The 69711-nt window shown below is 38.1% G+C and overlaps 7 protein-coding genes, 1 long non-coding RNA gene and 1 pseudogene across 15 annotated transcripts in view; 3 read left to right on the forward strand and 6 right to left on the reverse strand.

The window, feature by feature from the left end:
• Positions 1–855: 855 nt before the first annotated feature.
• LOC149044928 (uncharacterized) lies at positions 856–2259 on the reverse strand (annotated as a pseudogene).
• Positions 2260–2688: 429 nt separating this feature from the next.
• Positions 2689–14324, reverse strand: LOC149044929 (mitogen-activated protein kinase 14-like). Its single transcript, XM_089206901.1, has 13 exons — positions 14076–14324; positions 12840–12969; positions 11950–12008; positions 10840–10951; positions 10271–10300; positions 10078–10125; positions 9149–9263; positions 7768–7843; positions 7497–7572; positions 6465–6543; positions 4889–4998; positions 4447–4513; positions 2689–3811 (listed from the first exon to the last, which is right to left on the reverse strand). Exons 1-13 carry the CDS (start codon positions 14189–14191, stop codon positions 3744–3746), a joined length of 1086 nt encoding a protein of 361 aa, XP_089063027.1. The 5' UTR covers positions 14192–14324; the 3' UTR covers positions 2689–3743.
• Positions 14325–14336: 12 nt separating this feature from the next.
• Positions 14337–22763, forward strand: LOC113671963 (tRNA-dihydrouridine(20a/20b) synthase [NAD(P)+]-like). Of its 4 annotated transcripts, none has more exons than XM_089206904.1 (11): positions 14337–14416; positions 14985–15011; positions 15110–15204; positions 16911–16986; positions 17395–17436; positions 18316–18450; positions 18823–18937; positions 19824–19917; positions 20198–20283; positions 20994–21081; positions 21735–22763. In XM_089206904.1, the coding sequence occupies exons 1-11, from the start codon at positions 14391–14393 to the stop codon at positions 21806–21808; spliced, it is 858 nt and encodes a 285-aa protein (XP_089063030.1). In that variant the 5' UTR covers positions 14337–14390; the 3' UTR covers positions 21809–22763. The 4 variants fall into 4 exon arrangements, with proteins under 4 accessions (XP_089063030.1, XP_089063031.1, XP_089063028.1 ...); XM_089206905.1 differs by having other exon boundaries at positions 14342–14416; positions 16941–16986; XM_089206902.1 differs by having other exon boundaries at positions 14348–14496.
• LOC113671937 (U6 snRNA-associated Sm-like protein LSm3) lies at positions 22678–24393 on the reverse strand. The gene is made up of 3 exons (XM_027188204.2): positions 24219–24393; positions 23265–23360; positions 22678–22904 (listed from the first exon to the last, which is right to left on the reverse strand). The coding sequence occupies exons 1-3, from the start codon at positions 24339–24341 to the stop codon at positions 22821–22823; spliced, it is 303 nt and encodes a 100-aa protein (XP_027044005.1). The 5' UTR covers positions 24342–24393; the 3' UTR covers positions 22678–22820.
• Positions 24394–24711: 318 nt separating this feature from the next.
• Positions 24712–30908, reverse strand: LOC113671962 (28S rRNA (cytosine-C(5))-methyltransferase). The gene is made up of 11 exons (XM_027188231.2): positions 30743–30908; positions 30457–30515; positions 30083–30272; positions 28919–29043; positions 28328–28450; positions 27871–27986; positions 27500–27608; positions 27017–27145; positions 26825–26932; positions 26083–26191; positions 24712–25255 (listed from the first exon to the last, which is right to left on the reverse strand). The coding sequence occupies exons 1-11, from the start codon at positions 30879–30881 to the stop codon at positions 24864–24866; spliced, it is 1599 nt and encodes a 532-aa protein (XP_027044032.2). The 5' UTR covers positions 30882–30908; the 3' UTR covers positions 24712–24863.
• Positions 30909–31612: 704 nt separating this feature from the next.
• On the reverse strand, positions 31613–57171 carry LOC113671965 (uncharacterized). Of its 5 annotated transcripts, none has more exons than XM_089206908.1 (25): positions 56763–57154; positions 52216–52300; positions 48640–51964; positions 48026–48140; positions 47398–47446; positions 46460–46627; positions 45834–45970; positions 45186–45333; positions 44526–44683; positions 43375–43716; positions 42303–42356; positions 41592–41679; positions 40685–40834; positions 39928–40121; positions 39538–39614; positions 39393–39415; positions 38599–38668; positions 38251–38388; positions 37772–37887; positions 37033–37185; positions 36432–36593; positions 35558–35676; positions 35392–35450; positions 35215–35311; positions 31613–33554 (listed from the first exon to the last, which is right to left on the reverse strand). In XM_089206908.1, the coding sequence occupies exons 3-25, from the start codon at positions 51711–51713 to the stop codon at positions 33468–33470; spliced, it is 5778 nt and encodes a 1925-aa protein (XP_089063034.1). In that variant the 5' UTR covers positions 51714–51964; positions 52216–52300; positions 56763–57154; the 3' UTR covers positions 31613–33467. The 5 variants fall into 5 exon arrangements, with proteins under 5 accessions (XP_089063034.1, XP_089063036.1, XP_089063035.1 ...); XM_089206910.1 differs by lacking the exon at positions 56763–57154 and adding an exon at positions 55834–56007; XM_089206909.1 differs by lacking the exon at positions 56763–57154 and adding an exon at positions 52774–52835.
• Positions 57172–58004: 833 nt separating this feature from the next.
• Positions 58005–60632, reverse strand: LOC149044930 (uncharacterized). The gene is made up of 2 exons (XR_016186742.1): positions 60509–60632; positions 58005–59323 (listed from the first exon to the last, which is right to left on the reverse strand). It is a non-coding gene; the product is annotated as an uncharacterized LOC149044930 (long non-coding RNA).
• Positions 60633–63484: 2852 nt separating this feature from the next.
• Positions 63485–64527, forward strand: LOC149044931 (uncharacterized). Its single transcript, XM_089206583.1, has 2 exons — positions 63485–63989; positions 64296–64527. Exons 1-2 carry the CDS (start codon positions 63548–63550, stop codon positions 64457–64459), a joined length of 606 nt encoding a protein of 201 aa, XP_089062709.1. The 5' UTR covers positions 63485–63547; the 3' UTR covers positions 64460–64527.
• A 5046-nt stretch (positions 64528–69573) lies between these two features.
• LOC149044932 (uncharacterized) overlaps positions 69574–69711 on the forward strand; it is a 3477-nt gene continuing 3339 nt past the window's right edge. Inside the window, exon 1 of the mRNA XM_089205782.1 lies at positions 69574–69711. This exon is cut by the window's right edge and continues 13 nt beyond it. Coding sequence (XP_089061908.1) covers positions 69646–69711 — 66 coding nt within the window. The 5' untranslated portion in view covers positions 69574–69645.

Below are 69711 nucleotides of genomic sequence, written 5' to 3' on the forward strand. Positions count from 1 at the left end.
ATTGTTATTCGTTTCTTTGATACAGACCTACCTGTACCTTTACGTTTGTCCGTGATCTAAGTTTAATGGAAGGAAGTCGTTACCATGACTAGCGTACGTTATTCGTGTAAGACTTTGAAAACTTTTAAAATGAACGATATCATCATTTTGGTGAAATAAAATTACCTTACGCCTTACGGTGATCATAGACTTCAACGGATCAATGCTGGTTAAGAAAACCATTACCCACCGGAAAGGCCCTTCTAAGTTTAGGAAATGGGCTAAGATAAAATTGTACGATCTGGATCGGGACTAGCCGTTATAAACCGGTATTGAGAGAAAATAACAGCTGAATATTTCTTGAAAAAATAAGAATTTATTGTGGCAATTCAATCTCAACGTTACTTCTCTAAATTTTGTCCTACTACCAAACTTTATTTATAAGGTATTTTTTTCAAAACTGTATTAAACAAATAATATTCTTCAATCTTGGCTGTAGTTATCATTGCTACTTAACACATATTCCAGAAGTCAATGAATAACATGAACGACATAAACGAATAAAATCTAAAAAATTATGGACAAAACAATTCAAACAGCTGTAGTTCTTGACATACATCACGCATTCGTTCACAACTGAAAAACGTTTTTGTAGTAGTAAAGAAATGGGTGCGTTTCAGAAGTCTGTCACCGTGACTTACGTGATATCACCATAAAAGCTAATAGGTCACTTGCTACTTATAAGAATGACCTATGGCAACGGCAATCATTTCAAATCAGCAATGTGACTGCCTTCGCCCCTGGTACCACAGGCCGGGTGGTGCGAGTATGATGTCTTGTGGGAACATCAAAGAGGATCACGACTGCGGTACTGTGGAATCGTGAAAATGCCCGCTACTCCCTTTGCCTATTTCCTGTCGCATACCTTTTTTAGCGTCAGTAGCTGCCAAAAAATTTTAAAAGGTGAGGGGAGCGTATATTCTCTCATTCGCTGGGGTTTGTAATCCAAGGATGCATAGATGATTTCTCTAGAAGAAGGCCTCTATATATTCGGGAAGCTTAAGGTTTATTCTTGGGAGAAATATCGAATGAAGCACAAGTATATTCGTTGCGTTGTCAACGTGAAGCAGGCCTGTATCCTCCATTGCGTAAAAACACGTAATAGAAAAGATGACACATACACCTGAAAATTTATCTCTACCTTCACCTCTTACTTCCACCATGCCATCACAAACTGGTGCATTTTCCACACCATAATTCACACGAATAAGTGATGGCCACAACCCATCTTGCAATCTTTCAATTGCTTTCTGAAAAAGTTCCAGAACAGTTTGTGAAAGATTGTTATTACCGCATCTGAGAAAGACAATTCTTCTAGAGAAAACACATGCATCCGTGGATCACAAAACCTCAGCGAATGAGAGAATTTGGCCATGGCACGGAGTATTGCCTACGAGAAACAACAACTCCCCACGAGAAAAAACAATTCCCCACCTCAAGGCAGTATTCGCTGGATCCACCCTTGCTAAACACTCACGAATTCTTCCTCTTTGAATCCTCAGTCCAAGTGACTTAAGGTACCCGGTCAGGTATGTTCGCCCGGTTGTTAATCCATGACGAGCAACATACTCCAAGACTGATTCATCCAATTCTGTATCCGGCAATAAACTAAAATTCGCCGTACTTTGCAAGCCATATGATAGTACTCTACGATAAATTGTACAACGGGTTACACGAAACTACCAAGAAATTTTTGCCAGTGAAGATCCAAGTCCGAGAAGATCTTCTAACGTTTCAGGAGATAAATAAAACTGTGGTCTCCCTGGATTTCCCGTCCTAAGAATTTTACGTTTACATCGAGAAATTGATGAAGGTTTTACTGCTAGAACTTTGAGATGATTTTGAATAGCCTGCAATATTTCTGCAAACGTAATAGCTAGAGATTCCCACTCGATCCGATCTTGCTCAATGTTGGTTAAGGCAATAGAACTCGAAAGACTAACAGTTCGATCGAGAACTGCAGATTGTACTTGCAAGTCATTGATATTCGTTTCCTTAATATGTATACACTGCTCTGTCCCATCGAGCACTGACGATAAAAAGTTAGGTAAGTCTTTTTCCACGCCAAATTCTGGCCTAATGTCCGCCATGATGCTAGTTAACTTTCCCGCGCGAAAACACAAAGTATTAAAGTTCCCGTATGCTAGTTATCATTTCCGGTCATTAACCGGAAGCAATTTTTAAATGTACTCTTCTTCGCATTGAATTGGAATTGAAATTGAAATTAAATTGAGTTGAATTTCCATTGAATTGAACCTGAATTGAACTTGAATTTTCATTGAATTTTCATTGAACTGAACTTGAATTGAACTCAAATTGAAATTGAATTTTGGTATTGAATATTGCTACAATGGGCTTGTTGTACTTACCCCAAATATCGTGAAAATTTGCGTCACCATTCTTCTAACTATTGAAAATGCAACCCCAACATAGTTAATCCAGTCGTGAAAATACGACCCAATTCTGCTTCACATCCCTATTACCCTATTACTGGGAATTACCCTTCCTTAGTACTTTCACAAAAGAATAACTTGGAGACAATTTGCTTAGGGTCTTTTGTTCCGTTCCTGACTTTTCTCTCCCAACGAACAGAACTGGGTTCACCTTTGTAAGGTATCAACAATGCAGTTTAAAAACGACACCCTCAGGTTCTCATATCTTTCACTTTCTTTAATAAGAAACAATACCGACTATGAATGCTAGATTTTCACAAAAATTAATTTCGCCTCTAAAACGCGCTAAAACTGATATAACTGATATAACTAATTACACGTGTATTAATCATCATAAATCAATTTTATCCTTTTGAAAGCCATTCATTGACAAAAATACATGATTAAACAAATTCTCCTATCTGTTGTTCCCGGAATAAATGGACTAATTCAAAAGAATTTCAAGTTTTATCTCATCTTGGTGCTGGCTACATGATGTCACCGTTACATCATAAATTACTGAGTCCTTGAAATAGAGCTTCATCGCATAACTGACAATTCAACTCCAAAAACCGAAATTTTATTCAAGGGATTCGTCTCAGCACGAAACATTTGAACACCAATTTCAAAACGAACCAATCAAAATCACACGAGAAAAAAGTATATTCAGAGAAAATATGATAGTCGTTGGTTACATTTGGACACGCTTGTAGGTGAAGACCTGTCAAATTTCGTGTTGCCTTATTGTTTTGATTTATAAATAGAGTTAGAGAGACTTTTCGGCTTCTGAACGAGTAGAAGGTTACAATACGAGGGATATTTCATTTCTTGACAGTGTTTAAACTGCGAACAAATTTTTACAACCACTAAAACAACTCTCCAGTCAAAGGTCACACCCGAAAAAAGATACCACTAGAGCATTATTCGATTAAATGTCCAAAATCATTAGCCAATAAGAACTCAAAGCAAAAAAAAGCAACCTGTTTGAAGCGCGGGAAAACGCGAATGACCAACTCGCGATTGTATTTAGTTTTGCATCTGATTGGTTGAGAGGATGGGGCGCGAGTTTTCTGAACCAATCACACAGCAAAGTAAAGTAAAACCAAAGCAACCCCGAATTACTTTCGACACTCAACTGAAAATTGATTTAAGAGAACACCCAAGCTTCCAAAGGCTTCCCACTCTCCCTTTATTCTTGGTAAAAGTCTGTTCATATTCATGTCTTCCAAGGATAATATACAAACTATTATTTTCCTTTTCCCAAATTGTTCTTTATCCAGTTTGCATACTCTCTTCTTCTTTCTTTGACTGATAGTCAAGGATTTCTTTGTAAACCAGATCTGAAACAAAATAGAAGATACTTTTAGAAAGTACTATGGGCAAACGTGTTCTTTAATGTTCGTCATTCCACCCTTAAAATAATCTCCATGAAAAGAGGTCTGACATCAAATTATGATGTAAAGGAGCCAGGTAAAAGCGAAATTTATAAAATAATTCAAATAGTACACGCGCTCTGATTGGCCATAAAACCATTTTACATGAGCGTATGTAAACACGGTTTTCGTTCCTCTTTCATTAGTTATTTTATAAAAGAAATGTCAAATGGTTTCCGTGTTTACATAGCCTGATGTAAACACTTGGGAGGTTGGGAGAACACTCGATAAACTGGAAACCACTCCGCTTCGCGTCGTGGTTTCCTACGCTTATCTCGTGTTCTCCCAACCTCCCGCGTGTTTACATCAGGCTGTGTAAACAAGGAAACCATTTTACATTTCTTCATTCTTTCATGTGGCTTATTTTATATCCGTGTCAATCTTCTCCATCTTCTTCGTTCCGTTTTCTTTATTATTTCCATTTTCGATGTTGTACTATCTTCCTAAACTGTTATTTTTTGGTTTCTCTTGCGAATAGGGTGACTTCGCATCTTTCACAGAATGACTTAAAATAACGAACTCGGTGGTAAAGTGTTTAATACCTCTCCATTTATCTATTGGCCAATCCTTGGCTTCGAACTGTACTTCATCAAATGGCTCACACGTTGGCTGTTAAGGAAAAGAGAGAAATGTTCCCCTAGTACATCACTCTTGATGGCTATTGGCTTGAGGACACCCTATTTCCAGATATACCACACTTAACAACGGCAGGGGTCAGAAACATAGACTACTACCATATTGAGTGCTTCTCACCGTAGGGATTACGATTGCCGATTTGACTCAGTTGATAAATTCAAATTTCCCTGTTAGACTCTTCCACCAACGCAGCGCCACAGTTTCTTTAGAAACTCACCCCCTTTATTCAACTAATATGAGCTATGTGTATCCTTCAACCAAATTCGATTATTTTCAGTAAACTATCCCAAGGAGCACAGAAAATCTATGACATATGTTTTAAAATTTTTACGTCCACTTGAGGGTTACCTCGTCGTCTGCATCGGCATAAGTAGCCACGTAAGGATGTGCGAGGGCTTGTTCTGCTGTGATTCTTACGTCTGTATCAAGGTTTAGCATCCGTTCCAGCAGATCTACAGCTGAATAAGGCCACAAATATAATGTTTCAAAGCTTACAGAGTTGCATCATTTTGTACATTTTCAGGCAAATGAATGCAAGAGGGAGGTGTCGTTTTCGTGCTCTTCCTCCTGAATGTGACTTGCCTAAACCCAAACCTCACCTGAAAATTATCTGTGCTTCCTTTAACAAGGGAAAAAATCTTTAGCTTGTTTTGTAGGTTAGGTGAAAGTTTGACAACAAAGTTTTCTGATGATTCTGGCAGTGTCGATGACATCCACAGAAACAGGAGTCCCAAATCATATAAGATGACACACCCAGTGGGCCAAATAACAAAAAGACTCCCTGGGTGCAACTCCATTTCAGGAAGCCCATTTCCCCAGCCATCATTAACACTAACATCCCTCACACCCCTGGGGGAGAGAGAGGCATTGCCCAAACCCCATTGAACACTTGGTCTCTAGAAGTTTTTCCCTAATGCATGTTTGCGCCCAGTTGCCTAAATAAAACAAGTTCACCTCTGCCTTCACAAGTTTGCCCAAAAATCTTAAAACTTGATTCTTTACAATGAACATATTATTTTCCTGTCAAAATCATGATATATTTTGATGAAGAAGCAATTTTTCTTGAGTCAAATGCTAACCTACAAAAACATGCTAAGTTGCTTTGAAACACTGGGCTCAACAACAAACAAGTGTGAATATCAACTACTCTACACATATTTTTGGCCTAACAGTATTTTAGTTTGTTCTTAAAAAGTAGCTCTTGGAATTTTAGCATAAAAAATGTAGTGATTTTGCACTACTTGTGTAGGAGTCCTGTGTCGCGTTATAACACGCCTAAAAATTTGCATCTTGAACAAACTCTGCTATGGTTTCACCTTGAATTGCATGTTAATCAAAACACATGATAACTTCTTCAGAAAATGACTGAATTCTGCTGTTTGGAAATGAGTTGAAAGATTTGCTTAAAGATAGTGCAAACGTGTTCTATTGCTGGGGGCAACCTTGTTTTACTACAGGTGGCAAACTTGTTTTACTACAGGGGCAACATTGTTTTACCACAGGGCAAACTTGTTTTTCTACAAGGGGCAACCTTGTTTTACTACAGGGGGCAAACTTATTTTACTACAGGGGGCAAACTTATTTTACTACAGGGGGCAACCTTTCTTTACTACAGGAGGCAAACTGGTTTTACTACAGGGGGCAACCTTGTTTTACTACAGGGGACAAACTTGTTTTACCACAGGGGGCAAACTTGTTTTACCACAAGGGACAAACTTGTTTTACCACAGGGGGCAAACTTGTTTTACCACAGGGGTTAACCTTGCAAAGGTGGTGGTGGAGGGGGGAGGGGGGGGGGAAATTGCATAAACCTCCATAAACCCTTCGACCTGATTTTGCTTGATCTCCAGTTGACCATGGGCATCATAACTATCAAAAGCCATGCCTCCTAAATGTACATCATGGTAACATTTACTTTACGTACCTTGTGGGTTAGCATGAACAAAAACCTCTGTAAATGGTCTCTTTTCATATTTTGGCATTGATGCTATATAACTTCTTGCCTGGAGAACACATAAAATGGTTAAGATCTACTGACTGTTCCCAAAAAAGAAAAAAACAAATAATTTTGACTCGCTGACCAGCAGATGAACTGATTGACAGACTGATTGACTGACTGAGGGGCTGAGTGGCTGGCTGACTGACTGAGTGGCTGACTAACTGACTGATTAACTGACTGATTTACTGAGTAATTTAGTGTTAACGACTCAGTTGAAAACATAAATTGGCCACCGTAAAGAGCTAAAAGGCTGACGTTTTGAGCATTAGCCCTTCATTGCTCTGACAAAGGGCTAAAGCTTGAAAAGTCAGCATTTAACTCTTTTTTCAACTCAGATGTTCACACTAAATTACCTGCTATACTCTCCCACTGATGCAGCACCATAGTTTCTTTAGAAACTTACCCCCTTTATTCATTTGACTGATTTATTGGCTGACTGACTCACTGACTGTCTGACTGGCAGATGGACAGATGGATGGGCAGATGGACTGGCTGACTGACAACAAAAGTCATTTCTATCTCCATATTGACTTTAAGCCTACATGAACAATGACACAATTTTTGTTTATCTATTGAATATTTACCAAAATAAAGATACAGTTCCTTGATTGACTGATTGACTGACAGACTGAGGGGCTAACTGGCTGGCTGGCTGACTGACTGACTGGCTGGCTGGCTGACTGACTGACTGGCTGACTGACTGACTGACTGACTGACTGGCTGACTGACTGACTGACTGACTGACTGGCTGACTGGCTGACTGACTGACTGACTGACTGACTGACTGGCTGGCTGACTGACTGACTGACTGACTGACTGACTGACTGGCTGACTGACTGACTGGTTTACTGGCTGGCTGGCTGACTGACTGACTGACTGACTGGTAGATAGACAGATGGATGGGTAGTTGAACTAGCTGACTGACCATAATCCTTAGATCAAATCAACTACACTTACTGATTCACTGCTGATTTTCCCTAGGAAATCTTCACCAGGTTTCCCAACAAGTTGCATAATTCGTGTCAACTGATCAATATTTTGTAACAGTTAAGGCTAAGCAAGTTACTTATGTAACAATACATAAATAATTACTGGTTTGCAAGAAATGAGAAGACAAAGAGAAAAATTTAGGAGGAACTTGTTCATTAATATTTTTATTCCCTTTCAAGTACTACAAGTGAAACAAGATGAATTTTTTATCATGTAAAAATGAAAAGTCATTAAAAGGATATGATCATTCCCAGGAAACAATGTTTTACCCGTCAGAAGCTCAGCCATGATGCAACCAACAGACCAAATATCCACTGCAAAGGAGGAAAACACCCTTCATTTAAATACTGAAATAAGTCTGAATACCATATTCCCTCGAGTAAGAGCCCACAATCTAATAAGCACCCTCCCCAGAGTAAGCCTTCACCCCAGAGGCCATAATGTCAAACAAGCATCCCTCTTAACCCTTTAAATCCCAAGATCTGATTTTTGATTCTCCCTTCTAGCTGCTAGACAATTTCTTGTTCACTAGTTATGAGAATTTAGTGTTAGATCAAGATGACAACTTCAACCTGATAAGTTTGAGTATTCTCATTACCTTTTTACTAAATATTGTGTGGATATTATAGGGAGAAACTACATGTTGATCAGTTCTGGGAGTTAAAGGATTAATTAGATAAGCACTCTACCCCCTCCTCCCTCACTTCCTTCAATAATAGGACTAAGGAAGACCTGTTCTCTTGCCATGTTAGTTATAACTTTTTTAAATGTCAAATATGGTGGAATCAGTGCAAGAGAACAGTTTCTTTCTTTTTAACCCTTTAACTCCCAGAGGTGATTAACATCTACCTTCTCCCTACAATATCAATACATTATTCAGCAAACAGGTAATGAGAATACTCAAACATATCAAGTAGAAGTTCTTGTCTTGATCTAACACCTAATTCATGTAACTAATTTAAAAGGGAACATGTTGTAGCTGCAGGGGAGAATTGACTATCAGATCTTGGGAGTTAAAGGGTTAAGTCACTTCCAGTCGTTTCTCTCTCCATATTGACTTTAAGCTTACATGAGCAATGACACAGTCTTTTTTTTATCTATTGAACATTTACAAAAATAAAGATACAGTTCCTTGAAAGCAGAAATTGATAAGCACCCCCCTTCCAATAGCCACCTCTCCTTTAAGCATGAATTATAAATAGGCGCCTAGGTGCTTATTTGAGGAAATACAATATATCAATGAAATAATAGAAGCACAATTTTTCCTCAGGGACTGACAATTCTGTAGATAGATCAGCTTTTTTGACAGGGAAATATAGTACTGTTTGAGGGAAGAGTAATTTATCAGAAGTTGAGATTTAACCTTTAACCCTTAACTCCATAACTGGCCAAGACAGAATGTCTCCTTCTAATATCAATATAATATCAAGCAGACAAGTGATGAGACTGAAGAAAAATGTCAGCACAGGGATTTTTAGTTGATCCAATGCCAAATTCTCTGAATTAACATCAAAGAATTGTATAGCAGACAGTAAGGAGAATTACTAATGAGATCTTGGTAATGAAAGGGTAGAATAGAAATGAAAGAGAATCATGAAAACTCCAAGCTAGACACAAACCTGTTTGATTATAATGCATCCAGTTGAGCATGATTTCTGGTGCTCTGTACCATCTTGTTGCTACATAACCTGTCATTTCCTCCTCTGCCATTCTTGCCAAACCAAAGTCAAGAATCTTAAGAAGAAAAAAAAAAGTAATTAGTCAAGAGCATGTTCCGACGAGCCTTAAACTGTTTTTTTATCTAAAAAAAATTGGCAGATCAGAGTTACTGCAAAGAAATGCACCTCTAAGCAAACAGAAAGCTAACCGATCACTCCCAAAGAGGTACAAACATTAAAGAAAAAACAACAACAAATAAAATTTGGTAAATTGTCTCATTTTCCTCTCTATTTAATATTGGAACAGTATGTCAAAATTAAAAGCTATGTGGTTCTTTGCTTTTTATTATTTTTGTTCTTGTAAGTAATGTCCATTTTGTTACAGTATTGTAAGTAATTTAAGTGAATTACAAAATAAAATTAAATGACCCCCCTTCAAAAAAAAAAGGGTTGGTTTTATCAACTAAGACGATGATGCAAATTGACCACCGCAAACAGTTTCTATAGCTGATATTTTGAGCATTATCCCTTTATCAGAGTGAATGTCAAAGGCTTATGCTTGAAAAGTTAGCTCTAGAGACTCTTTGCAGAGGCCAATCTGCATTCTCAACTCAGGTGATAGAACCAACTTATCTTTTTTTTTTCTTTTAGTGTTTGTACCCTTTAGAAGTGATAATTTAGCTTTCCATTTGCATAGAAATGAATATTTCTTATCAAATCAGATGATAAAAATGAACTACATGTATCTTGTGATACCTCCCACTGATGCCGCAACACAGTTCCTTTAGAAAGTTACCCCTTTTATTCACTAAAAAAGACATCCTTTATGATTTGCAATGAAGAATACACTATACATTAAATTAAACAAAAACACCTTAAAGTGGTTTTACCCTGAGTTCACAATCCTCGTTAACAGCTATATTACTGGGCTTCAGATCCTACAAATCCAATAAAAAATTTGTGAGTAAAGAAACATACACACAATGGACTCATTTGAAGTTCTCTCTCTCATTGTGCAATACAGCTTGGTTTGACACTTAACTGGCTAATATACTAATTAAGTTATCTAAAAAAAAAACCTACCCTGTGAATGACTCCTGCTGAATGGACGTACTGAAAAGAAAATTAGAACCATTAATGACACCTCATCAGATTTCTCAACATGCTTTCAGTAAGAATTCATTCAAGTTCTGTGAGAGCATGCCCCACACCCTCCACGAATGGCATTTTTTTTTTCACAAAACAAGCCATGCTTTACATCATCAAATAAGTTGAAGTTAGTCATCATGGTAAATAACACTTTCAAAAGAGAAATGTAATCATTGTCTCACAATGAGGTCACTTTGGATGTGGATTGCAACATTTTGACTGCATACTGCGAGTCTTCTTCAGACAATGAGGTTGATTGAGTATGAATGGGTATAGGTGATGCACGCCATTAGAAGCTTAACCACCATAAATTATATACATCAATGGAAAGGTTATGAAATGTGCTATTTAGCAAAAATTATTTTGTTTTTGCTTGATCTAATCATATACCAAATGGGGTGCAACAATTCAAAATGGATGTCTTTCTTCAAGCGAATTAATCGCACATCAAATCATGGAGATTGCTAAAGAAGAAATTATGTTTAGCACTTAGTTGTCCCTACCTTAAGCCCTCTCAGTATCTGATAAACAAGAAACTGAACATGTTCATCAGTGAGTTTCTGACACTTAAGAATGCTGTTCAGATCAGCTCCCATCAGAGCAGTTACCATATATCTATTGGTTAGAAGGAAAAAGCAGAAAGTTAATATGAAATCTAGAAAAGCCTTTCTCAGGTGGTTTAAAAATTCCAAAGACCATTATAAACAATTGTCTTTTTGCATGACAAGGACTAATTTTGGTGTTCATGAAACCCCCTCACTCCTAGGAGTTGCCAGAAATAAATTTTTCCTAACTCTCAGGATCTGCAAGTCAATTCTGCCTAAATGTATAGTTGCTCCTCATTTCCTTGTAAATTAGAGTCAATAGTTTGATGTTAAAATTGTTAAAATCGAGATAACAACTCCTGCCTGATGAGGTTGAATTTTCTTATTACCTATCTGCTGGGTAAGGTGAGTTACATGTTAATCACTTCAGAGGGTTGAAGAGTTAACATTGACAAATTCAATAAACTTTCAGTAAGATGATGAGAAGAAAGCAGAGTTTGATTAAGCACCACATTCACAGACTGAGATAAAATGATGAGAAAATGTATGGCAGACAAAGGAGGTGTCTTAACCCTTTAACTCCCAAGATCTGATTGTTAATTCTCCCTGCAGCTGCTACACATTTCCTTGTAAATTAGTTATGAGAACTTGGTGCTAGATCAAGATAGCAGCTTCTACCTAATAAGTTTGAATATTCTCATTACCTGTTTGTTGAAGAATGTACTGATATTGTAGGGAGAAGATTTATGTTAATCACTTCTGGGAGTTAAATGGTTAATTATAGAGAACATACTCCATAAATAAAAAATATGCCTAGGTAACCATCAAATAATTTTTAAGTCATAAAATAGGTTAATCACTGTGGTAAATTATACTTTAAAAGAAAAATATAATTGTTTGTCTCACAATATGACATTTTGACTGTATACTGCTAGTCTTCTTCAGGTGACTCTTAGTGTGAAGAAGACTGGCAGCATCCAGTCCAAATGTTGCAACCCACATCCAAAGTGACCACACTGTGAAACAAACAATTGTGTTTCTCTTTTGAATTAATAATGTTTCACTTACACATCTTGAAAACTTTCAAATGAAATATTTGGAGTAAAGACATCAAGCAAACCAATAACCTTAGGAGAAAAAAAAAACAGCAATTTAGTTAAAATGTTGAAAGAAATAGACTAAAATCTGTCCTATAAAATATCGGTGTCACCCTGTGGTATTGTTGTAAAAATAAAGATTCAAGTACATGAGTGAAAACAAAAAAGGAAAAAAGTCATTTAAAAAAATAACAAAAATTGATGACAAATGTTAGTTAACATTGGACACCAACATCATGATTAAATATAAAATAACTCAAATTTTGACTTGCAAATATCCTTTTTTCTACAGAATCATTTTCATTGTAGCTCATCTGTATGAATCATGTTTTTAACTGCATATCATTCACAGGTCAAAATATAATTTTTTTTCATGTAATTGTGATCAGATTCCATTAGGAGAATGAACAACCCTCCAAATTTTACCTTGATACCAACATGTGGCTTCTTAGCTCAGTCTGCAGGGGCACCTAACTTAACCATTTAACTCCCATGAGTGACCAAGAGAGAATTTCTTTTTACAATATCAATACAATATCAAGTGGGCAAGTGATAAGAATAAAGAAAAATATCTGTTAGGGGATTGGCCCTTAAACTCCCTGTGAATGACCAAACCAGAATTTCTCCATACAATATCAATACAATATCAAGCAGACAAGTGATGAGAATAAAGAAAAATTTAAATTATGGGATTATTATAACCAAATTCTCCAAACCAGCATCTTAAGAACTGTATGGCAGACAGTAAGGAGAATTGCTAATGAGATCTTGGGAGTAAAAGGGTTTATAGCAGTTGACCTGAGGGGATCATTTTCAAACATATTTCAGTCACAACGCCATAACTCTACACAATAAACCTACATTTTCATGATCCATATGGCGAAGAAGTTTCAGTTCCCTGAAGGATCTCTTTGCATGCATTGTGGTTTGGAAAGGTCTTGAGAGTTTCTTGATTGCCACTTGTTCTCCATTAGTGGTGTTTGTAGCAGAGCTGTAGATTTTTTTATAGATATTGTAAGTACATACAAACTCAGACCACCCTATTCTGTTAGTTCAGAGGTGCATCTAGGATAGGATTCTCCCGTTTTGTTCTCTACATTCTGTCCCTTCCAAAAAGGGAGAGAATGTGGGTTTCTTTTTCCCAAAAAGGTGCTGGTTATCAAGCCAGATGTGCACGCTAGACAGATGTATTTAGTATAACATCTTAAATAATCATGATCTGTTGGAAATACCAGAATTTGTGATGTTTATTTAACTCGATCTGAACAACATAACACAAGTGAAAAACAACATTTTGATACAACTTGCCTAACATAACATTCTATGTGTTCATATTTTGAACACAATTAAACCTCATTAATGATGAATCTACAAACTGATCTATTATTTGCATTTAAATTAAATGTACTGTTCCATTTTTATCTCTACATTGGTTAAAATGTATAACCTAGCTGTGAGTTTGAATTCATTACAGATATTTCACCATATAACTAAGATTAGAAGCCAGCCTGCGTGAAAATTTCCGGTAAAATTTACGCACAGCCCCATACTATTGTTAAACAAATCTGTTTTCCCAATCGCAATGTATTGCTTTTGTCGTTCTTTTCTCTATCCAAGAACTGAATGCATAATATAGTATGGTGCTGTGCGGAAATTTTCCCCAATTTCGCTCTAAACAGTGTTTTGGCAGGTTAAGGCAAGAGTTGAAGGAAAGATTTCAGCACAACGTCATACTTTTCAAAAACAAAGCATTAATCTCAGAGGTAATCCATTGTTTTTACTTTTGCTTCCTGATTGCAAATATTAGTATCCATGACGAAGCATGGGGTGATGTGGAAACTTTGTCGCGCTGAACATTGTGATAAGTAAGCATATTTATAGTAGGTGACGAATTAAACAAACTACATCGAGGATGTTTGCAGTTCTTGAACGCCTCTGTTCCTTTTTCACGAAGGGTGCGAAAATCGATGAAGCCTCTCAGTTTGAAAATCGCATCATTCCAAGATCAGCCATCAAATCAGGGTACAAACCTCAAATCAAATATTTTATGTACAATCGAGGCAAACTTCTGTCTGCATTTTAACACTCTGTACTCACCAAACTTGTCCATACGCGCCGGTTCCAATTGGACTCAGGTCCTGATACTTCTCAGGAACTTCCCAAACGGTTCTATTTAACTCCGTTCTATAGTAGCCAGGCGGAAGGTCAGCCATTATCACTTAGGCTTAGGTATTCTGAAATAACGCTTTCGCTTTCGCAAAGGCTTTTAACTGCCTTCAGGTGGTCGAGGTAAGTGCGCAAGTTTTTTCCTCTTCCCTTCGCGCACACTTATACCCAGATCTCGACGTTTGTCTCGTTCTCAGTGTCTCTCTCGAATAGCATGCCGGGTATCATTCATCATGGCGGACGGAGATGAAGAAAGTGAAGAAGATGGTGAAGTAAGTTTTAAAAAGCCTTTGGAACTCTTCGAGCAGAAAAAAATAGTGCGCATATGTGCGCCAATGGTTAGATATTCCAAGTAAGTCGTGATCGCCTTATTGTCTCTCCAGTTGGCGAGTATTATGTGGCCTGAGGAAGCGTTTTGGCGAAGGTCTTCGTTTTGCATTTTGAGCCTGCTTTTTCTACTAAACGAAGGCCTATATATATTACGTATATTTCAACTCCTCGAAGCATCTAAACTATAGCGACGTTTTATGAGTCAGCGTTCTTCCCCGTGTTGTTTTTTAAATTTAGTTTACGTGGATCTTCGGTTTTAATTTGGTATTCAGTAATCTTCGGACTTCGCTTTGATTTATAGTTTCCCTGGTTTGGATATTCACAGCATTGTACTACCATTGGCAAATACACTATGCATAAGTGCCTTGATATTTTGGCAGGACATCAAAGGTCATCTAAAAGTTTGCTGTAAAATGGACATGTCTTGGTGGAAAGAATAGCATTCTCAAACCTACCGCAAAAAATTCATATCTGATAACACCATCTTAATATATCATTTTACCATTTCAGGCTGCCATTTCGGACCCTAGTCAGAAGGTAATACGATGATTTACTTCTCACCTTATTTTCTGGTTCAATTTCCAATTAATTGTGAAGATTTAATGTTGAAAGCTTTGTTTTACTACTTAATACAGATATGGCTGTGACTTGGCATACACTCCTATGATAGTCTCGGACTCTTTTGTAAAATCTGTTAAGGCCAGGGACATGGAATTCACAACTAATGCAGGTGAAGAAGAAGAAGCAACAGATTACCATACAACTTGATCTTTAACCATTTACACTCTATCATCAGTTTGTCACTCTCCATACTGTTTTCCATACATTTCTAAAAGGGCTTAACCCTTTATTTTTATACGCTAACATGCTTGTGAGTAGTATAGCAGGTAACTTAATGTTAACAACTGGGTTGAAAACATAAATTAGCCACCGTAAAGGGTAAAAAAGCTGACGAAGGGCTAACGCTCGAAATGTCAGCTTTTTTACCCTTTACGGTGGCTAATTTACGTTTTCAACCTAGTTGTTAACACTAAATTACCTGCTATACTCTCCCACCGACGCAGCACCACAGTTTCTTTAGAAACTTACCCCTTTATTCATTTGTGAGTAGTATATTCTTTTCCATACATTTCCCCAATTACCGTAATTTCCGGTCGATTACCCGCGGGTAATCTGTTGATTTTGCATTAAATCCACGCCACTGCGGGTAATAGGGAGGTGCGGGTTATGTGACAATTTTAAATTCTTCTGGAAGTTGAATTGAAAAAATTTCTCACCTACCTGCGTTTCCACCTCTCAAATGAATTTTATTGTATCAAAAGTGCCACAAAGCGGCACGAAAACATGATGCCAACTCGAGTTTATTTCACGCATAATTAGTTGCGTGACAAACAAATTTTTATCGGCACGCGTGAAAACAAAACCTTGATGGTGACAAAAATAATCCAAGGATATCCGGCGCATCAGTAACAAATTTCCAGTTTTCACTAGCTTGAGCTAAAGAGAATTTTCCCGTTTTAAGGGACTTGTTAGGCCCAGTAGAACAGGAGATATCGATTTTTTTGAGAAATTGCCGACAGTAATTTTAAATCCCAAATGCATCACCAGAATGTTGAAAATAATAGGTGCGAAACTTAACTAATTTCGCGCTGAAAAAGTATTTTAACGACAAATGAACAATGGATATTGCTCATTACGCTCCTACATGCTATAAAAAGGTAACTGACTGAATAAGAATTATAAACCTCGATCATTCGCGATAAGTGTATCCACGAGTCACCAATTAAGTTAAAATGCCTGCTGTGAAACGCCCACGTCACAGTTTTACGTTTGATTATAAGCTTAGAGTAATAACTCTTGCCGATGAAATCGGTAATAGAGCAGCAGCAATAATCAATCAATAAAGTATAAGCTAATATTGACACAGAATTGTGCACATGTCTGAATCGAAAGACTGAAATGTATCGCCTTAATGTCACGTTTTCGCCACCGAAAAAGTTGAATAACAACGTGCGGGTTATCCACCGGTGCGGGTAATCCGTTGACTTTTTTTTTCGCCGTATGCAATAATCGGCCGGTGCGGGTAATCGGCCGTGCGGGTAATCGACCGGAAATTACGGTAGTGCCTTGGTACTAGAACGACTAGACACAGAAACAAAAGTTCTGTATGTATGTATGTTTGTATGTATGTCCTTTAGTACTGACAAGGAGGGTATTTTCAACAGTCTCAAGTTTCTATTTTACTGTTTCCTTTATTCTTGGGACCTTAATGTGTGGTTATTGTAAGAAGAAACTAGAAGCTAGTCACCCTCAGGGGTTAAAAGGTTAAAATGTGAAAATAGATAAATTTTTACATCAATCAGGTGTTTCTTTTTTATTTTGGTGGTCTTCTCTTTTATCACTTTATGTATGAATTACTTTCCCTGTTTTTCATAGGTGATCGCCCTTTAATTGTTCAATTTGCAGCAAGCAACGCAAAGGATTTTGCTGATGCTGCTGAAATTGTAGCACCGTGAGTTAACCCTTTATTTTTATACCCTAACATACTTGTAAGTAGTATATTCTTTATACTGTTCCCTATATATTTCCTTTGGTACCGACAAGGAGAATTTGTTTAACAATCAAAGCCTCCTAGGTTGCTTGTTTCCTTTATTCTCATTATCTTTATGAATGATTCAGCAGTGTAATTGTTAGGAGAAATTAGATGCTGGTCACTCTTAAAGTTAAAAGGGTTAAATAATTCGTTCTAGTGGAATTTTTATCTTGCATTATCACATATTTTACTGCAGCTGGTTGTGGTTTTAGTTGAATTAGCCCTGACACCCTATCCTCTTCAGTTTTGATCTTTTAAGAATTTGAAACACATGAAAAACTCACCTGTTGTCCTGCTTGGTGACATACTTAATTTTTTCTGCTTCAGGTTTTCTGATGGTGTTGATCTTAATTGTGGCTGCCCTCAAAGGTAACTGAATATTGATTTATTAATAGATACAATTAAAATGAAATAAGATGCACATCAGATACAACCATTTGCTCAAAATGATCACAACATGCACTCAAGACAAGAGGCCCACCTAGCCGGTGCTTATCCTGGTCTCTGCAGAATGAAGTCAATAGAAGTATGGGTACTCTCCCTGGATGGGATAGCAGTCCATCGCCCAGGCATTTTGTCAGCTTTGTCTTATGGTGTGCCTTTGTAGAATTGTGTCACAAACAGTCATGCTTTATAACCCCTTTTTTACTAGTTATTTGGTCTTTTTTTGTACAGGATGTTATTGATTTTAACTTGACTTGCTGATTTTGCTTCATTATCAAACTGCATAACGATTTTCCTGACATGTATAGTTCAGAGTTGTTAGCATTTTCCGTTTTGCTACAATTGGCCCATTAAACAGTATAAAAATAATTATTTGATTATCTAGTAAACAAGTGTCAATAAAAGTCCATACCAATTTATGCTCATGGGTGCAGAGAGTCAGTGTGAGAATTAATTGTCTTCCCCAAGAACACAACACAATGACCAGGTTATGTCTCAAATCCAGGCCTCTAGACATGAAGTGCAGAGCACTAACTGTTGAACAACTGGGTCCCCTTATTAACCCTTTAACTCTCAAGATCTGATTGTTAATTCTCCCATCTGGCTGCTACACATATCCTTGTAAATTAGTTATGAGAATTTGGTGTGAGATCAAGATAATAACTTCTACCTGATAAGCTTGAATATTCTCACTACCTGTTTGCTGGATAATGTAAGGATATTATAGGGAGAAGTTTTCATGTTGATCACTTCTGGGAGTTAAAGGGTAGATGGTCAGGATGGTCAGGATTTTGTGTCTTCCAGGTGGGCCATGCAAGAGGGATATGGGGCAAAACTGATCAGAACACCAGCTTTAATTAAAGACATTGTGAGGCAGACTGTGGAACGAATCCCTGGATTTCCTGTATCAATCAAAATTAGAATCCATGATGATTTAAGGTGGGTTCTGACTTGAATTTAAAATTTCTAACACTAATGATCTTATTAAAAAGATGTTGAGTTTGTTTATTTTAAATTGGAAAAAAATGAATGAAAAACCAATGACATGTCATTTCTAAGACCTAGGTTTTAGCAAAGATGGAAAGATATTTATTGTTTTAAGTACAACATGGCTTTCCCTTGGATTGTGATCAATCTTCATGTCAACCTCACTCTCATTTACATCATGTCAACCAACGCAAAGAATTTCACACTAGCAACCATACTGCAGTCTCTGTCATGAAAGCTTTATTTAACCCCTGAACTCCAAGATCAAATTGTCAATTCTCCCATCTAGCTGCCTGCTACACACATTTCCTTTTCTTATAACAGTAAAACAGTTCAGCTCTGTCAGCAAGCTGAAAAGGCTGGTGTGGCTTGGATAACAGTTCATGGGAGAACAACAAGGCAAAGAGGAGAACCAGCAAACTGGGATGCCATAAAATTGGTATTTGTTGTAAAATTAAATATTCTAGTATGTATAATGGATTTCTTATTAAAGGGACTGATCATTATTTATGAAGAGTGGGGGAAGGGAAAAATATGTTGGAAAGATCAAAATTTTGATAAACTCTCTCTCCCCCCTCCATGCAATGTAAATAGCAAGTGAACCCCCTTCTTTATTCAATATATTAACATGATCACCCCCCCCCCCCCAGTCAATTCATATCTCATATCTCCTCTTACATGCTTAGTAGTTAATTAAAATTCATGTCACATACAACCGTAAGATGACTGCTTTGCATGACACCTACCTCTGGCAGTGGACCTCTCTTAGAATACATCAAACTGCTGATCCCCCATAAACTTCTTTATTAAAAGTTTACCCTCCCCCTTCTAGCCAATCTGAAATAGCCTTTACTCAATGCATGTGTATGATGGTCAAACATGATCTAGTAGATATCTTTCATTATTTATTTATGTACCTGCTTGCCATTGTATTGAAGTGCAATAAGGAGAAATTCCTTAATGGTTAACCCTTTAACTCCCAGAAGTGATTAACATGTAACTTCTCCCTACAACAACCATACATTATCCAGCAAACAGGTGATGAGAATACTCAAACTTATCAGGTGGAAGTTGCAATCTTGATCTAACACCAAATTCTTGTGCCTAATTTTAAAGGGAACATATAGCAGATAGAGGGGAGAATTAACAATCAGATCTTGGGAATTAATGGGGTAAAAGGTGAAGTTGCTGAGACTGCCTGATTTTTGTTTGTGTGACCATTTAGATAGAAACCCCTTAAATGGAAGTGTCATTTGGAAATGATATCAGGACAATAATTTGGTCACTCAATATTTATTGCTCATTCCACTTTGTTTTCATTTCAGATTCAAGAAAGTGTATCGATTCCAGTTGTGGCCAATGGAGATATCAAAACAGAATCAGATGTTATAAATGTCCATGAAAAAACAGGAGTCAATGGTAAATTTTTCAACTTTTGTATGCATATTTTCCATGTTGTTCTCTATACATTTCCGAAGGTGCTGACAAGGAGAATTTATGTAACAATCAAGAGCTTCTTTTGTTGGTAATCATTTAATTTATTTTAAAGTTTGATTCCGCAGTGATATTTTAAAGAGAAATTGCACTGTAGATGCCAATTGCTTTTGTGGGTTAAAGGTTTATTGTGCCATTGGGACTGAGAGTATTCTTTTACATCATTACATGCAATTTTTGTTGACAATATATCACTGTACTGCAGGTGTGATGGCTGCCAGAGGAATTTTGAACAACCCAGCGATGTTTGCAGGGTATCAGTCAACTCCTTTACAATGTGTCACAGATTGGGTAAGTCATAGAGATCACTGGTCTGTCTCAGGTTTTCTAGGAAACTTAGGTCACTGTAGAACATAGCAAACTTCCAGAAAAGATTTGGATCCATACTTTACAGGAGGAGTGACCATTTTGCTCATTAATTTTGTTATAATTATGTTAAAGGTAATTCCTCAGAAAAAAAAAGTTATGGAACAATTTTTTTAAACTTTCCTTAAATGTTCCCTACCAATGTCTGTTTTGAAAAATACAATAAAATGCTTGTTTAGGAGATACATGGGGCCAAACTTACCCCATTTATGCCTTTAGTGGAGTTAATCACAAACATCATTTCATCAGTTCACAGTACATTTTGCTGCAGCTGGAAGCAAGGGTTTTCAAAATAACACTTGGAAAATCTTGATAAGTAGAAAGTCTCGAGCATATAGAAGTTAGATATATAATATGTGGGAACATCAGGCAAATTTAAATGACAATGACTTAAAAATGTTCTTTGAGTTTAATTTCCCTTATTCAAAGGGGATAATTTTTTCACCAAAATTATGCAAAAAACAATACAGGTCATCGTGGACCAGCATCCCATTCAGGGGGGAGTAGTAATGCTCTTAGTGGCTTCATGCAAAGGAAACTGTGATAAACTCCAGCTGAATGGGCCACTTAGCTTGAAGACAGACTTAACCTACAAGTATTTTTTAAATAAATTGTTCACAACTGCACTATTTTAGGTTGATGTTGCTCTTTCCCTTGGCACTCCTTTCACCAACTTTCATCATCATTTGATTTACATGTTAGAGAAAGTGACAACAAAAGCAGGTAAATAAGGATGGGGATGTGAATTGTTAAACAGCTTATTAACCCTTGAACCCCATAAGAGTGACTAGCATCTAATTTCTCCTTACAATGTCACTCCTGAATCACATATTAACATCATGAGAATCAAGGAAATGATCCCCAACAAAATCAACTCTTGATTGTTAACCAAATTCTCCTCATCAGCACCATAGTAAATGTACAGAGAACGGTATGGAGAATATGAAAAAAATGTTAGGATGTAAAAGTTAATGGTGGGTGCTGAATGATTCTTATGTTTGGGAGTTGGGTTGAATTAAATTGGAAATATTTTGGGGTAATTTAAGTGTTATCAACTGAGTTGATAATGTAAATTGGCCACTGTAAAGACTTTAAAGGCGAGCTAGGTGTCCAATTTATATTATCAACTCAGTTGATAACACTAAATTACCCTATTAAACTCTCCCACCAATGCGGCACCACAGTTTTCTGTAGAAACTTGCTCCCTTTATTCATTTGAAATATTTTTGGCCTCATACAGCTGAAGATAGGCTACATTTCTGGAAATATTTGACATTTTCCTCAAAATTTTCCATTTAGAAAACTTCACTTTATTTCATAGCTATAGTCCATTATGTATTGCTGAAGTTTGTTTTATCTCTTTTTTTGCTTTTTAGACAGAAGAGTGTTCAGTGAGCTTAAGAGTATACCTTCAGTTTTGGAATATCTTAGAGTAAATTACAACATCTAAAACAGGAATATGATGTAAAAAAGTTTACTGCAAGTCTGTTGGGAAACACTCAGTGTAATTGTTGGTTTATCAATGGCAAAAGAGGCAAGGCAAATGAAGAACTGACCAAAAACAGTAAAGGGCATGACATGAAGTTGCTAAAAAAATGAAGTTACTTTTTCTGCTCAGTAATAGATGTTGGCTCAAAGTCAGGGGTTTGAATAAAAGCAGGTTAGCAGAGATCTACCACCAGTCTGTTTAATCTGGAGCAGGCTGTTGTGTGGGTTTTGCATCATGGCCCCTTTTCAGGCACAGTCACCCATTACATGAATGTACACCATTCAGCAGCTGTTCATGTTAGAACTTATTTAAACCGCAAAGTGTCAGAGAAGACTTAATTCAGACTTAATTCCATACATGAAGACATCAAGTAACAGTGACAGTGAATGTATTAGTTAAGTTTCATCAAGGAAGTGATTTCCCGAGCAAACATCTAACACCAAATTCTCATAACCAATTTACTAGGAAATGTGTAACAGCTAGAGGGGAGAATTAAACATCTGATTTTGGGAGTTACGGGTTAAAGTGTATTACCCAAAAACTTTTTGACCCTTAATCCAGTGTGTGAACTACCACAGAAGCTGCTTAACCCTTTAACTCCCAAGATCTGATTGTTAATTCTCCCCTCTAGCTGCTACACATTTCCTTTTAAATTATTTATGAGAACTTGGTGCTTGATCGAAATAGTAGCTTCTACCTGATAAGTTTGAATATTCTCATTACCTGTTTGCTGAATAATGTATGGATATTGTAGGGAGAAGTTTTATGTTAATCACTTCTGAGAGTTAAAGGGTTAAGAAGTTTTCCAAAAAAATAAAAATCACAGATTCAAATGTTGTTATCCTTTTATTTAGACTTGAACTTTTTTAGAAAAATGTATGAATATCAAAGCAATAAATACAATACTTTTGGGAAAGCCTTTACTACTTCTGTGTCTATTGATCTTTAGATGAAAGCAGCCATATTGGTGATTTTAGAGTCCAACACGTAAAGGTGGTGAGACTAAGATGACTCCATCTCCCCTCACAAACAGCATTGGAATATTCCTTTTTGTTGTCTGTTGCAAAACAAAATAACAGACATAAATTCAAACTGATCCGAGCTATGCTCATTACTACAGTCACCTTTTAACAAAATGGTGACCATTTTTCAAGTCTTGTTTATCTATCATAACAAGTCTTTTTGCCCCAAGAGAGGCAAATTAAGAAGCAGGCAAAAAAGCATTTTACAAGTTTATTTCAGGAAATCTACATCAACCTTGAATGCCTTCATTTTGTTATTTTCCCTGTTTACAACTTCAATCGGTCTTCCAAATTATTTTTTAAAGAATTGTACAGTTTACTCAAGTAGCTTGGTGCAATACTGTAGTTTCCAGTCTATGGTCAAATTCTGCTCAGAATGAATCATGAGTTTTTACCTTGAAGAGTTCTTCGTATGTTTCTTCATCTATTTCTACAGTTGTAATGGTTTCCTCAACCTCGCTCAAGATCATATTAAGATGCTGATCATAAGCCTGGAAAGAAATTAAGAATACTACATATCCATAAAAGTGAAAGGTGTTAATCTGATGTATATCAATCTGATTGCCATATATTTCCCACTATACAATATGGAAACACAAATTGACATTACTGTGGCTGGACATGATTATTTGCTACATTCTCAGAACACTATCACACTAAAAGATAGTTAAAACCAACAGACTTATATTGAGGACATTGTCTAGATGTGAATTCAAATTCACCCAAACAGTGTACGGTCACCCATTAGGAGAATTAGCTTTCAGATCCTGTAAGTGAAAGAGTTAAACCCAAGAATCATTAGCAAGTGGACTTGCCCAGATAAAAACAAGTGTAAAATTTAGCTTTAAGCCTGTGACGTTTCCTTGAGTTGACAAGTCGCTTATCAAATCACCATTTTACGTACAATGGCAGTCTTGAATTTCATTTCCTCAATCTCAAAAATCTTATGAATCATTTTGCCTGAGAAGAAATAAGATTTGTTCAGCTACATAGGCGTTGGATTAAGCTTAAGTGGCAATTAATCAAACACGAGAATGTGTTATTGTTTTTCTTCATTTCTGCATTTGATGAATCATTCCAATATTTATACATACAAGACGACCATTTGGCTTAGAGACTCGAATTCTACATTCGATAGATTTATGGAGACTATTTTATGTCAGCTGATACCTTGTCACTGATGGGAGACCAAACAGATTACTTTAATCAGAAAATGAGCTTTCTAGGGCTGAATTTGTTGTTTAAAGGACAAAACCTTTCACAATTCAGGATTTGAACCGTTTCAAATGTGTCTCTGTTGTCAGCTGAACATGGCGGTCCACAGAATATTATAGAACCAAAATACTTACGTGGAGTTTTCCCCTGAGTTCTCTATCGTTCCTAAGTTTTACGTAAATCCTCTCATCCAGACTCAGACGTATGAGATCAAGTGGTTCCTCCACAGTGTTCGCTGCTGCTTCATCTTCCGCCATTTTTGTTTTAAGCACGAGGAACGTCGTAAAATTACTCTGGGAGGGGAGGGTGGAGTCGAAATTAAAGATTAAGTAGGTACTGGTAAAAAACGGCAAGGATGCCTTCTCTTATTATATTCCGACACGGACATAAGAAAATGGAAAAGTAGACTGGACAAGAAAAACAAAGATGAAATTTGAGACTGTTTAGTCGAGCCCTGACATCTCCCTTTTTTCCCAAAATCTTATCAAGAGTTTTTTCCCATCCCGCTTTAAAACGATTTCGCTGTCCTTGTAATTTTTTCGATGTTCAGTTTGTTTCAGACAAATGATTTTATCATATAAACCAAATAGATCAAATTCTACTGTAAAAGATCACAGAAGACGTAAAAACGTGATGACAAATCGATTAAAATTTTCTATTTTCATACAACATCAAATTCTCATAAACAGTTTACCAGAAAATGCGTAGCCGCTACCAGGGAGAATTGATTGGATCTACACAGTTTAGGGTTTAAAAAAGTGGAGCTAATCCAGAAAGTATTATGAGCAAACAGAAACCTTTTTATTTTTATTTTTCCGTTTACGTTTCTTTTTACCACTATCCCGTCCGAAATTTCTTTCCAAATTCATATTTTTAGATTGTTCTTGTAAATTTACTTCTTGGTGTTTCTTGTTCTTTTTCCGACATTTTTTCTTCGGTAACAGATTAACATGTGCTAATGAATGTGCAGAATCGCTGTCGTTGTCAACGTCATCATTCACTGGTTGTGTTGAGTCTTCTTGAGACCTTTTCCTCTTTCCTCCGGGTGATAAGCCATTGGATTCTGTGGCTTTGTGATCCATCACTGTTTCATTGTCATTTCTCACAAAGAGTGCCACGAAAAACCCGTTGGTGAAATCTTGATCAGGTGACGCTCGGATGCATCTCTCTGCTGTAAAAGATACAAGAAACAATCCTCATATTAAATGCCGTCTCAAACATTTTTTTAGAGCACTTTTCGATTGAGTGTCATAAAACCAAACCAAAGTTATCACAACTGCCAATTTAGAAAAAAGGAAAATAACTCTAAGGAACAAAGAGAACTCAGAGTAATGATGACAAAACTACCTAAACTGCTAGCAAAAGCTACAGGCATCGAGGCTATGCAGCTTCGCAAAACAATGTAAAACAAGACTGACTTTAACAAGTGAATCCACGATCACTACGAAAGTGGCCCACGTTCTTCAAGCTTAAAAAAATCACGCACATGAAGAAACCCCTATGATGATAAAGCGCAGGAAAACGCGCGCGACCAAGTCGTGACTGGTTTTAGTTTTAGTTCTGATTAGTTGAGGTAGTGGAGCGAGTTTTCCGGACCAATCATTGAGCTAAGTAAAGCAAAACCAATGAAATCTCTGATTAATTTCGACAATCAATTGAAAATTGTTTATGGAAATCACACCATCAGTCTAACAGACCAAGAGAGAAATGTCAAATAGCCGACACAAAGGATGGCACGAGTTCAATGAAACCTCTGATACAAAAAACTCTAACAGCAGGCTCCATTTCTGCTTCTCCATAAAATGTGATATTTAATCATCCCCAAAATGAGACATAATACTAAACAACACCATTGTTTAAAGAAAATTTGTGCTGCTACGTTGACGAGCCTTCTTATTGGTTATAACACTAGTCTTCTTGAAAGCCTTTCTTTAGACTTCTCACGCAACCCTCTTCCTACACACCAGCAGCAATGAAGTACCCAACCATGAAACCTACCCTCAGGAAACACAGCCATTCCTCTGTGTGTCCAGGATGGTAAAGTATGCTCCAGTGAAAATCTGTCCCTGTTTGCAATTAAAGCTGCCTCCACCACATCTTCATTTTCCTACCAGGAAAAAGAAAAAAAAACAAGTTGTAAAATCAATTAAAATGAAAACCTATTTGGAAGGTGCAGAGGCCTTATGGTTAGTGAACTGGACTCTGGGAAGAGAAGTCTGGGATGAGACCTGGCTGGGTCAATGTGTTGCATTCTTGGACAAAACAATTTACTCTCACAGTGCCTCCCAGGAGTATAAATGGGTACTGGCAAATTATCAGGGAAGTTGGATAAAATGCTGGAAAGGAGGAGGGGGTCATCTTACAATGGACTAGTATCTCACCCACGGGGGGAATAAGTGATACTCCTAGTTGCTTCATGCTAAGGAACCTGAGATAAGCTCTCACTGGTGGGGGCACTTGGCTTGAACAAAGACCTTACCATAATGGGAGTGAAGGATTAAACAAAGAAAGAGAGGAAGAAATTTAACTTTCTGCATCACTTTTCATTTCCAGTATTTGCCAGTTACTCCAGCCCATTTCAACTGTAATTGCTGTCTGCTCTACCAGAAATCTCATTAATTCAAACACTAACATCACTAACATGTGCAGTTACTATTATAGACAAAGTCAATCATCGATTGTACTGCTTAAAAGGTTTTCACAAGTGCAAAATCAAAAGTTTGCCTCCTGAACTGATTACCTGTTGATGAATGGAGCAGGTTGAGTAGACCACTCTCTTCACATGAGGAAAGGACAAGGCATGGTTTAACACAGACAACTGAAACTTGGCTAGTGATAGAAGCCTTTCCTGCAAAAATGAGAAAAAAGCTGGCATTCACAAGGTTGTCCTTAAAGCATTAAGCCTTTGACTTTCATTAGCAGCAGATCTAACCTCTTCTTTAAGCTTGTCTTCCTTTTCATCAATTATGCCATCCATCCTGTTGACAATACCAGACCCAGAGCATGATGGATCTACCACAATGTATTGTACATCAGTGTACTTCTCACCTACAGGATTTACCTAAAGCAACAAAATACATAATGTTACAGTATAAGTTCTCCATAGAATGACACCATGGAACCTCTCATCAAAAAAAATTACATAACCTAACCAAACTCATAACATTACAGCACATGCTTTCCATAGAATGACATCATCTGTAAGTAACTTTTGTAATCAGGTATCACATAGTACAGAATAGTTCCTAATGGTTACCAGATCAGTTCTTATACAGGTGCATGTACCAGACATCACTGTAGCACTTGCTCTAGAGAAAACTAGGAGTACTAGATGAATTATTGGCTTTTAACAAGTTTCCTTTCTTGTACCACTAGCCTTGCAATTCAAGTGTTCAATAAACACTGGGTTACTAACCTCCAGAAAACTACAGTTTGTCATTGTGACACACTCCACTCCAGCTTTCTTCATCAGAGTTTGCATTACTGCTAACCTCTTCCTATCACTGTCAAATGCATATATTTTCCTGACATCAAAACAGAAAAACAGCTGATTCACAAAGCTCAAGTTCAAAGCTGAAGGTGTACGAAAAGTAGGGTCTAACTCCCAGAGTTTCATGGGGTGTGCTAAAATCAGTGTTCTATTCCCCCAATATTTTTTACTCATGCAATATACTTCGCTGAACAGGAGGGACTGCTTGTAGTATGACCACATTAGAGAATGTCAATAAATAAAAAGAGAAAAATTATTAGGATGATAAAGTAACTGTTGATGTTTACTTGACATACCCTGAACCATTCATCAAACTTGCCACATGACTGGTTTTGTTCCCAGGGGCAGCGCAAGCATCAATCACATGAGAACCTGGTGGGGCAGCTAGAACATGTGCTGGTAGGCAACTGGCCTATATTAACAAATAATATAAAATAGATCAGTGTCACAGTTGAACTTTCTATCACAATCCCACAGGATTTCTCTTTATTACAATGGAAATGTCAATTAAAAGGTTGCCAAGCAGAAGGATTTTTTAAAAAAAGATTTTTTTTTTACATCACTAATATCTGCAAGCTGATCTATGCAAGAGCTTTCTTGTTAACTCCCCTCTGCACGAACAATTTGCATCTGAAAGGTACTGTTTACAAAATCATCAAAAAAAAAGAGCCCCAAAGCCTCAGAAAGGCCTTGGAAAAACATGAACAGAAGCAGTTCATCTTGCCAAGAATTTGTGACATTAGCTGTCCTTACTTTATCTTGAAGTATGATGTGTCCACTGACATAAAGAGGATGATCATGCAGATCTGTACCTGCAGGAAACACCAAGACATCTGAGAGGTGTTTGTCGCACATGAACTGCTTACATGAAGAATTCTAGTTGCAGTAACAGAAAGAAAACAACATTGTTTAAAATAGTGTAACAACATTATGAGTCAAAGAAAAGCAAGAGTGTAATGTGAAGACTGATTGTCCAGATTAGGAGAGCCCCTTTAAGGGCCTATGACAGTTATTTTCCTTTTGTTTTTATTTAGCTTATCATAAGTACAAACCAATTCCAATAGAAGAAAAATTTCAAAAAAATTGAAACTCATATTTTGGGGGCCCTTAAGTGCTCTTAATTTGTCTTAAAAGTGTCTCCTGGACTGGAAAAGAGTTCGCGGATAATGACATAGAAAATTGTGGAAACTCTCAGTTGACACATAGAATGCAACTGACTGATAGCACAATAACCCAAGAAGAGGTTTCATCAGATTCAAGCACTTTTCAAAGGGAGCAGAATTTAAAAATTACATCTTTGTCCCTTTTCCTTAATGTTTGCCCACAAATTAGCAGGATATTCACCTGCGTAGCTAATGAAGCAATATCTTGTTTGTCTACCAGTTGATAACCATTATTTTCAAAATCATTCATGACATCTTTCAGTGTTGTCTTTATCCTATTGACTCGTACATATCTTGGAATTGAGCCTCACAAAAGAAATTATAAAAGGATTAATCCATGACAAATACAAAAAGTTGTAAACACAAGACTGCAAAAATGTTGACCCCTAAGGGGCATAACAATGAGACCCAATAGCCTTATGGGAAATGTTTGCACAGTTACATAATCAATACTTTACTTTTCCATGGTTTATTAAAAACTCTCTTTATGACAATTCTCTTCTTTTAGGAAGGTGTGGATGAACTCTGTCATTTGCTGTGTGCAGCCAATTGTGGTTATCACATATATTTGTATCCATAATGCTACTGGGTCACACAGTTCATTGCTTCTACTCTTTAGGGTCAACATTTTTGCAAACAAATGTGATGAAAAGTCTTTGCTATGTCCCTGGGTCAACTGATCCTGGATCAGATAAAAATCCCTGCATCCTGGGAATAAAGATTAGAAGATCAAGGAAAGCTATCCAGGCAATCATTAAATTAACCTAGTATGGATCCAGGAGGAAAAAGGAGTAGGTTAAGGAAAGACATTGACAAAGAGCTTATTCACCTCTAAAAATTAGCCAAGCCAAGCCAAGCTCAAGCAAGCTGCCTACTCGATTGATACAGAATTTTTTACTTACATAGTCTATTACATACATGTACATGTAGATACTACTAGCTTTCAGAAAGATACAGCTTTCCTTTGCTGTTTATTTTCAGAATCACATTCAGTTTTACTCAAACAGCTTATTAGTGGACCTCTGGTTATCTATTTTCCACGTTTATTTTAGAAAAAAAAGTAAAAGAGTATCACTGATGAAAAAGGTAAAACTGCATCAGACTGCGTTTTACATGAAATCAATACTCTTACACAGAATGTATCATACCTTAAAAATGATTTAATACAATATTTTTAAGTGTTTGAAAAAATAATTTCCCCACCCCTTTCACCAAACTTTGCTTAGCTGAAACCCACACCAACCCCACCTCCATAGGATTGCAACTGACCCTTCAGGGATGGGATGTGAAAATGTGCAAGAAGCAGAAATCATTGAGTGGTCACCTCTCTGTATTTTTTAATTACCTGTCTCTACAGCAGGTTTAGGCAACAGATCCTCATTGCGATGAACCTTGGCTTTGATCTTCAAACGTGCCAAACATGACTGAAGGGCAGCTTTGTGATTAAAAATGAACTGTTTCAACTCTCCACCACATTCGATTCCTTGGCCAAACAGGAAGTCATACACTAACACTAAGGCATAGCTATGTTTGAGCTGAATAATGGGAGATACCACTATTAGTAAAACGACTTCGAGAGCAATTTAGTGTCAATAAACACAGGTAAATTTTTCAAAGACAACAAAATTACACCCAGCCCATAGGGGCTATTTATATTTTACATGTAAAACACATCACGGAAATTCAAGACAATCATCGTTTTAATCATAATATAGTTACCTTTTTCTCAAGTTTTAGAAGTCTTGTTTGTTCGAAGATATCTTCTAAAATTCCTCTGTCTATATATAAAGGAACATTATTCATCGCTGAATCGAAACACAGCTTCGATCACATATGGAGTCAAAAAACAAAAGAGAACTGTAAAACGGAAAGCTTATGGACGCTTATAATAACTTAACTATCTCCCACCAACAATCCAAAGAAGAGGTTTAACAGATCTCAAAATTGAGAGATCGACCATTAGTACTTCAGAAAGGTTTGAGCAAAAAATATAATCTAAACTCACATTTTAGTGTTTCACACACCAAGGCGTAAAGTTTTTTCTTCTTGGGAAAGCGACTGTTGATCGCCAAGTTTTTAGCAGTGCCTTGTTTCTTTGTCACTTTGTCTACAATTTGTGCAGCGCATGAGTACAGCGCCGCCATCTTGTAAATAGCGCGATTCTGGTACACGTGTCATGTAAGACAGGCGAAAAGGCACCTAGTCAGGTATGTCATGTAACATGTATTGATATATGACCCTATTCAAATCCCTTTCACACACACTGTGATTGGTTCTTACTTATGATCTATAAGAGACCAGACACGTCAACATTAACAACATGATGCTTCTTTGATATGAACAACGAATACATCCCATTATGCCATGCAGTCGTTCAGTTAAACCTTTAACTGTCAGAAGTGATTAGTAAGTAAGTTCTCCCTGTAATATCCATACATTAACCTGCACACAGGTGACAAGAATACTCGAACTAATCAGGTGGAAGTTTTTATCTTGATCCAACGCCAAATTCTCGTTACTAATTTACAAGGAGATGTGTAGCAACAGGGGAGAATCAACAATCAGATCTTGGAACTTAAGGGTTAAAGATCATAATAGACTTCAAAGTGTGACAAGTACATCAACACACTCTTCTGTGCCCTGTGTGCCACTTAACTTTTTTGTTCTTGATACATTTGGGGGACTGTTATTGTAAAGAGTAGTTGGATTTTGTTGTTGTGTTGTTTTCTTTTTTTGGGGGGGGGAGGGGTGGGATGGAGTGTACACCTTTTAACCTCTCGGTCCGGCAGGCACCCAGCTATAGTGACATCTCTCTTTCTGTGTGTCGAGGTAGAATTGTTTCACCCCTGCGGGTTTGATTGGATAACACAAGAGCTTTTAATTTCAAAACTTAGTGTTCTTTTATTGGAATATCAACTTCACATCAATTTATTTTTTATCCTAAAAAGATACTTCTTCCTAGCTACATTACTTTTTTCACTGACACAAAGATGGGCAACGCAATTATCTAATCTTTTTTTTATCGAAATAATCAAGTCCACAGGTAGCTGAGGAACTTCAATATGGAGAGACTTTGCAAGATTATAATCTTTGACCTACAATCCAACTTTTATGTTCATTTTCGATGCCCTGGTTGACCTCTCAGATATAACAAAAAATCTCTCCTACTCTTTTTCTTGATCAAACAGACCCTCTGTCTGTCCTTTATCAATTGCATATTTAATTATTCCACATTTCTGTGTTAAATTGAACTGAAATACATCTAAAGGCATAGTCTTAAATAAGATCAAACTGTGCAGTTAATTAAATGGCATTACATACGTTGATTAACAAATATTAGACCAAATTCATGCTGATTACAAATGTTTTTTTCTTACAATACTAATCTAAGAGGAAAAAGTACTACAATTAATCTTACTGAGTTTACTAAATTAAATTCCCTCACAGTATTGTCTTAAACCCAGATCTAGGCTTCTCGATTTAAGTTTTCTTTAGGAACTTTCTAGACAAATCTAACGTTCAATGGATTGACACAACTGAAAAAGGTTCTACCTTTCAACAACTGTCAAAACTTTAACTAGATTGAAGAAGACAGGAACCTTACCGAGGCGCTACTGCTAACGCTATAATAAAACTTCAAGACCCAAAGAGGCCAAACTCAACTTCTTCTTCAATCATTTCGTGAAAATCTTAAGAAATGTAAACATACAAACATCTTAATTAAGCAAACGTTCCGAGAGGCCAATGAAAATCTGATTACATTTACTCAGCAACATCTTTCAGTGGTATACAAGCTTTTACAAGAATCCGTTGCTAAATTTTAATAAAGATTTACCATAAGAAGGCTCGTGTTGATCTTAAGATGAAACTGTTTCTTTTCAATTCAAACAAATAGAAAACAAGCAACAACAACAATAAAAAGCCTGATGACCAGCAACTAACATGGCCCTTCCTATAAGTTCCTTTGACCCGACTTAGTTACTCGTTCGTGCGTTGCAAAGAGAAGGCTCTGAGTAAGTCTTGATAAACCGGTTTTCGACACTCACGGTTTTCCAGTTCCACTCACTTACGATTCAATCAACCACTAAGCTTTCTTCAGAGAAAACTTAAGCCCTCTCTTAATGCATACCCGAAACGCTTAAGTTTTTTCCTTGATCATTTGTTGCAATCCAAAATAGTTCAGAATCCCAGTGCGCGGGCAGTCTAGTGCAATACTTTCCTCGTTCATTTCATCAATGTAAGATGCAACCTTCCGGTTCACTCTTTTCCCGCCTGAATTTTTACCAATGCATCATTTCCATCGTCAACAGGGCAAAAGATTGAGAGATAAGTACCTTTACAAAAACGTATCAAACTAAAGCGTTGACGTATAGGAAAGGTTTTCATATTTCTTGCAAAATGATCGTTTCCTTAAAGTTTTCACCTCACGAAATTCAAATCTGAAATAAAATTAAACTGCTACACAATGATCCTTTTCAACTGTTAAGGAAGAAAAAAAACAGGCATTGTATATTCAGAAAAGTCCTACAGATTGTCTCCAAACAAATTATTAATTGGTAAACATTCTGAGATTAGGGAAGCGAACCTTTCCTGTGATAAACTCGCTTTCTGTTAATAATAATCTCCCTGACAAATCTTCAGTAACAGCACGACAAGGGTAGTCATAAAATACCCTCATTTAAACACACTCATTAACTAATCGAATTAAATATCTTTTAAGTGGAGAGAAGTTAAAAAAGTCCAGCTTTCTTTCTGAGATTTGTCTTCTTCCACATTGGCTGAGCATCAAAAGCGCTTTTGGTCATGTTAAAAGCTTTCTGCATGGAAAAAGAAAAGCACACGTTCAAATAACTTGAAGGACAAGGGAACAAGGTGACGAAGAGAAGAAGAAACAAAGGAACGAAGAGAAGAAGGAAAGAAAGGAAGGGGAGACGCAGGGTCAAAAGGCCAAGGCGACGAAGACACGAAGAGACAAAGGGACCAAGAGACGAAGGAACAAGGGACGAAGAGAAGGGAAGTAGAGACGCAGGGTCAAAAGGCCAAGGCGACGAAGAGATGAAGAGACGAAGGGACGAAGAGACAAAGAGACGAAGAGACGAAGAGACGAAGAGAAAAGGGACTAAGAGACGAAGGAACAAGGGACGAAGAGAAGGGAAGGGGAGACGCAGGGTCAAAAGGCCAAGGCGACGAAGAGATGAAGAGACGAAGGGACGAAGAGACAAAGAGACGAAGAGAAAAGGGACCAAGAGAAAAGGGACCAAGAGACGAAGGAACAAGGGACGAAGAGAAGGGAAGTAGAGACGCAGGGTCAAAAGGCCAAGGCGACGAAGACACGAAGAGACGAAGGGACGAAGAGACGAAGAGACGAAGAGACAAAGAGACGAAGAGAAAAGGGACCAAGAGACGAAGGAACAAGGGACGAAGAGAAGGGAAGTAGAGACGCAGGGTCAAAAGGCCAAGGCGACGAAGAGATGAAGAGACGAAGGGACGAAGAGACAAAGAGACGAAGAGACGAAGAGACGAAGAGAAAAGGGACTAAGAGACGAAGGAACAAGGGACGAAGAGAAGGGAAGGGGAGACGCAGGTTCAAAAGGCCAAGGCGACGAAGAGATGAAGAGACGAAGGGACGAAGAGACAAAGAGACGAAGAGAAAAGGGACCAAGAAACGAAGGAACAAGGGACGAAGAGAAGGGAAGTAGAGACGCAGGGTCAAAAGGCCAAGGCGACGAAGACACGAAGAGACGAAGGGACGAAGAGACGAAGAGACAAAGAGACGAAGAGAAAAGGGACCAAGAGACGAAGGAACAAGGGACGAAGAGAAGGGAAGTAGAGACGCAGGGTCAAAAGGCCAAGGCGACGAAGAGATGAAGAGACGAAGGGACGAAGAGACAAAGAGACGAAGAGAAAAGGGACCAAGAGACGAAGGAACAAGGGACGAAGAGAAGGGAAGTAGAAACGCAGGGTCAAAAGGCCAAGGCGACGAAGACACGAAGAGACGAAGGGACGAAGAGAAAAAGAGACGAAGAGAAAAGGAACGAAGAGACGAAGAGGAAAAGAGACGAAACAAGCAAGGCACCAAATGACGAACGGACCGAAGGTGACCGAGGGGTGAAAGAAAGAAGACACGAATTAACGACGGAACGAGGGACGAAGAGACGAAGAAGAAAAGACACGAAACGAGAGGGTTACGGAATGATGAACGGACTGAACACGACAGGACTGAAGGCAAACGAGGGGTGAAAGAAAGAAGAGACGAATTGGCGACGGAAAGATGCAATGATATGACGAAGACAGAGTAAAGTGACGAAGGGAAGAAGGAAAGATGAACGAGAGAACAAGAAAACGAAAGGAAAAGTTACAGAGGAACGCGGGGAGAACAAGAAAACGAAAGGACAAAGTTACAAAGGAACGCGGGAACGAACGTACAAACGAACGAACGAACGAACGATACCATATCGAAAAACCTTATTTTCTTACCTGAAAGTCGTCTGCACTCAGATATGTCTCAAGTCTTGACGGATCAACCCCTTCAGGGGGCGGTTTTTGTTTCAGTTCTTCTAAACTGTACTCCTGCCTACAAATCGAAATACAAACACATCAATTTTCCCGTGCAAGACTGTTTGAGAGTCATTTTTATGTTTATCAACAACATACCTTGAGAGTTTGGTAAGTTCTGTTTCTACTTTTACCGTATCGCCATCAGCTTTACCATCCTAAAAGAATAACGAGGTCTAATCAAAACAAGTCCTTTGGATTTTTTCCTAAAACTGGCACAAAGATTGCAATAATTTTTTTCCAAATGAAGTCAATCATTACTCACCGCTACGTTTATTTTGGCCACGTCGGGTCTTTCCTCCCAGAATGGGAAAAGCAGTTTGAACGATTTTGGTTCCAGACCAGCAAACACAATGAATACTTGAGAGAAGTCGCGCTTTAGTTCTAAAAAATACAAAAATCAAATCAGGACGCACTTCTACCCAAAAATGTAGCCTGTGAGCACGACGCGCGTTTCTCCGCCCTCGGGAAGATTAAAGACGAGTCGGGGAGAGGTTTGCCAGGGGTCTGGCACCAATAATGAGGACGCCTAACCGACCTCTCTCTCGATTCTCATATTTTACTTCGGGCAAAGAAATGATCGTGCCTAATAAAAAGGGCCTGCTTTAAGGCTACTTAATATGTGTCACATCGACAAACAACTGAGTTTGTGTAGTTACAAGATTTTAAGAGACTGTAAAGAACAGAAAAGGTAGCTTTGAACTAGAAGCAGTATTCTCAACAAATTTTTGGAAAGCTATACATGAATAAAACAGTCACCCGCAAAGAATAAAACGTATTTCAGATTAGTCAAAACAGTCAGTTATATACAGGGTTTGCCTTTAATTAAAGTAGCTGGCGCTTCAGAAACAAGTGGCCGGTAACAACACTGGTAGCCAGGGATTCTAAAGGACACGAATAGGAGTAGATTATTTTAAGGGAGGCATCACTCGTACACAGAATAATAATACCCTTAAGTATCCTACCAGAGTACTTGCTGGCCAAGTTTCCCAGAATATCGGTTCTTTTGTGAGACAGCTACTCTGAAATACGTTCCAGCACAACACAATAACAGAGTGAGGCGCCACACACAGCACTTGAACTTGTATGCCGACCCTCCTTGAGGTAAAAAGGATTTTAAATGTTACATCATATTATACCTGTTGCGTATGACTTGATGGTTTCCATCGACAGCCGTTTGTCATTGCTCCATCGCGTTTCCGCGGAGCCTGTTGTTGAAGCTCTGGACTCGGAATCGTCTCCACTCGGCCACCAGCCGTGCCAAAGGTAAATGACATGCACTGCGTCTACCATAAACAAGGCTGAGACAGAAGAAAACAGCATTCAAAAAGTTATAGAACAACCGGAAAATTGTTAATCGAAGGTTGACACAAGCCGAAAGCATCCCTTCTGATTGGTCCACAGAACTTACGCTACTTTCCTTAACCAATGAGAAAGTCAAACGAAAACAAATCGCGACTTCGTCAATCACGTTGGCTTTGGTTTTACGACACTTATTCGTAACGTGCTTCAGTCTGACCCGTGTACAGTTAAAACAAACAGCCTTTCGTTTTAATTTCAACTTGCGTATTTGCTCCATCAAATCGCTGTTTTCAATTCATCAAATGCAATAATCAAAGCTCACCTAAGCTCTAACCGCTCACGTGTTTCAGTTTTCGTGAATGCTTAATTACGAGCAAAGTTGGGTGCAGAAATTGTATTGTGAAATCCTACCAACATGAGGCCCTTCATCCTTCATACCTGGCTGATCTGCTGAGTACAGTTGTGATTGAAGAATCGGATAAGGTGTGATATGATCAGATCTAGCTGGGTTTAACACTTCAATGGCCTCAAACGAGCCACTGGAGCTCTTCAGGTGGAAAACACGCATCGTATAGTCATGTTTCTTCGAATCTGTCACAGAAACGAAAGGATGTTACATTAACTCAGTTCTGAGATGCAACGAATACCAAACAGCAGTTTAAATAAAGCCACTTTGCACATGAAGGCGCCTGACATATTATTTACTGTAATCCATTTAATGCTAGGATTACCCCGCTTTAATCGAGGGAATTTCCTATTTCACGTTCCAGTCTCACAGTAATTTACAGAAACGAAAGGAAGTTACATTAACTCAGTTCTGAGATGACCAAGTAGCAGTTTAAATAAAGCCACTTTACGCGAGAAGGCGCCTAGCATATTATTAACTGCAATCCATTTGATGCTAAGATTACCCCGCTTCAATCGAGGGAATTTTCTATTTCACGCTCCAGTCTCACAGTAAGTTAACCCTTTGGCCCCTTAGAGTGACTAACATCTAATTTCTCCTCACAATGTCATCCCTGAATCAAACATTAAGGTCGTGAGAATAAAGGAAATGATCACCAAAAAAGAAGCTCTTGATTGTTAGACAAGTTCTCCTTCTCAGTACCTTAGAAAATGTATGGAGAACAGAATGGAGAATATCCATACTGATGTTGGGGAGTAAAGGGTTACAAACCTTCAAGAAGTGAAACAAAGCCTGTCTTTCCACCGAGAACATTCCAAAAATCTTTGCTCTCCTCCCCTTCGGAAACTTCTTTCGCTTTAAACTCCTTGGAATATTGCTTGTTGAACCTGTTGGAGTAAGGTGGAAAAAAACAGAAGATTTACCTTGAACGATAAAATCAGAAAACATTCGTTGTAACAAAGGGCTAACACTCGCAACATCAGCCTTGGAAACTCTCTTCACAGTGGCCAATTACATTACCAACTCATTTGATAAAACCAAATTATCTAGTTATACCCCCACCGATGCAGCATCAGAGTTCCTTTAGAATCTTACCCCTATTTTGCAGCAGTACAAAGGATTCTTTCCTTAAGCTAAATATTTACGCTCTAAAACTTCATCTCTACACTTAGAGGTAGGATATTCGAAAAAATACCGTCTGGTTACTGTCATGGCCTTTTCCTTCCTAAAATTCTCAACATGTTACTTACCATTTCTTTAGTCTCTTTGCGGCGCTTACAGCCACCTGCTTCGTGGCTGCAGGAGATTGACAGCCGTGCCAGGCATGTACAATTGATTTCTTGTTATCCGCTACAATAAATGACGTACGCGTTCTCAAGCATGAGGAACTGTTGGTAAAAACGATCGAAAAGATCGATTCTCAACACAGTGTAAAGTTATATTCAAGTAACCCGCGTCCTGCAGATGGTCTGCCTGCAGGTTACAATGTAAACTCTTACTCTAAGTTAAAACCGGCACCTTATGTTTGTTTCCTCTTGGTTTCAGCTCACTCAATCAACGATTAAATAATTGAATAATTTCCTGCCAAATAACCTCACCTTGCTGGTATTTGTAATAAATAAGATTCTTCGGGTTCCTCATTTCGTACGATGAAAAGCGCGCCATCATCTTCAGAAGAGACCAAAATGAAAGTAACATATTAACTACCATTTATTTACTCAAATAGATGCCGCGGCGTCTATATATAATTTTGCAACTGACGAACGGCGCTTGTTTGGGGGCAATCGTTGAAAGTAACTGCGATGTCTATCGAGCAGCTTCCAATTGCGTGTTAAAAGTAATCGAGAGTAATTTAGTATCATCTACTGAGTTGATAACTTAAATTGGCCACCGTAAAGAGTTTCAAAGCCGACATTTACAGCGTTAGCCCTTTGTCAGAGCAACTGAGTCAGTTGATAATACTAAATTACGCTGTTATAATCTCCAACACCGCAGTTTCTTTAGAAATGTATCCCCGTTATTCGAAAGAAATCTAGGATTGCTTTGGTTTTGCTCTACTCCCCCAAGAGATTGATCGAAAAACTCTCGCCATTTTCTCAACCAATCAAATTCAAACGTAAAACTAATCGCGACTTTGCCACCCGCGTTTTCCCGTGCTTGGGACAGTTTGCGAATTTTCACTTTGAATTATCATTGGCTACTCGAGACACTTTCCTTTGGCCTGATTGGCAGGTTTTGGTGCTTAGAAACTTAGTCCAAAAGCGTTCTAATTAGCATAATTTCAGCATAACTATGAACATACAGCTATCAGCAAACTAAATAACCGACAGCTGTTGTTCCCTATAAGAAACTACTTGCTAAGAAGAACATCGTTAACGGTGTAAACTCATACCTGTCTCCTCTAGAGAATCTTTCCTGTACAATAAAACAAAAAGAAAATTGCGTCAAATTTTAAGAATCGAACAAACCTTGTTTGTGCTTATTTCCGGAAATCCAAGAGGTAAAATCTTTGTCAAAGAAGTTTTAGAGAGACTTACTTTCCTAAGTGAACAACCATCTTTCCTTCGAACAATCTTGTGAAACAAGGAGGTTCCTTTCCTTGCGCGACCAAAACCTGGAAGACAATCATTCTTTAAATTAGCTCTTTTTCCTTTCCTTGCATTTTTAAAGAGCGAAGCGCTTCAAGTTGGTAAGCAAGTGAACGAGAAAGCATCGTGAGTTTTGAAATCCAGTGCCACCTTCTCAACCAAGTAAATGCAAAATTAAAAACCAGTCGCAACTCGTTCATTCGCGTTTTCGCGCGCTTGAAGCTTGCCCACGTGTTCATACTTTGATTTCTGATTGGCTCTTGGTAATTTTCTATGTTTGGATTGGCCGCTTTAATTGCCCGTTCTCGTTTCGTTGGGTACTAAAAGGTGGGACGGTACCTGAGGCCCTTTATCGGAGTCAAGCTCGACAGTCATAAGAGCGGCAGTTCCTTTCTCATTCAGTGAACTGTCTTTTCCTTGCCAGAAGAAGTACGCCACCTTATCCCGACCAACATCCTCATAGCGAGACTGCCTCCCCTTCAGTGTCTTAACGCCTGTCAGCTTCACACAGTACTTCCACCTCACCACGTAACCTAGCAGTGGAAGAGTGTGTTCAGAAATACGGTAAACCATGTGAAATTTCATCTAAAACCCACCGCGCTTACCTATCGCTTTAATTTTGGAGCTTCCAACGCTTTGTTAAATCAAGGAGCCCTTAGCTCAGAAAGCACTAAGAACAGTTCGCGTAAAAGCAACTCTACCTTTCAACTGAATCGCGGAAAAATACAGGGTCGCATTTTCTTTTTTTCCTTTTCTTCTTTTCGCTTTACTTCTCTCTGCCACGGACCTGGGAAACTTGCACCACCCTCTCCACAAATCACGCACAACTTAAAGCTAATTATGACTTGGTCGCACGCGTTTTCCCGCGCTTTTACCCTGAGTTCTCATTGGCTCATTGCAATATCTACCATCGTTCTGATTGGCCGTTGTGTTTTCTTTGGGTTTGGCTTTACCAGACATAATGTAAACGGCCGCACACTCGTTGCAATAATAAGTTCACTGTTTACGGAGTTTTAATGTAATGTTAACCGATGATGATGTTAACTAAGGACCGAGCAAAACAAAGCAGCCAACTTGTCTAAAAATGATTACCAACCTTCTGATGAGAAAAAATGGCCATGTTCCTCTTCAGGGAGCAGTTGATAAGTATATTCCTTAACATGCCAGATTTTCAATGAAATTGAAGAAACAATAAACTGCCGCCCCTCTTCATCGACGGTACCTGTGCCACGCCCCACGTCAAAACCTACAGATAAACAAATGCTGAAGTATTCTTATCCACCCCAAACTGACCATAAACTGCTCGAAAAATAAGTCTACGACAACCTTGACGTTAAGTTTCCACTCATACCCTATACGCATGTTTAAGGTTGGGACTTCAGTCTCTTAACATGCGTGAAAGAGGGAAAACGTATAGACAACTCGAGTGAGCCGGAAAGTTGTTAACAAAAGTACTGAAAAGGTACATTTTTCCCCTCAATATTTGTAGCACACGACGGTGTTTATATTGCAGATCTTAGTGGTTTGCTGGATCACTACCTTACTGGACAGGCCACCTTACGAGTTGGAGACTGGTCATTATTTATCGTCTGGGGGGGAGGGGGAAGGATTTTGGTTATGTAACGATGAAATCTACCTGATCCCTCCTTAAGCTCTGTATTATTAGTCTAGAGGGGGGGGGAGGGGGCAGAAAAGCGATAGATTTTGGTTGCGACACTAAAATTTACCTGATCCCTCCTTAAGCTCTGTATTATTCGTCTAAAGGATGGGGGGGGGGGGGGGGGGAAAGCGATGGATTTTGGTTTAAGTAAAATTTACCTGATCCCTCCTTTGGCTCTTTAGTATTCTTATGATTCCCTCTCGTTGACGGTCAATTTTCTTTAGCGCCCCCCCTCCCTCAAAATACTCTGTTGGCGGAAACTCCCCCTTGCCCCTTCCCCAGGGCAATAAATAATTACAGGTCCCTTTGGAGATATAAAAGTTTGATCGGCCAAACAACATACCCTCTAGAATCAAGCTTGGCTCAGGAGGAAGCTCAATCAAGTGTGCAGGTTCACAAGGCTGCATCTCGAATATGCTGCTGGGTCGCTTCTGAAAATTGTATGTATTATCGTATGTAAATATAAAAAGCTTTTCTAACAAAATAAAGTGTATCTTAAAGCCCCTTTTGGATGTGCTGTGTAAGCCACTGAAAAATTGTGATGATTACCTTTTACCAACCGAGTTCAAGGCCCGTACTGCAAAGTAACGAAACCTTTTTTTTTCCGCTCGGAGTTATGGAGGAGAAGATTTCAATTCAAAGAATTTTTTAATTGTGCGGGCCAAGCAGTAAAATAGGGTCCGCTAACCTGATCAATGATAGCACACGTATCAACGGAGAGGTAAGAGTAAATGGTTACGGTAATTGGTGTTTAAAGAATCATTGGGCTGCGTCGACGGACATCTTGGGTATGCTGCATAAACCCGTGTATGTTAGGTATGCTGTGAAACTCTTATCTTAGGTATGCTGTGTGGAGCAAGTCTGAATTGCAACTACCCACAATCACTTTCAATCGGAATTTGGCCAAAAACAATCTGGCCTTTGTTTTACACGGGAAACGACTTAGTTTGCTTAGCAATTATACAACGTAAGCGCGACCTGTGATTGTATATGTGTGGCCAAAACCGGTTTTACTTGATTCTTGATGAAAGTACATCTTACGTCCACCCCATACCTTTCTGCTTCGTGTTCTTACATCCCGGCTCTCTTCATGATCAGAATAAGCCTTCTGCTTGCATTAGTGAAGAGGGGTTAGTGGAAAGATCAGAAAGATTACAATACACATTAGGAAACAGTAGTTAAGTATTCATCTTAGTCAGAAGCTTTGTAGCTCTAGAAATGCAATATCCGCACCACAAACGATTAGATTGAAATATAATAGAATTTTAACACGCGCGGACAAAGAGAATTAGCGAAATTTGTTACCTAGCCATTGAGCAAGCAAGTAATATAAGGGGGCAATATGGAACACACCCAATCAGTGAGGAGTATTTTGTACCACGTGGTACAAATGAACCAATCATATAGCCGGATAGGCATCAAAGGTTGCGCAAAATCGAATCGCCATCTTAGATACCAATCCGGCCGAATGATTGGTTCATTACTAGCACGTGGTACAAAATACTCTTCTCTGATTGGCTGTGTACAATAGTGCCCCAGTGTACTACTCAAGCAATATCTTCAAGCACCACTTAGAACACAATATTCAGAGATTAGGAAAAGGGTTACCAAAATATGAGAAGCTTAGTAATAGTATATCTTCAGCTGAATTGATCATACCTTTGCTGAACATAAATTAGCCATTACAGTGTAATTATCTTTACACTAATACTTTCGTTTAGATTTCCAGCGTTAAAAATAGAGTTCTGACACACTATTACTAAGTGGCAGTTCGTTAGTACAAATAGAACATATTAGTAAGAAGTGTAACTGAAGAAGTTTACATTAATTGAGCCTCAATATTCGAAGTTATACAGTGGAAAAAGATGTGTTTAGATCCAAACACAACAATGAAACACGAGCAAGTAATTCTTGATTTCAAACCCACAAATCCAAATCAAAGTGGAAATTGAAACACAGCAATTTTCTTGGCTGCCTGCATCTTGAGGAAAACGAATTCATCTGACTTTCACGCATCTTTTTTTTTTTCCTTTCTCCTCATCGCTCGCCTTCTTTTGTCGCATTCCCGAACTCGCAATAACTAAATCTAAATGACCTAAAGAACTTATGTTTTACCACCAACCTACCTCAGACAGATCAGTGAAGCTTCCACTTATGGGCTGTTTAACAAAATCCTGTGTGTAATCGACGTTATGATCTGGCCAATCAACGAACTTTTCCCTAAAGAGCACAGTCTCTGAACGAGCTGTCATGCGCCCAAACAAAGCCCAGGATGGGCGAGTTACTTCAGTTGTCTTGGGCGGATCATCTAAGAGCGTTTTAGGGTCTAACGGACTGAGGCTACTCCTGAACTTGAATGGTTTATTAAAGATCTCTTGTGCCAAGGCCACGCCCTTTGCTCGCGCCAAAGCGTCACAGTTTCTACCGAGCCACAGGTACACTTCTGAACCAAAGTCAACCACATACGCCTGGATAAGCAACAACGGGAATTAGTTTCTATTTGTTAGTAACGAGGAGGCACACCTTTCTAACTAATTAAAAGTAATTATATGCAGCTTTTATCGGAGGTTCTGTGAGAGTAGGGTGTTGTATAAAAACACAACACATAAACCGGACCTCTAGATCGGGAGTCCATCACAGTAACCAAAAGGGTATCTGATCTCCGTGATCTGAATGATTTTATTCCAACAAGGAAAATCGTTCAAAGTTTTGAAAACTAACACATCTCATACAGGACAATACACAGCATAGCGGTCAAACGTCTGCGCATGCGTGAGATTGTAATGATCAAGTGGCGAGTTAAAGCTGTCAGAACCAAGTTGTCTTACACGAGTTAAAAAAACAACAACAACAACACAAGCCAGTGAGTTACGGTGTTTTTAAGCGTAGAGATTTTAGTAAAGCTCAAAACAAATGGTAAATCAACAGGATAGCCGTAATTGATTAAGCTTTGTGTGCGAAAAAATCTCGAGTTTTCCTTTTCCCTACATTTGTTTAATTCACAGATTTCGATTTTCTTTCGCTTACTTTGCGAAACAGCGGTTGTTTGTTTAGTTTTTCTTTAAAATTTTTCGCGGTAAATTGGCGGGTGCCGGCCAAAATTGACCCCCTCGCGCATGCCCAATGTTTGACCGCTGGGTAACCAATCAGTAACTTTTATTTGAATGGTTACTCACGAGGGTTTCATCCACAGACACAAAATTAGGGAAAACTTTATTTATGCTCAATATCTGATATGAGTCAATCAATAGGGAACTGATCTCGTGTCACAGCATACCTGCGAATTATCCATCAAGTCTGCACTGAGGACACGTCCTGACAGGTCATCACGAAGTACCAGTTCCGGGGGATCTGATGTACAACTGACTCTGTAAATCAAGTTGGTCTTTATCAAACTTCTCTCATGTACTTCATCGGAAGGAAGATCTGCCGCATCTATAACAAAGAGCATCTAGTTAGGATGTGATAACCCTGGGTAATAAAATCACTGTGATTTTGTGCTTTTCTTGACGTCTGAGCTTGGAAGTGAGGCAAGAAAAGAGGGGGGCTGGGTACAAGTTAGGATATCAGGTATCATGTGACGAAGATATTTCTCGCCATACGAGGCAACAGCTTTCCCACTCACCCAGTCCTTCTTACTCCCTCTCTTTTTTTCGCAACTTTGCATGTCGTTTCGGTCCGTATTGGGAAAAACTGTGCCCTCTGTCTTGTGTACGGCCTCGGGCGGTATCCAAGACCTCGGGCACAGTTTTTCCCACTACGGACCTCCCTTCTGGTGAATAATAACATATATATATCAACTTCTCCTAACTAATTTACAAGGATATGTATGGCAGCGATAGGGAACAATTATGGGGCAGATATTGGGCATTCAAAGATTTAAAAGTCAGCATCAGTTGTTGAAAAACTTCAAATCTTTTCGGTATCAAAATGGTACCTGGGACATCATCTTTGCCTCCCAAAGTCTTCCAGAAGAGCTTTGTTCCAGCATCATTTATCTCAAGACCTTGATCCACGATATGAACTTTTGTAGCATTACAACCCAAGTCTTTCTGCTTTACTATGATAGTGGAAACTTCCATTCCCTGTTAAAAAAGATTGATCAGTCATAGCCTCATTATAGATTCTTATGTTGGCAAGACCAGCAAGGAGACATGGTTGTGAAATGACTTCATTTCTTTGCTGCAGGTCAAAAGATTTAAGTATAAACCGATACTATTGTGTTGTGACCTTGGGCAACACAATTCAATCTAACAGTGCTTCTCTCCATCAGGAGAGAAATGGGCACAAGCTCGCTATCAAGGGAACATGACAAACTGCTGAGAGATAAATTGTGATGGACTAATAAATTTTTCAAGGAGAGCAGCAATGATACCACTTGCTTCCTCCTACAGAAACCTGTAGAGGACCTCAAAGTAAAGATCTACTCCATGTACTTGGTCCATAAAACTTCTTCTTAATCTCAAAATATTTAAAAAGATGAATCTCCAAAAAGAGAAACCCTTAGGCCAACATAACTGCATCCATATTTCATGGGAAGTGTTCTCTATTAGAGGTTTCCATGTGAACACAGGATGCACCATACCTTAGCTTTCTTCATTATACTGGCATCCTTCCCATTCCATAAATGGATGTCCTTTGCAGTCACCAATACAAACACATCTCCAGAATTAAGTGATTTGACTGAAGGCTCAACCAATCTTGTCTGAATATGCCTTGAACCTAAAGCAAAAGCCAATTTTCATAAGCCACTATGACAAAGAGTCCATCTTCATTACATTTAATTCTTAAATCTTGATAGAAAAAAATGCATGTGGCTACTGATATAGGATATAGTACAATTTCTATAGAATTGAAGTGAATTAGGGTTGAATAATGATGCTAGAAGGTTGTGTTGTAGGATATTTGTCTAAAAACAGAAACCCACTGCATCCACTGCAGAGCCCACAAAGAAGGAGTTTTTACCATACTCCTTTTTTAGTTATTTTTTAATAATTTTTTTCATGATATTGTAAGATTCTGGTCCCTACAATGGGTTAAAGATTAAAATGGTGATACACCATCAATTACAGAGATCAGGTGAATGAAGCAAACCTGATCAGGTTATCCTGATTCTCTAACCTAATTTTTAAAGAAATCACTAAAGTCGTAGGGAAAATTTCTCATCACATCATGGAAAGCATAGGATTTATTGGGTAAACTGGCACAAACCTTTAATTTGTAACAGCATGACAGGTAAAAATCCTCCAAAATCTTTGATCTCCTTGCTCACTCCTGAAGCATCTTTAGCTGTCTTTCTCAGTGCAGTACTTGCAGAAGCCAGATCTTCTGTGCTTGACAAACCAGCAATTGCTTCATCAGTGAAACCTTTCTGTTTTTCTGAGGAGTAAGTTTAAATTATACAACAAAAATAATTTCATTTGTAAAGAAACACATTGGCCCTGTTTCAGCACTTCAGACTCCAAATCAAAATGTTAGGATTCTGGCTATAGTGCATGTCATAATATGGTGTTCCTAACTAAGGGATTTAAGTCCTATTGTCTGACTGAACTGTGGAAGGAACCAAAAAAAATTCTCAAGATGGAAGGATGACTCGTGATGGAATATTAACCCTCTATACCCTAACACCAGTTTGCAATTTCTCCATACTGTTCTCTATACATTTCCCTCAGTATCTAGAGGGAGAATTTGTCTGACAATCAAGAGCTCATTGAGTTTGTGATCATTTCCTTAATTCTCATGACTATTAAGTTTCATTCAATGATGATAGTGTTAGGAGAAATTAGATGCCTATCACTATAAGGGGTTAAAGGTTAATCTGTCCAGGAAGAGAAGCAATTATCTGCAGACCTACTCTCCCAGACACATTTATTCAGACACCTTCTTCCTCCCCTGCCCCCCTCAATGTTGTCCTGCAAGATGGCAATTAACAACACTGAAAGGGAGAAAGAGGAAAAAGAACATCACAGAACTTGTCCTGGAGAAGAGTCCCAACTAATTATGTCTGAGAGTGTAGCTGCTTCTTTAAAAGGAAAATGGGATAGTGCCATGAGTTGTGTGCAGGACTTCACCTTGTGTTGACAAATACTTAAGATTAGCTTCCTTAATCAAACCTTCTATACATCAAACAACTTGAAACATTAGCTTACTTTTCTTGTTTACCATTGATGGCTTCTCCACCTCTCGGATCTTAAGAATCTGGTAGGACAAAATGTTTCAGGTTAGTTATAATGACAGTCAGGGAGCAGCCAAATTTGAGTATCAACATTAGGCTTTGCTACACAACAACTTTCAGTTGAATATGAAAGTGATCTTTGCAGCAGTGAATGCTTCTTGGGTAGTAGTGCAAATAAGGCCTGAAAAAAATTCAGGCCTGGGTGGGATTTGAACCTATGATCTCTCTGCTATTGGTGCAGTGCTTAAACTGAGCTAACAAGCCAACTGGTAGTTGTTCATTATGTTGATTCCAAAAAATCCCCTGAAGTGATGAATAAATGACTGTGAATATATGAAAATCATATATATGAACTGCAGATGAAGAAGTGAATATGAAAGCCATCTTTGCAGTGATGAACACTACAACAGCAGTAGTGAAAATATGGCTTGAAAAAATTCAGGCCTGTACAGGATCTGAACAATACAGCAATTGAAAATCAGAGTCAGTAAATGTAATGCCATTCATTGTAATCATATTTTGTGATAATACTTATTTACTGTAACACATTGCAACTAGACAAAGCTCTAAGCAACAAGTTGATCCAGAGCAGATTAACTTACATCTGTAGTAGTTCTAAGGTCATCTCTGTTTTGTCGCTGACGCACAGGGTTACTACTGGCCGCATGCCGTCTGGTTGGCTTGATTCTCCTTCTTTGGTCAGAAAAGGCCTTCAAGCTAAAGTAAATTTTAAAAAAATTAACAGCAATTAAGAAAACTTGTAGATCTTGAAAAAGAAGCTGTGGTGATGTCACTATCAATCAAAACTTAATATGATCATCAACTTATCCATGAAAAGGTTTTTCAAAGTAACCCTTTAAAACCCTGAGAGTGACCAGCATTTAATTTCTCCTTACAGTAGCAATGCCAAGTCATTCATTAAGATCATAAGAATAAAGGAATGATTGCCGACCTAAGTAGCTTTGATTGTCTGAAACAAATTCTCCTAGTCAAGACCAAAATAAAGTATAGAGACTTGTATAGAGAAAATGGATACTGATGTTAGGGTGTAAAAGGTTAGTAGTAGAATCCAAAAAAAAGAGTTTAACTAAGTAATACATACATGTGACGTATGATTGCAGACTTCTAATGGGACACTCCTCAATTGGGAGAATTTGTTTACAAGTAATACTAGTTCTGTTTTGGACTTTGGTAAAAAATGGACTTGTAGACTTACTTGGATGTGATGCATGGATCCTCTGTACTTTCTCCTTCACCAAAGGCAAACGACTTTGGCCTCTCATCATCCTCCTTAATCAGTCTTTTCTTAATGTTATCTTCCATTGTGTATGACAAGGGTCTATCAGTTGATGAGCGAGATGTCAAGTTCCCATCAATTTCTGCTTCACTTGGCCCATCTTCCTCATCCTTATCATTTTCACTCTCTGAGCTCAAGAAGTCTTCATCACCATCTTCAACAGTATCTTTGTCTTCTTTCTTGAAGTGCATTTCTGCTTCACTCTCAGTTTCACTCTCTTTGGCTGAGGTTTCCACTGTGTCTAGTGATTCTTGCTTCTTGATCTTATCGTCATCACTTGTTGTACTGTAATGCTCAATTTGATCGTCATCAGTGAATGAATCTCTTTGTGGAGCACTTTCCAAGGAGGTGGACTCAGCTGGAAGAACTTTGTCTTTGTTGTAGATTGGCTCTGGTTCCTCATTCAGTTCATTTCCAAGTGTTGGCAAAATATCCAGCTCCTTGCTAAAGCGTTTTTCAAGTTCATCATCTGTTCCACAACCTTCAGGCTTTCCACAAGGACCATACTCAGCTAGAGGAACTTTGCCTTTGTTGTAAATGGGCTCTGGTTCCTCATTCAGTTCATTTCCAACTGTTGGCAAAATTTCCAGCTCCTTGCTCGAGCGTTTTTCAAGCTCATCATCTGTTCCACAACCTTCTGGCTTTCCACAAGGACCAAAATTTGGAGTCTCACTTTCTTCAGTTCCACTATCACTTACTTCTGCTTTCTTTTTCTCTTCCTTTCCTTTCTTTCTTTTTTCTTTCTTTTGCTTTGGAGAGTCAGTAACCTCAGAACCAAAGGTCTTGGCAATATCAGTTGCTAAACTCTTTATCTCTTGTGCAGTGTCTGGACTCTCGCTTACAAACTCATCTGTCATCTGCCTTCGGCTTGCCATGATAGCTTTCATATCATCGCTAGTACTCAGTTTCTTTTTCAGCTTAGGTTTACTCAAAGCCCTTGGCTCTTCTTTTTGTTCTTTAGCTTGAAACCGACTCTTTAGACTTTCCAATCTCTCAAACTGTTCCCCTTCTTCAAACTCTGGGTTTTTCAAAACTTGCTCCTTTTTGGGGGCCAAAAATCTATTCTTTATGTCTTTCATCTTTGGAAGCATCTGGATTTCTTCATTGAGGGGAGTAGACTTTGGTATTGATTCTTCTTTTTCTTGCATTTTCTTCTTAATATCAGCCAGTTTAGGAACATATTCAAGATTATCATCTGCAATAGTGGGTTTTAGCGGTTCTTCTTTTGTTGAAGTGAGCAAATTCTTCTTAATATCAGACACACCCTGACTAAACATGTAGTCTCTGGCTGGTTCAGCTGAGTCAGCTGGTCCAGCATGCTCATCAGCTGTAGGCTCAGGACTGGGTGATTCTCCTGAACTAATAGACGTCTTTTCTAGAGGCTGGCCAGGAGTGCTGAAAACAGGCGACTTCGGGAGATGTTCCCCATCACTCAGTGAGGACATTGATGATCTCATAGATGAATCTCCAAGCCCATCAGTTTCACTTTCACTTGCAAATCGCCGCCGTGACTGCATATACCTCCACTCTTGCTCTTTTTCGTAGTCTTCCTGTGTTGCTAGGTCAATGGGCTTGGGAAGGTCAAATCGAAGGGGATCATCAACCATGTCTGTTGAAAATGTCCATTTTAACATGGTTGTGCGTGCCCTTTCCAATTCAAGGTTTTTCTTGTACTCCTTCAAGGGGCCTTTTATTGGAACCTTACTCAGCACAGCAACAGAATCAGAATTATCTGCCTCCCCAAAAGAAGACCATGAACGCTTGCTGGCATCAACGGAGTCTTCATCATCAGTTTTCCGACGCCTACGCCTCATAGCAATTTCAAATTCATCATCAAGGTCAGACTTTGAACGCATGAGAGAGTAAGGATTAGGCTTCTTAAATTTTCTTGGTGTTGTAGAGCGATTTTCAAATACTGCCTTCTCTTGTTCATCTTGAGGAAAGCGTGCTGCTACAGTGGATCTCCATCTACGCTGCCTTACTGTCTGTAACCATTGAGGTTCCTTTGGAGCTTCCCCTTCATCAATGACAGGCCTAAAATGGGTGATCCACAGATCATCTTTCTTCAAGGGGACGTAGGGTTTGTTAACACCCAATGGTTTGGATGGTTCTTTAACCTGCCACTGTTCTTTCAAAGACTTGACTGAGTCAACATGACCTTCATCAACTCCTCTGTCTTCTTCTACAGCTTCAGGTTCCTCAAATGTTTTCACCACACCTTGCCGGGGTTCTCCATCTTTTTCATCATCATCATCATTCTCTGAAGGTGGAGGAGGCCATTGCCTTTCCAAATGATGGGGGGTTGGTTGTTCCTCAGAATGTTCTATTTTCCTACCAGCTCCAGATGCTGAGGTCAGGTAATCTTCTTTTATTCTTTTTACTGGTGCAGTTGACTTGATGTCTGGTTGCTGATCTGTAGGATCACGAGGTGAATAATCCATAATGTCATCATCATCATCATCCCTGACACTGTATCCCTCAATGGCAGCAGCATATCGTTCCTTTCTTTTGTCCACATCAGCACCCTGTGATCCTTTTCGCAAAGCAGAGGCATATGAGCCATAACCAGATTTTTTACCTGCTGATTTCTGTGCATTTATCTGTTCATTTTCCTTGTCAGTATCATCAACACTCTCACTACCCCCAGACAGGATTTCAGGATCACTTGGCCTTCTTTCCCTGATTTCTCTTTTGCTGAAGTCTGTTATCACCGCAGCTGACTTTGCTGGCTCTTTACATTTTTCTGCCATTTCCCTCTGTCTCTTCTTTTCCCTCCTTTCTTGCCTCTTTTCTTCCCGACTTAAGGCCTTTGTTAGTTCAAAATCACTGTCAGTAGTTGATGATCGAGACCGACCACCTCCAGGAACTCCTGAGTCATCAACTCCATTCACAGATTTGTTTTCCTCATCAGTGTCTAAACTTAATCTTCTTTGTTCCCTCCTTCTTCTCCTTGCTTCAATTCTAGAGATTCTTTCATCACTTTCCTCAGACATGACAACTGTTCAGTGCTTTTTACTTTAAGAAAAACCTCCAGCCAAGCTTGCAAGGAAACCCCAACTCTCTTAAACAGATATTTGCTATGCAATGGGAAAAATCACTCATGCATGCAATGCTTTGTGTGACAGATTTTTCTCTGGTCTCCTCTGGGTTTTGTTATAAATTCCAACTAAGTCCTTTCAAAATTCCCTGTGCAGCTTTTGATAACTCATCATTCAATGTACTGCAGTGGATTCAATTGGATATCCTGTGTGTTGAAACAGAGTCAACTCAGCAAACAGATTTTTGAGAAGAGATTATCTTCAGATACAATCACAGTGACCATCACTTCAGGAAGAAACACAAACACTAATAATTTTACTGTGCATGAAATTTCTGAGCTTGACTAATTTAGAGGAGCATAAACCTTGACAGTGCTAGTGAATTTGTGATTAACAGCTTACAGCCAGCCTCAAAAGATGCTTGGCAACATAACAATTCTTGATATTATGAACATACCTAGATTTCATGTGACAGTCTCAAGCTGAACTCATGCAAAGTTGTCATGACCTCTCTTACAATATTAAATCAAATGATTATATGCCTGAAAGAATGACAATAATTTGGTCAACAATTACACAGTTTGCAACCCAGTTTATAGATCACCCTACATTTCTCACCAATCCAGGTTTTCAAATGAACTTTAATTCATAAAATCTGCTCATCAGCTAAAAGCAGATCAAAGTATTTTAAGATATTACTCAACACTGGTGACATGTAATTTAATCTGCTCTTAAACAGAAGGAAAAACAGGATTGCATGACTAAACTTCAGTTATCTTTGATCAGTGTCTCAAGAGTTGTTATTCAAAACACCAAATTGAGCCTGATCAGCTACAAGACCCTTAAGATAAGACATGGATGTGGAATCTAAAAATCTGGAAGCAAACTAGAAATGAAAAAACTTTATAATTTTGGAAATTTGATGTTCAAGTCACTATTTATACATACTTGATGAAGGCTGATTATCAAAAGATCTTATTGCATTAAAATATAAGCCATTCCACTGCTTAATTACCTTTACATCACAGTGTTATCCAGCCGTGCAAAATTCAAGTTCAACATGATAAATCATCCAATTTTCTCTTTTCATATAATCATAAGACTTAATTAGTACACATTACATCAGAAGTTAAATTTATTTTGGTACCATTAATAATATGAAAGATTATTAAGGAATTATATTAAATTCATTCATCATATTCCCACAAAAAAAAAGGAATTCAAAGTTTTAATAAATAATTACCCATTGTGATAAGACGATGGAGAACAATTAAGGAACAATTGAAAAACATTTTAAAATTTGCATTCACCCCAGGAACCTCATCCCACACGCACTTAGTTTTCACATTTGTAAGAAGAACCTTTGACTTCTTATATACTTCTGCTAATTTTACTTTTTCATATTTTTAATAAAAACAACTTGGTTTATTTTCAAATAATTCAAGATATAGATCAACAAAAAAGTCATCGAGCATGATTGTATGTTTACAACATTTCTGAAATAAACATAAGAGTGTTTGGTTAAACAATAACAGCAAAGCAATTCATTAGTTAACCCTTTAACTCCCAGATCAAATTTGTAATTCTCCTTACTGTCAACCATACAATTCTTATAATGTTAGTTCAGAGAATTAATTATTGGATCAACTAATTATCCCTAAATTGATATTTTTCTTTATTCTCATCACTTATCTGATTGATATTGTATTGATAATGTAAGGAGAAATTCTATCTTAGACACTAAGGAAGTTAAGGGGTTAACAAAACTGTCACTTCCTGCCATTAATTTTAGTTTGACCACAAGAGTACTTGTAATCAATTGCACAGTATGAATGACACTAGAAAATGTTGAATCAAATATTTGGTTTTAACAATGCTGGACATAGATAGAAATAAGAGAGATGGTAAATTTTGAGCTCGCTAAAGAAATAAAGAAAGATGTTTTTTATCTTGTCACAAGTGTGGGACAAACAAAACATTCTGAGTCCCCATGAGGAATTGAACCTCAGACCTTTAAATGCCGTGCTCCAATGCTCTTCCACTGAGCCACAGAGACTCCACAGTGAATGAGGTCTATTACGAAGTTCATATAACACGCATCCTGCATACTGCTAGGATCAGCAATGTCAATAGAGTAATGTTTGTAAATAGAAATAAGAGAGATGGCAAATTTTGAGCTTAGTAAAGAAATAAGGAGAGGTGTTGTTCATCTTGTCATGAGCGTGAGACAAAGAAAACATTCTGAGTCCCCAGCGGTAGAGCATCAGAGCGTGGAATCCAAAGGTTTGAGGTTTGATTCCTCAGTCCCACACTTGTGACAAGACATAAAACATCTTTCATTAATGCTGGAAATATATTCATCTTATTTCATACAATTCAGAACTTGACAACACCTCCTCTTACACAAATAACCTTTTCTTTGACAGTTGTTTTTGGCTGGCTCAAGAGTAAACAACTTTCTAAAAATCGAAACCCAATAACTCTATTGTAACTGATAGCATGTGAATGCTGTGTAAGAAATTGTAACTTTTTAAACCCAATATTTATAGGTAGGTTTTTTTTTACAACTGTTCTGCAAAACAACTTTTTTATGTTATATTAAATTATAACCCTATTCAAAACTAAAAATATTAATTCTCTTATTGACTTTCTGGAGTACAAAACATAGATACAATTAATTGTAAAAGAAAAATCAAACAGAAATATTTTGCAAAAAATTGATTGGTGAGAAACTTCCTAATTAGGTTCCAAGTTTGCCATTTTTCATGGTGAGGTCTTTGGTCACTGAAAAAAAGGAACCTTCAAAGAAGGATAAGGGCCCATTTCTGAAACAGTACATAATTAACAAGTATACCTTGTTTTTAAATTTATTACATAGGCTGTCCAAAACCTTAAATTCTTTTCACAAAACACACAAATATTCACAGTTTGAGTTTCTTCTCAAGGGATGCGCCATCTGATTTATGGTTGATTACATCTATGAGCTGATTGAAACTTAACTTATCTTGATGATGTCAAGCATCCTTGGCTGACAAAATCGCTAATAATTAAAATTTGAAAATACCTGTATTGTTCCTTTAAGCCCTAAATCAGATGAAAGTATATCAGATTTTAATTTTGCCATTTAATCCAAATGTAAATAAACAAAGGTGTTATTCTCAGAGTAAATGAGTATCGAGAAATTTGCATAAATATCTCAATGCCTTGTAGGCCTTCAAATTTGGGATAATTTATCTATGGTGACTTTAATTTTAATAGTAATATAATTTTTAGTAGCTTGAGAAGCCTAACTTGTCATCAGTATTTGCCAAGAGTTTTTTCTGAAGGAATCATGGGATGATGGAATAATGGAATTGCATTTTTGACTACAATAATAGCATATTTCTGGCCTGTTGAGCAAGTAAACATGTACTAAATAAACGTGACAGATCAATTACAGCACTAGTTTGGATGTTGTTACAAATTTAGAGTTATTCGACCTGTGGTACCAACAGACCCCATACACAGCAGTGCTATTACAACAAACTACGATTCCCGTCAATATTTTTGTTAATTTATCAAGACCCCTGTGGAGCCACAACTGAGATCAGAGAATCACCGTAAGGTTCATTTTCACACACAAAGAAACCTGACATTTACAAGATGCGAAAAATAAACAGAGAAAAAATACATTGAAAAATACAATACGATAAGTATTCAAAATTTCTCAAAACCTGCCCACCAATACAATTTAGTTGTTCGAGTCCAAAACAAACAACTCAAGATAAGAAAAAATTCACAGACACTTCTTAATGTACCCAATTTTCGAAAATAGGGGGAACTATCACGCGATGGAACACATCATCGCTTAGAATTCATCTCTGAAAGAACGAAATTTAAACCTTAGTCAATTTTTCGAAGCGTATCACTGCGGTCTCAAACTATCGAAGGAAAACGACGTCTTCGTTTCACCGCCATAATTTTGAAAAACAAACAGATTCCTCATAAGGGCAGTTAATTTACTCTGAGAGAGCAACAGGCACTGAGCGAACTTATTAACACTAGTTGACAAGCTGTTTTTCATATATCTGCTTACCAGATTTGAAATTTGAGAAATTGCCTCTAAGTACTTTCTAGTAGGGCTGTTAAAGGGATCCAAAATGTGTAGATTAAACAGCTTAGCTTGTCAACAAACTGAAGTTATTCTTGTAAACAGAACTACATGTGCAGACTTGAGTTTTGCGACAATCGAGGGAAGTACGAACTTCCTATTCACATTTCCGATCTGGCAAACAAAGGTATTTAATTTAGCCGGAATTGCGGCCCCACCTAAAAGGATTGGCAAATTCATCACATGAAATGTCCTTGTGGTATCCATTTTTTTTTTTACACGCGACAACAAATACATGACGTGTAGTGAATCCGTGAAACTATTTTGAAACGCGCCTAATTAAGATTTTTCTACGGGAAAACTTCAAAACCAAATTTGGCTAATTTTCGGGAATATCAGATCCAATGTAAAAGTAAGTTTAAGCGGCGTTAATTTAAAACAATTTAATTCTTGCATGACAAATTTTGGCACGAATCAAAAATTTTGTTAGTCATCTGTCGTCAAATTTCATGCACAAATATTCGATCGTTTGTTCGAATAAGTCTAAACCTTCCACACGGACATCGCAATTTAATAAAATTATCCGTCGTTATTATACTTCATTCACATTTAACGCCAGGGTAGATTTATGCCAAAAGGAAAGAAATCAAGACCGAAACTAAGAGAATCCTTGATTCATAATTAACCCAAAAAATTAATCACCGAATGGAGTCCGGATGCTACCAGCACATCTTGATATTATTTTTTTACAATTGTTGGCGACAACAGTCATAGGTTCCTGTCTGTGAACACTTAATACCACCACCCAACCCGCTATTTAAAATTTTAAGAGAGCAAAAAAACCTTAATATGATCATATGAATTGCAGTCTTTGTGGGCACAGCCGCAATATTGACTACTACAAGCACACTTACCTGCTGCTCAAGAATTCGGAATTTCTCCTCGCAAATCCAAATTTAACAATTTCTTGCTTTTAGGAATACTTCAGCTCTTTGATTTCAGTTTTTATCGAAGGATCAAAGCAAACTCGTAGAGAGTTCGAGAAACCAGACACAATTATTCAAAGCTTCAAAGCGAACAAGGGCTACTCCACTTCTGGTTTCTGTCGCTACGTAACCCACTTATCCGTAAAGCAAGGCTTTTAAAAAGTTCACAGGTCGTCAACAACCGCAAGATATGCAGGATCAATGGCCTTGAAAAGTCAGATTTAAATTAAGCCGTAGAAGTAAATGGCAGAGAATACTTGACGAGTGTTTACAAGAGTGGAGATTTAGAAAGCTGCACGTCTCTCTTCACGCGGATATCCGCTGACAGGGGAGCGTCGTTGCAAAAGGGCGAGAAGAATCTCTCAACAACCCCGAGCTCACCCCCGATAGTCTCCTACGCTGTCGTTCTCCAGGAGGTCACAGCAGACAAAGAACGTTACGTGACAGCCCAAATGTCTACGATGGAGACTTTGAGTCAAGTGTAGCTCTTAACAGCGGAGATTTGGACAAGAACAGAGTTCGCCTTAATATAATATTTTCCAAAGATTTTTAAGTAGCCAGCCTAAAAAGAAAGATAGCTGGCGGGACCTGGCACCCAAAAGGCACAATCATCTACTCCACTAGTACTTATTCCCTTAACTTCTAATTCTTGTTTTCTCTCCAAGTTTAATCATTCTTCAAGAACGTGAACGGAAATACCCCAGGGTTTAGAATCTATTTCAGATCAAGAAAGGCCTTTTAAAGTTTTTTCTTCAATTTAAGTGGCCGGTGCTTCAAAAAATGAGCAGCCACTGAAAACGTCGGCCGCCGGTACTTCTGGTAAACATTGTCTGAAGGACATTTGCTGTGGAGATAGGTGTTCAGTTAGTAAAACGGAGCGAAATATTAAACAGTGCGATAGGAGTGAGGTTTGGATCGTGACCTCCGCTACTCTAGCGCTGTTCATTATAATTGCGCTTCGTTTTACCAGCTAAACACCTGGAACGGGATACTGTGGTGAAAGCATTTTAAAATGTTTTGTCAGATTGAGGATAACATTGAAATTCTCAGCAAGTTTAATTTAATGCTTTCACTGTGTGGAAATCAAGGACACACAAGCAGGAAAATGTTCAATTTTCGAAGAAAATAATAAATAAAAGTTTTTCGTTTGTCTCACGATGTAGTCATGCGTGATGTAGATAAAACTTAACTTTTATTGTTATTAACCACGATGAATAACCACAAACTTTTCTACAAAATAATAAATTAACCTCATCTGTTATCGCTATTGAGGAAAGAAAACCAAAAACGCTAATAAGCGCTATTGAGTATTCTCCGCTTTAGCAAATGCACTTTTGTGCAAACATTGCAATGACGGCAACTCATTTAACCCTTTAAACCCTAAGAGTGATTAGCATCTAATTTCTCCCTACAATATCACTCCTGAATCACACATTAAGGTCATGAGAATAAAGGAAATGGTCACCAGAGAAAGAACCTTTTGATTAGCCAACAAATTCTCCTTGTCAGCACCTTAGGAAATGCATAAAGAACAGTGTGGAGAGTATGCATACTGATATTAGGGTGTAAAGGGTTGAAAGGTAACATTTTTGAGCAGATAAGGAACACTTAAAAAACTAGTTTTCAGGCTTCATCCTTGGAAGAAAGTGGTGTGCGCCCGCGAAACGATGGACGGCGGACGAGGAAGGGAGGATAGTCTGAAGCGTTGGAAAATTGAAAAATTATGAAGTAGAGATTGCATTAAAATTCATTTCCACTATATGTGTAACATTTCAAAGTGCAGTGTGCATCGAAAAAATTCATGATCACATTAGCGCTGCAGGACACGCGTTTCTGCTCTCGTGGAAAGATTTTAGAAGAGTCGGGGAGAGATTCGCCGGATGGTATGGCACTAGAGATTAGAAGACAGTAATAGACCCTTTGCATACCTCTCGCCTGCTCGCGTTGTTCAAGGGAGGGCTTGCTTACAGACTAGCATCATCACAGAATTGTATTTTCACGAGTTTTGTAGACCATTAGAGTGTAGTAATGGACACTCATGCAGTCCCATACCACTTTCGACTTTAAGTCGAGAATTGCTCTTCGCTACAAAATAATTACATTACTTTAGCTATATTCTCAAGAAATTTATCTTGCTATAAAAGTTGTAAGTCATTCTATTTAAGATTAAGTGTCTACTTAAGCATTTCTGTATACACGCTGTAATCTTGAGCTTTAAAACTGCCTGGCTCTGTCGCTTTTGTTTTGCCGTTTAAGTCACATATTCGGGTCATGAAGTTGAAGTTACAACTGACGCAGTTTGTTTCCCTGACACAGGTCATCAGGCATGACGGGTAATCTGCAACCTGGCTTGAATTGTACGCATGCCCCTTCAGCACAAAGTGCATCTCGGATGATTTCGATTGGCCGCAGCTCTGATCAGATGGGTTTGCAATGAACACCAACATGAAGAGGATGATTACTGGGTGCAGTGTCATTCTGTGATCACGCTAGAAAAGGATAAAGAGAATTCAAATCAAGTTTGATGACGGAATCTTATCGCTGAGCAATGATATTATTGATAATCGCAACAGACCGGCTAAAATCTTATTGACCGCTGGAAAGGGAGCAGTCATTATTTATCGCCTGTAGCTCACGTGTAGCCGTACCTCCCCCACCCCCCAAAGGTGAAACGGAGGCGAGATAACACCTTGGGGGGAAGAGTGCGGCCACAAGTAGGCAGGAACCCATGCTCCAGTCGTCGCCATCAGAATTTAACCCTTTAACTGCCAGATCAAATTTGTAATTCTCCTTACTGTCAACCGTACAATTCTTATAATTTTAGTTCAGAGAATTTAGCATTTGATCAACTAGTTATCCGTAAATTGATATTTTTGTTTATTCTCATCACTTATCTGGCTGATATTGTATTGATGTTGTGAGGAGAAATTCTGTCTTGGTCACTCATGAGAGTTAAAGGGTTAAAGGGGAGACTACAGAAAATAAACCGCCAATGAGGGAGGATCATTTGCATACTGCAGAGCCCTAAGGGGGATCGGGTTAATTTTTTGTAACACAACCAACATAGAGACCATAGAGGACTTTTGCATCTACATGGTGCCGCTGAGGCGTAATCGCATGCAAATTCCCTGGATATCACCTGAACTAACGTGGGGGACATTAAATCTCATTTGTCCTGAAAATTAACAGGGTTTCTCTTTTCCTTGAGGAAATCGTTACGTAATGCTCAATCTATACTTAGTGCTGTAGGACAGTTTCATGCAATCTCTTTGCTTTTTTTCCACACTGCTTTAAATTCGCTCTGCGTTAATCACTTTGACTTAATAATTTATTTGAAACTTTAGGAATTGAATGAATCTGTAAGTAGTCCATGCGTTGATGGAGTAAAGTTAAAATCGCTCTTTTTTTAACGCCTAGTTTTTCATGCAAAAGAAACTTGGTGGATGTATCAAATATTTTCCAAGTTTTTCGAAATGAAAAGGTGCATGAAATTATATCATGGCCGTCAGTTCGACCGTTGACAATAGCTACGTTACATGGTTACGTTCGCATATGGAAATCATCAGATCTGTGTTTCATAATGATATCACAATTTCGCTTGTCGCAAGATTTTTCGTTATAAAAAACATCAAACGAATCTGTCTTTGAAATGTAATGCTCAAATAACCACTTACCATGGAGGAAGCGTGTTGGCGAAGAACTGTTAAATTTCGTCCAGAGAGTTTTAACTTCTGACTTAGTAAACTTTTAAAATTCTAGAAAGTGATTAAAGTTGCTTACTCACACGGTGAAGGTTTCATACGGCAGGCAGGTGTTTTTAAATAGTTTCTGGCAGCATAAAGTCGTTTTGATTGGCCGCGTTATACATTGTTTGACAAAACAATTCTATACTCAAGCATTGTTCATGATTAAATAATGATTGACTGATCTTTGATGTTTTAGCATTCATATGATATATTTTAGTATTGATAGACCACCTCCGTGATGAAGAGAATAAACCTTACATAATAAGCGATCATACACACAAATATTTCAAGCTTATAGATCGTTTAAATTATCAGAAATCGAAGTTATCATCTCAAGTCCCATGAAGTTACAGAAAATATGTTTTCTTCAGGGAAGGGGAACAGTAAATATTGATGGTTTTGATATGCCGAATTTTTTGCGCGCAGTTGTTGGAGACTATGGTGGCGGGTTGGGCAACGGAGCACGACTTCTAAACAATTATTCCACGAGCGTGCTTTGGATATGAAATGATTAATAGCCGACGAGTCCCGTAGGGCCGAGATGGTCTTAATCCAGCCATATCTAACAAGGTAGTTTAGTATTATCAACCGAGTTGATAACGTAAATTGGCCACCGTTCAGAGTTTAAAAGCTAACGTTTCGAGCGTTAGCCCTTCATTCTCGCTCTGACGAAGGGCTAACGCTCGAAACGTCAGCTTTCAAACTCTTTACGGTGGCCAATTTACGTTATCAACTCAGTTGATAACACTAAATTACCCTGTTATACTCTCCCACCGATGCAGCACCACAGTTTCTTTAGAAACTTGCCCCCTTTATTCATATCCAAAAAGCGCGGGTGGAATAATTGTTTCATTAAAAACACCCCAAAATATAGATAAACTGTATCCTCGGCGAAAATGCTTTGGCTCCGCTTTAATTTTGAGTTAACGCTTAGAGCATGGTATAATGACTCACAACCCATGGTGGGTAAGCCAATGAAAACTCTTGAATTGCATCATCCAGTGGTCCAGTTTTTTAATAAAAACCAACATTAAATGAATCATAAGCGCATGTACCATCACTCACCATAGCTGCTACAGGTTCCTTCAACAAGCAATACTTAGGACGGGGAGTGCACCTGCTTCCAGGCCGTCATTGTGTAAGCCTGAAGCGAAGACGTCATGCGAGCGAAAGAAACGAAAGAGGTAGGGAACCAACAGAAAATAACTGGTTGGGATTAAGGAAAGTAAAGAGAAGGAAAAACTGCTTTATTGCGACCTTAATTAATTCTTAATTTCTCTCTTAGGTTTTCGTACGCGTGTGAACAATAAATGATAACCAGGCCATCAATATTACCTGAAGAAATTTCCGATCTAAAATCAGCGCAAGCCGCTTTTAATCGAAAAGCTATATGAATGTTATATCTTGTTGCCGCTCTAGAACTCTCCAAAGCCGGGTGTGGGACCAAGTTTAACGACCATCTCGCGCGCGCAGTTGACATGCGGCCTACGTCATACAGAATTCTTGTAACGTCAATCTTTACTTCACTTCGTTTTCGCGGCAAGAGCAAGATTGCGCTTTTCGTGAGAGAGAAAAAAAAGTTTGGAGACAAATTAGAGATGAAGTGGGTGACTGCGATAATAGCGGTTTCGCTTTTATCGTTGTTTTCTAACGCTACAAACAGTGCTAATCTGGACGGTAAGGTTTTTTCTCCCTTTGACAAACATTTTTCTCCATCTTAAAGCCTTGCAGGTTATGACTTTGGACTTAGTAATAAGAACAACGGCTTAACTTGCTGCTCTTCATGTCAACCGGTTTACAATGTTTCGAAGGGATTCGCTTAGTTTTCGTTGCTGTCGGGTAAAGAGGTTGGAAATCTTTGCAAAGCACATTCTTATGAAAAATACTTCAAATCACTCCGCAGATCAAATGTTTCTAGTTCCTATGGTTACTGCACGCGTGGTTTTAAGTTCATGTCTTAGTTTTGCGCACTTTACGAAAGGTTAAGTTGCGCTAAATCCTTTTAAGTTTCTTTCAAAATGAACGCGCCTTGGTCAATTTAAAGAATCGGCAAGTACACGACAATGAAAGAAATTCAACATGCTTTAACAATGCATGGAAATTTATAAAACATGTTTATTTTCGGCAGAGATTTATTTGGTTTTTTTTAGTGTTAATGAACAAGTCATTGCATTGACATACGCTACGTCACTTTACGCTACACTAATACAATTCACCACTGTACCAAATTACTTATTTTTTTTCTGCGTAGAAATGTTTACTCGAGTCAGTGAGAGGCAAGAGCCGAATGATTTCAACGAACACAAGATGATGATGATGACTGCAAAATGGGACAACAAGGTTTGCCGAAATTTAGATTTCTAAGGCATACTTATTGTTGGCTGCATAGAAATGCGGTTCCAAAAAATATCCTATTTGTAATTTGAAACCTTGTTTCGCGGATAAGACGCACAACTCTTGCAGCGTCTTTCACAAACCAGGAAGTATAAATAGGTACCAGCGATTCGCGCGTCGTTATTGAAACCAGGAAAATCCAGCTGCATGGACCAATGTATTAGCGCTTGCAGTATTTAGAATAAATTTTTAAAAATCTTCAGAGTTAAAATATTTTCAGCCATTTCGATATGAAGGTTTTTTTGTCTTGAACAACAGATCGCGGTTAAGATACAAATTCCCTCCATGGATGTTGAACTGGAGTTGATTTACGGAAAGGATTTCATTGAAGTTAACAGCAAAGCGTATGGCTACATCAGACCTAAACATTCAAAGGTATTAGATTTGATGGTTCGTTTTATCTTCCGTTTTCCGTTCATATTTTATGTTTTAAAGTACTAAGCTAACCGGACTACTTTTCCGTATTTCACATGGCCAATGACTTCTCTAAATCATCATTGTCAGTATCTCAGAAACACGACGTGCTCTGACCATGAGGTTTTCGAGATTACAACTCCTGCATTGATATCTCGGATGTGGAACTTTACAATGTCGGTAATGACCCAGGTGCGTGACGGTACGTTGGAAATGACCTCAGGGATTTGGAAGAAATGCATTATGGTCTCAAGGGTAGTGATTGGAAAAGTATGGTATGGACTTAAGTACACCTGGATTGGAACGGTTAATTGGACTCGGAAGAAATTCGAATGGTTCTCAGACTTGACGTGGAATGGAGCAAAGCGGTGGCTTGGAAAATTGTTATGGAACTGTACGGAATGGTTGGCTTGGATTTTATGGATTTTAGCGGATTTTACCATAACTGCGACATATTTATTTGCCGAGATGGTCCAAAATAAGTCAGTTGAGCTGATCCAGATGATGATTTACGGAGTGACGTGGATTGTTGAACCATTTGTGCCTGTCTTCTCTTATATCACTGATGTTGCAGTTGATTTATATTTTGGTTTCCTACATGGTAAGTCAACTCTGCTCAGAATTGAATTTCCACTTCACAAGTTGGCCTGACAGCAAAGAGAGAGATCATTTCACTTCTCACTTTCGGCTGAGCTGGATTTATCATTATTATCTATAAACAGCTATTTTCTTTTACACGGGCCATACGATGCAATTTATAGAAGATGACTCAATTTCTTTTTATTTCTGCTGCTGCACAATTTCATACCACGATTATTACATTTTATTCAAAGAAAAAGAGCGGTTACTAGTTTTTGGAAAGTTTTTTTTGTTCACTATCCATGACATTAGTTTTTTTTTCCAACAGATCATGTGAAACAAATTCAAACTCGCTTTGATTTCGTTTCCTGGCAAGATGGCGTCTACGCTTTCTCCGCTGGTTTGGTCGTCAATGTTTCTCTTTTGGTTGCTGTTTTTCTCGTCTACCGGTTATGTGTGCGAACTGTGAAATTCATCGGACGGAAATGGTAAGTTATATGCTGCGAAATAACTGTTTTTAAAAAATGAATAACTCTTTAACCCCTGAGAGTGGCTGGCCTCTAATTTCTCCTCACAATATCAGCCTTAAATCAAACAGAAACGTTATGAGAATAAAGGAAATGATCACTCATTTCAAAAAACCCCTAATTGTCAATCAAAAATACTCCTTGTCAGTACCATGGCAAATTTATAGAGAACAGTGCGGAAATATGAATACTAATGTTATGGTGTAAAGGGTTAAGATTATTTTGTTTGAAATCAGTAGCCAAACGAGCGAGGTCTCCCTAATAGGTGATTAGTTCCCATGAGTCAGTTGCCATCCCGTGATATTTGGAGTAAATTTTCTGGCGCGAGAATTACCTTCAATCTAATGCCGTCTGCAAGAGACTAGAAAGTACACATAATGATATAGAAAGTACTGGAATGTATAAGATAAAAACGGATTAAAAATTACGACTTTGAAGTGTAGCGGAAGATATTTAATATGTGCATAACAGTAAGTAGCTCCTACAACTGTGTTAAATATCATGATTTGCAAGGGATTCAACCCCTATTAATTGCAGCCCAAATTTTTAAGCCATTAGTAGAAATTCTACTGTTATCACGAAGCTACACAGAGGTAAAAACATAGCCTTTGAATAGTTGTCACCTGTTCCCTTTTGGATCAAAAGTCCATCCATTGCGCGCATGCGTCAGATTTACGGTTGATAGACACCGTTTCAATATTTAACTGAATTAATGAGGAAATCTGACTTGAATAAGCATTACTTATTCTATGCTTGTCATTTCTTGCAGGAAAGAGTACAAAGAAAGAAAGGCTGCCGCTAATATGCCACCCAAACCACAGAAACCAATTTGGCAGCCGAAACGAAAGCACAAGAAAAAGAAGAGAATTGACGACTGGTAGTCGCCAATTATGTTTACTTTGTTTTGTTGCCTCCAATATGAAAAAAAAAAAAAAAAAAAAAAAAAAAAAAGAATCTTAAAATCTGTTCACTCGGTGAAAATCCTGGATTTTGTGTTATTCTTTTAAATGCAGTTTGAGATATTGAAAATGTAATTTAAGTGGTGGCTTTTGAGTTTTCTTCTATTAAAACTTGTTCGATGCGGTTTATCTTTATAGTCTGGTTGTGTTGAAAGCGACGGCTGCGTTCTTATGGTCAATAAATCAGAGTAATCTCTATTCTTGCCATTAACGTGAAATTACGCTCTTTCCAGGAGAAGTTGAAGCTAAAAGATTGTATTCCGAAAGTGTGGCAAATTTTAATTCGGGGTTGAAAGTAGTTCGGGATTGGTTTGATCGTTCTATACTTTGCTTTGTGGTTTTTTCCAGAAATTCGCACCTGTAGATAAATACTACACGTTTAACGTCGGATAATGAATGCATATTGAAACCATTTGCCGGGTATACGTGCAGTTGGATGCAAAGATGTGTAGACGTGTTTCGACTGAAAAAAACAAACAAATACGGGTAATACAAATATCTAGGTACAAATATAACAACAATAACAATAACAACAAACGGTTAAGAATATATGGAAGTCATATATTTGAACTGCGGATAAAGACGTGAATGAAAGTGATCCTCGCAGTAATGTGCACTACTTGGGCAGTGGTGAAAACAAGGCCTGAAAAAAATTCAGGCCTGTACGGGATTTGAACCCATGACCTCTGCGATACCGGTGCAGCGCTCTACCAACTGAGCTAACAAACCAACTGTTTTTAATATTCTTAACCGTTTATTCATCACTTGACGGGTTTATTTGGAACCAACATCATGACCAGCTCCCAGTTGGCTTGTTAGCTCGGTTGGTAGAGCGCTATAAAGCAAGTTTCATTTAGAAGATTTCTTGGCGTATATACAGATAAAAATTTACCTCGGAATATACTGATATCGAAATATCTAAAAAGAAGTTGCCTCTGGCATTCGGGCATCTCCAGGCGAAGTAGGTCCTTTGTCCCATTTGAAACGCTCCTATGCATCTATCATGCTTTAGTTCAACCTCAGTCAAGTTCTTATGGAGGAATTGCAATAAATCTCTCGCAACTAAATTACAAAAACTACAGAATCGCACTGCGCGTATTTTGACCTCTTCTTCCTAAGATGCCAACGTTGATGATCTTTTTGTAAGACTTGAGAGTGGGAAAAACTTGATCTTTGACGAAAATTCTGAAAAAAATCAACGGACCATAAATTACTTAATTGTATTGCCCTTGATTATCTGAAATTAATGTTTATTCATCGGAATGAAATATCTAACTATTTTTTAAGGGATTCTTAGGGCAAGTTAGCTGTTCCACTACCCTGCACTAGGTCTCAAAAACAAACTTCAGCTGTAATGAAGCGGTGCTTTGGAACATTTTATCAGCCAATTTAAGGGCAAACACACACTCTTACCCTTTTCCGAGAAAAGATGAAAGTTCACGACCCCTATTCAAGTAATGTAAGAAACAGATAGAAACAGATATTTTATTCAGAGGGCGGTTGAGTAAATTACTTATTGATAGGACTGCGTTTTCTTATGTTCAGTTCCAAAATTGCTTTGGTGTTCCTCGCATTTGGAGCCGAGAAAGAAAGAGGAAATAGAGATCATCCCTGTCAAAATGACAGCAGAAGAACAACTAACAAGAAATGAAGATACATTTCTGATTACTTTTGCGGCAAGCTTTCTCAAGCATAGGAAACTAAATGCGCAATTTATCACTCATCACTTATCTGCTTGATATTGTATTGATATTGTAAGGAGAAATTCTGTCTTGGCCACCCGTGAGAGTTAAAGGGTTAAAGGGGAGGGGAGGGGGGAGTAGAGAAAATTAACTGCCAATGAGGAAGGATCATTTGAATACTGCAGAGCCCTAAGGGGGGGATCGGGTAATTTTTTTATAACACAACCAACATCCCCTAACTATAGAGGACTTTTGCATCTACATGGTGCCGCTGAGGCGTAACCGCATGCAAATTCCCTGGATATCACCTGAACTAACGTGGGGGACATTAAATCTCATTTGTTCTGAAAATTAACAGTGTTTCTCTTTTCCTTGAGGAAATCTTTACAAAATGCTCAATCTATACTTAGTGCTGTAGGACAGTTTCATGCAATCTCTTTGCGTTTATTCCACACAGCTTTAAATTCGCTCTGCGTTAATCACTTTGACTTAATAATTTATTCGAAACTTTAGGAATTGAATGAATCTGTAAGTAGTCCATGCGTTGAGGGAGTAAAGTTAAAATCGCTCTTTTTTTAACGCCTAGTTTTTCATGCAAAAGAAACTTGGTGGATGTATCAAATATTTTCCAAGTTTTTCGAAATGAAAAGGTGCATGAAATGATATCATGGCCGTCAGTGTGTCGTTCGACCGTTGACAATAGCTACGTTACATGGTTACGTTCGCATATGGAAATCATCAGATCTGTGTTTCATAATGATATCACAATTTCGCTTGTCGCAAGATTTTTCGTTATAAAAAACATCAAACGAATCTGTCTTTGAAATGTAATGCTCAAATAACCACTTACCATGGAGGAAGCGTGTTGGCGAAGAACTGTTAAATTTCGTCCAGAGAGTTTTAACTTCTGACTTAGTAAACTTTTAAAATTCTAGAAAGTGATTAAAGTTGCTTACTCACACGGTGAAGGTTTCATACGGCAGGCAGGTGTTTTTAAATAGTTTCTGGCAGTATAAAGTCGTTTTGATTGGCCGCGTTTGACAAAACAATTCTATACTCAAGCATTGTTCATGATTAAATAATGATTGACTGATCTTTGATGTTTTAGCATTCATATGATATATTTTAGTATTGATAGACCACCTCCGTGATGAAGAGAATAAACCTTACATAATAAGCGATCATACACACAAATATTTCAAGCTTATAGATCGTTTAAATTATCAGAAATCGAAGTTATCATCTCAAGTCCCATGAAGTTACAGAAAATATGTTTTCTTCAGGGAAGGGGAACAGTAAATATTGATGGTTTTGATATGCCGAATTTTTTGCGCGCAGTTGTTGGAGACTATGGTGGCGGGTTGGGCAACGGAGCACGACTTCTAAACAATTATTCCACGAGCGTGCTTTGGATATGAAATGATTAATAGCCGACGAGTCCCGTAGGGCCGAGATGGTCTTAATCCAGCCATATCTAACAAGGCAGTTTAGTATTATCAACCGAGTTGATAACGTAAATTGGCCACCGTTCAGAGTTTAAAAGCTAACGTTTCGAGCGTTAGCCCTTCATTCTCGCTCTGACGAAGGGCTAACGCTCGAAACTTCAGCTTTCAAACTCTTTACGGTGGCCAATTTACGTTATCAACTCAGTTGATAACACTAAATTACCCTGTTATACTCTCCCACCGATGCAGCACCACAGTTTCTTTAGAAACTTGCCCCCTTTATTCATATCCAAAAAGCGCGGGTGGAATAATTGTTTCATTAAAAACACCCCAAAATATAGATAAATTGTATCCTCGGCGAAAATGCTTTGGCTCCGCTTTAATTTTGAGTTAACGCTTAGAGCATGGTATAATGACTCACAACCCATGATGGGTAAGCCAATGAAAACTCTTGAATTGCATCATCCAGTGGTCCAGTTTTTTAATAAAAACCAACATTAAATGAATCATAAGCGCATGTACCATCACTCACCATAGCTGCTACAGGTTCCTTCAACAAGCAATACTTAGGACGGGGAGTGCACCTGCTTCCAGGCCGTCATTGTGTAAGCCTGAAGCGAAGACGTCATGCGAGCGAAAGAAACGAAAGAGGTAGGGAACCAACAGAAAATAACTGGTTGGGATTAAGGAAAGTAAAGAGAAGGAAAAACTGCTTTATTGCGACCTTAATTAATTCTTAATTTCTCTCTTAGGTTTTCGTACGCGTGTGAACAATAAATGATAACCAGGCCATCAATATTACCTGAAGAAATTTCCGATCTAAAATCAGCGCAAGCCGCTTTTAATCGAAAAGCTATATGAATGTTATATCTTGTTGCCGCTCTAGAACTCTCTAAAGCCGGGTGTGGGACCAAGTTTAATGACCATCTCGCGCGCGCAGTTGACATGCGGCCTACGTCATACAGAATTCTTGTAACGTCAATCTTTACTTCACTTCGTTTTCGCGGCAAGAGCAAGATTGCGCTTTTCGTGAGAGAGAAAAAAAAGTTTGGAGACAAATTAGAGATGAAGTGGGTGACTGCGATAATAGCGGTTTCGCTTTTATCGTTGTTTTCTAACGCTACAAACAGT

Source organism: Pocillopora damicornis, chromosome 5 (genome assembly GCF_964200805.1).
Source record: "Pocillopora damicornis chromosome 5, jaPocDami1.2, whole genome shotgun sequence".
NCBI lineage: Eukaryota > Metazoa > Cnidaria > Anthozoa > Scleractinia > Pocilloporidae > Pocillopora > Pocillopora damicornis.

What these genes read in the sequence shown, in the direction of transcription:
- LOC113671965 (XM_089206907.1), bottom strand. Translation starts at nt 51,713, where the DNA reads ATGTCTGAGGAAAGTGATGAAAGAATCTCTAGAATTGAAGCAAGGAGA. An exon ending in ACTTGATGGATAATTCGCAG is followed by an intron (nt 43,717 to 44,525) that starts GTATGCTGTGAC and finishes TTGCTTATCCAG; the next exon opens with GCGTATGTGGTTGACTTTGG. An exon ending in GCAAAGAGACTAAAGAAATG is followed by an intron (nt 37,888 to 38,250) that starts GTAAGTAACATG and finishes TTACTCCAACAG; the next exon opens with GTTCAACAAGCAATATTCCA.
- LOC149044929 (XM_089206901.1), bottom strand. Translation starts at nt 14,191, where the DNA reads ATGGCTGACCTTCCGCCTGGCTACTATAGAACGGAGTTAAATAGAACC. An exon ending in TTTGAAAGTTTTCAAGATGT is followed by an intron (nt 10,952 to 11,949) that starts GTAAGTGAAACA and finishes TCTAACCAATAG; the next exon opens with ATATATGGTAACTGCTCTGA. An exon ending in ACGAGGATTGTGAACTCAGG is followed by an intron (nt 9,264 to 10,077) that starts GTAAAACCACTT and finishes TTTCTTCTTAAG; the next exon opens with ATTCTTGACTTTGGTTTGGC.
- LOC113671963 (XM_089206902.1), top strand. Translation starts at nt 14,378, where the DNA reads ATGGCGGACGGAGATGAAGAAAGTGAAGAAGATGGTGAAGTAAGTTTT. An exon ending in GGAATTCACAACTAATGCAG is followed by an intron (nt 15,205 to 16,910) that starts GTGAAGAAGAAG and finishes TGTTTTTCATAG; the next exon opens with GTGATCGCCCTTTAATTGTT. An exon ending in ACTGGGATGCCATAAAATTG is followed by an intron (nt 18,938 to 19,823) that starts GTATTTGTTGTA and finishes TTTTCATTTCAG; the next exon opens with ATTCAAGAAAGTGTATCGAT.
- LOC113671937 (XM_027188204.2), bottom strand. Translation starts at nt 24,341, where the DNA reads ATGGCGGAAGATGAAGCAGCAGCGAACACTGTGGAGGAACCACTTGAT. An exon ending in AACTCAGGGGAAAACTCCAC is followed by an intron (nt 23,361 to 24,218) that starts GTAAGTATTTTG and finishes ATTTCTTTCCAG; the next exon opens with GCTTATGATCAGCATCTTAA. An exon ending in CATACGAAGAACTCTTCAAG is followed by an intron (nt 22,905 to 23,264) that starts GTAAAAACTCAT and finishes GTTTTGCAACAG; the next exon opens with ACAACAAAAAGGAATATTCC.
- LOC149044931 (XM_089206583.1), top strand. Translation starts at nt 63,548, where the DNA reads ATGTGGAACTTTACAATGTCGGTAATGACCCAGGTGCGTGACGGTACG. An exon ending in ATATTTTGGTTTCCTACATG is followed by an intron (nt 63,990 to 64,295) that starts GTAAGTCAACTC and finishes TTTTTCCAACAG; the next exon opens with ATCATGTGAAACAAATTCAA.
- LOC113671962 (XM_027188231.2), bottom strand. Translation starts at nt 30,881, where the DNA reads ATGGCGGCGCTGTACTCATGCGCTGCACAAATTGTAGACAAAGTGACA. An exon ending in GGTGTGTGAAACACTAAAAT is followed by an intron (nt 30,516 to 30,742) that starts GTGAGTTTAGAT and finishes CTTTATATATAG; the next exon opens with ACAGAGGAATTTTAGAAGAT. An exon ending in AATGGCTGTGTTTCCTGAGG is followed by an intron (nt 25,256 to 26,082) that starts GTAGGTTTCATG and finishes TATCTTTTACAG; the next exon opens with CAGAGAGATGCATCCGAGCG.